This window comes from Triticum urartu, chromosome 5A (genome assembly GCF_056163025.1).
Source record: "Triticum urartu cultivar PI428250 chromosome 5A, HENAU_Tu73, whole genome shotgun sequence".
Lineage (NCBI taxonomy): Eukaryota > Viridiplantae > Streptophyta > Magnoliopsida > Poales > Poaceae > Triticum > Triticum urartu.
In genome coordinates, this window is record NC_141877.1 from 150,458,504 (window position 1) to 150,530,592 (window position 72,089).

The window sequence follows — 72,089 nt, forward strand, 5'->3', positions numbered from 1 at the left end:
CATACTAGTGACACTTTGTTTGTCTATGTATTCACACAAGTATTATGTTTCCGGTTAATACAATTCTAGCATGAATAATAAACATTTATCATGATATAAGGAAATAAATAATAACTTTATTATTGCCTCTAGGGCATATTTCCTTCAATATTTCCTAGCCATAGACAAAGAGTTGTCATTTGATTAACGGGATCACATCATCAGGAGAATGATGTGATTGACTTGACCCATTCCGTTAGCTTAGCACTTGATCGTTTAGTTTGTTGCTATTGCTTTCTTCATGACTTATACATGTTCCTGTGACTATGAGATTATGCAACTCCCATTTACCGGAGGAACACTTTGTGTGCTACCAAACGTCACAACATAACTAGGTGATTATAAAGGTGCTCTATAGGTGTCTCCAAAGGTACTTGTTGGGTTGGCGTATTTCGAGATTAGGATTTGTCACTCCGATTGTCGGAGAGGTATCTCTGGGCCCACTCAGTAATACACATCACTTAAGCCTTGCAAGCATTGCAAATGAGTTAGTTGCGGGATGATGTATTACAGAACGAGTAAAGAGACTTGCCAGTAACGAGATTGAACTAGGTATTGAGATACCGACGATCGAATCTCGGGCAAGTAACATACCGATGACAAAGGGAACAACGTATGTTGTTATGCGGTTTGACCGATAAAGATCTTCATAGAATATATAGGAGCCAATATGAGCATCCAGGTTCTGCTGTTGGTTATTGACTGGAGACGTGTCTCGGTCATGTCTACATAGTTCTCGAACCCGTAGGTTCCGCACGCTTAAAGTTCGATGGCGGTTATATTATGAGTTTATGTGTTTTGATGTAACGAAGGTAGTTCGGAGTCCCGAATGTGATCACAGCCATGACAAGGAGTCTCAAAATGGTCGAGACATGAAGATTGATATATTGGACGACTATATTCGGACACTAGAATGGTTCCGGGGGTTATCGGATATATACCGGAGTACCGGGGGGTTACCGGAACCCCCTGGAGGTTATTGGGCCTCATGGGTCCAATTGTTGGAAGAGGAGAGGCGGCCAAGGGGCAGCCGCGCGCCCCTCCCCTCCCAAGTCCAAATTGGACAAGAAAGGGGGGCGGCCCCTCCTTTCCTTTCCCCCTCTTTCTCCTTCCCTCTCCTCTCTTACTCCAACATGGAAAGGGGGAGCCCTACTCCCGGTGGGAGTAGGACTCCTCATGGGGCGCGCCAAGGGTGGCCGGCCCCCTCCCCCTCCTCTACTCCTTTATATACGGGGAGGGAGGCACCCCCTAGAGACACAACAATCGATCCCTTGGATCTCTTAGCCGTGTGTGGTGCCCCCCTCCATCATAATCTACCTCAGTCATATCGTAGTGGTGCTTAGGCGAAGCCCTGTGTCGGCAGAACATCATCATCGTCACCACGTTGTCGTGCTGACGGAACTCTCCCTCAAAGCTCAGCTGGATCAGAGTTCGAGGGACGTCATTGAGTTGAACGTGTGCAGAACTCGGAGGTACCGTGCGTTCGGTGCTTGATCGGTCGGATCGTGAAGACGTACGACTACATCAACCGCATTGTGCTAACGCTTCCGCTGTCGGTCTACAAGGGTACGTAGATCACACTCTCCCCTCTCGTTGCTATGCATCACCATGATCTTGCGTGTGCATAGGAATTTTTTGAAATTACTACGTTCCCCAACAGTGGCATCCGAGCCAGGTTTTATGCGTTGATGTTATATGCACGAGTAGAACACAAGTGAGTTGTGGGCGATACAAGTCATACTGCTTACCAGCATGTCACGCTTTGGTTCGGCGGTATTGTTGGATGAAGCGGCCCGGACCGACATTACGCGTACGCTTACGCGAGACTGGTTCTACCGACGTGCTTTGCACACAGGTGGCTGGCGGGTGTCAGTTTCTCCAACTTTAGTTGAACCGAGTGTGGCTACACCCGGTCCTTGAGAAGGTTAAAACAGCACTAACTTGACGAACTATCGTTGTGGTTTTGATGCGTAGGTAAGAACGGTTCTTGCTCAGCCCGTAGCAGCCACGTAAAACTTGCAAAGGACGTCTAACTTGTTTTTGCAGGGCATGTTGTGATGTGATATGTTCAAGGCATGATGCTATATTTTATTGTATGAGATAATCATGTTTTGTAACCGAGTTATCGGCAACTGGCAGGAGCCATATGGTTGTCGCTTTATTGTATGCAATGCAATCGCCCTATAATGCTTTACTTTATCACTAAGCGGTAGCGATAGTCGTAGAAGCATAAGTTGGCGAGACGACAACGATGCTACGATGGAGATCAAAGTGTCACGCCGGTGACAATGGTGATCATGACGGTGCTTCGGAGATGAATATCACAAGAACAAGATGATGATGGCCATATCATATCACTTATATTGATTGCATGTGATGTTTATCTTTTATGCATCTTATCTTGCTTTGATTGACGGTAGCATTATAAGATGACCTCTCACTAAATTATCATGGTATAAGTGTTCTCCCTGAGTATGCACCATTGCGAAAGTTCTTCGTGCTGAGACACCACGTGATGATCGGGTGTGATAGGCTCTATGTTCAAATACAACGGGTGCAAAACAGTAGATATGATCAACATAGTGATGTTCACCATTGAAACTACTCCATCTCACGTGATGATCGGACATGGTTTGGTTGATTTGGATCACGTGATCACTTAGAGGATTAGAGAGATGTCTATCTAAGTGGGAGTTCTTAAGTAATATGATTAATTGAACTTAAATTTATCATGAACTTAGTACCTGATAGTATTTTGCTTGTCTATGTTGATTGTAGATAGATGGCCCGTGCTGTTGTTCCGTTAAATTTTAATGCGTTCCTTGAGAAAGCAAAGTTGAAAGATGATGGTAGCAATTACACAGACTAGGTCCGTACCTTGAGGATTATCCTCATTGCTGCACAGAAGAATTACATCCTGGAAGCACCGCTGGGTGCCAGGCCTGCTGTAGATGCTGTTGATAACGTTAAGAACGTTTGGTAGAGTAAAGTTGATGACTACTCGATAGTTCAGTGTGCCATGCTTTACGGCTTAGAACCGGGACTTCAACGACGTTTTGAACGTCATGGAGCATATGAGATGTTCCAGGAGTTGAAGTTAATATTTCAAGAAAATGCCTGGATTGAGAGATATGAAGTCTCCAATAAGATCTATAGCTGCAAGATGGAGGAGAATAGTTCTGTCAGTGAACATATACTCAAAATGTCTGGGTATCATAATCACTTGACTCAACTGGGAGTTAATCTTCCTGTTGATAGTGTCATTGACAGAGTTCTTCAATCACTGCCACCAAGCTACAAAAGCTTCGTGATGAACTATAATATGCAAGGGATGAATAAGACAATTCCCGAGCTCTTCGCGATGCTAAAGGCTATGGAGGTAGAAAGCAAAGAGGAGCATCAAGTGTTGATGGTCAACAAGACCACTAGTTTCAAGAAAAAGGGTAAAGGGAAGAAGAAGAGGAACTTCAATAAGAACGGCAAACAAATTGCTGCTCAAGAGAAGAAACCCAAGTCTGGACATAAGCTTGAAACCGAGCGCTTCTACTGCAAACAGACTGGTCACTGGAAGCGAAACTGCCCCAAGTATTTGGCGGATAAGAAGGATGGCAAGGTGAACAAAGGTACATGTGATATACATGTTATTGATGTGTACCTTACTAATGCTCGCAGTAGCACCTGGGTATTTGATACTGGTTCTGTTGCTAATATTTGCAACTCGAAACAGGGACTACGGATTAAGCGAAGATTGGCTAAGGACGAGGTGACAATGCGCGTGGGAAATGGTTCCAAAGTCGATGTGATTGCGGTCGGCATGCTACCTCTACATCTACCTTCGGGATTAGTTTTAGACCTGAATAATTATTATTTGGTGCCAGCGTTGAGCATGAACATTATATCTGGATCTTGTTTGATGCGAGACGGTTATTCATTTAAATCAGAGAATAATGGTTTTTCTATTTATATGAGTAATATCTTTTATGGTCATGCACCCTTGAAGAGTGGTCTATTCTTATTGAATCTCGATAGTAGTGATACACATATTCATAATATTGAAGCCAAAATATGCAGAGTTGATAATGATAGTGCAACTTATTTATGGCACTGCCGTTTAGGTCATATTGGTGTAAAGCGCATGAAGAAACTCCATATTGATGGATTTTTGGAACCACTTGATTATGAATCACTTGGTACTTGCGAACCGTGCCTCATGGGCAAGATGACTAAAATGCCGTTCTCCGGAACTATGGAGCGAGCAACAGATTTGTTGGAAATCATACATACAGATGTATGTGGTCCGATGAATGTTGAGGCTCGCGGCGGGTATCGTTATTTTCTCACCTTCACAGATGATTTAAGCAGATATGGGTATATCTAATTAATGAAACATAAGTCTGAAACATTTGAAAAGTTCAAAGAATTTTAGAGTGAAGTTGAAAATCGTCATAACAAGAAAAATAAAGTTTCTACGATCTGATCGTGGAGGAGAATATTTGAGTTACGAGTTTGGTCTTCATTTGAAACAATGCAGAATAGTTTCGCAACTCACGCCACCCGGAACACCACAGCGTAATGGTGTGTCCGAACGTCGTAATCATACTTTACTAGATATGGTGCAATCTATGATGTCTCTTACTGATTTACCGCTATCATTTTGGGGTTATGCTTTAGAGACGGCCGCATTCACGTTAAATAGGGCACCATCAAAATCCGTTGAGACGACGCCTTGTGAACTGTGGTTTGGCAAGAAACCAAAGTTGTCGTTTCTTAAAGTTTGGGGCTGTGATGCTTATGTGAAAAAACTTCAACCTGATAAGCTCGAACCCAAATCGGAGAAATGTGTCTTCATAGGATACCCAAAGGAAACTGTTGGTTACACCTTCTGTCACAGATCTGAAGGCAAAAGTTTTGTTGCTAAATTTGGATCCTTTCTAGAGAAGGAGTTTCTCTCGAAAGAAGTGAGTGGGAGGAAAGTAGAACTTGATGAGGTAACTGTACCTGTCCCCTTATTGGAAAGTAGTTCATCACAGAAACCGGTTCCTGTGACACCTACACCAATTAGTGAAGAAGTTAATGATGATGATCACGAAACTTCTGATCAAGTTGTTACTGAACCTCGTAGATCAACCAGAGTGAGATCCGCACGTGAGTGGTACGGTAATCCTGTTCTGGAGGTTATGTTGCTAGACCATGACGAACCTACGAACTATTAAAAAGCGATGGTGAGCCCAGATTCTGCAAAATGGCTTGAGGCCATGAAATCTGAGATGGGATCCATGTATGAGAACAAAGTGTGGACTTTGGTTGACTTGCCCGATGATCGGCAAGCCATCGAGAATAAATGGATCTTTAAGAAGAAGACTGCCGCTAATGGTAATGTTACTGTCTATAAAGTTCGACTTGTTGCAAAAGGTTTTCGACAAGTTCAAGGGATTGACTACGATGAGACCTTCTCACCCGTAGCGATGCTTAAGTCTGTTCGAATCATGTTAGCAATTGCCGCATATTATGATTATGAAATTTGGCAAATGGATGTCAAAACTGCATTCCTGAATGGATTTCTGGAAGAAGAGCTGTATATGATGCAACTGGAAGGTTTTGTCGATCCAAAGGGAGCTAACAAAGTGTGCAAGCTCCAGCGATACATTTATGGACTGGTGGAAGCCTCTCGGAGTTGGAATAAACATTTTGATAGTGTGATCAAAGCATATGGTTTTATACAGACTTTTGGAGAAGTTTGTATTTGCAAGAAAGTGAGTGGGAGCTCTGTAGCATCTCTGATATTATATGTGGATGACATATTGTTGATTGGAAATGATATAGAATTTCTGGATAGCATAAAAGGATATTTGAATAAGAGTTTTTCAATGAAAGACCTCGGTGATGCTGTTTATATATTGGGCATCAAGATCTATAGAGATAGATCGAGACGCTTAATTGGATTTTCACAAAGCACATACCTTGACAAAGTTTTGAAGAAGTTCAAAATGGATCAAGCAAAGAAAGGGTTCTTACCTGTGTTACAAGGTGTGAAGTTGAGTAAGACTCAATGCCCGACCACTGCAGAAGATAGAGAGAAAATGAAAGATGTTCCCTATGCTTCAGCCATAGGCTCTATCATGTATGCAATGCTGTGTACCAGACCTAATGTGTGCCTTTCTATTAGTTTAGCAGGGAGGTACTGTCGGGGATATACCCCGCTGTATGACCCGGCTGGTGTTGTAAACCGGCTGGGACTTGGTAAACCGGCGAAGAGTTGAGACAGAGAGTCAAGACAGATAGTTAAGACAGATGGTAGCACCGGCAGGTGTTAAGTCAATCATAACCCGACAGACAATGTTAAACTGGCAGACAAGGTTAAACCGGCAGACAAGGTTAAACCGGCAGACAAGGTTAAACCGGCAGACAATGTTAAACCGACAGACATTAAGAAGCCCAGGAAGGGAAGTCAAAATAGTTTAAGCCTTAGTCCAAGATGGACTCTACATGTAACCCGCCCCTTTAACTTATATAAGGAGGGGCAGGGCTCCCCAAAGAGGGACAAGAAACAATCTCTAGGGTTAGACACATAGAGCCATCGAGTCGGCGACTCCCTCATGATCATAATGAGACCTAGTCACAAACAGCATGTAGGGTTATTACCGGATGATATTTCCCAGGGCCCGAAGTTGTCTAAATCCTTGTCTTGTGTTGCGTCTCTCGATTCCGCCCAACCCCTCTCAAGCTACCGCATGTATGCGTTGGCCTCGCGACTAAGTCCTCACACTAAGGACAACTGCCGTGACAATTCCACGACAGTTGGCGCCCACCGTGGGGCTGCGCATGGTGATGTTAAGTTCTTGGAGGGATCTTTTTAGGGTTCGAGAAGCTCGCAATTTTCTGGTTCAAAACTGGCATGGAGAATTCACATCATCTATAAGTTCACCAGTCAAGATTAATGAAGGGTTCGGTGGTGGCGGGCATGAGATTAAGACTCTTTTGGGTTATCTGTGTGACCCGCCGTCGCGTTGGATGATCCGCCGAGATCAACAGAGGTTGAGAAGAATTTCGACGGCTTGTTGTGCGCCGTATCCGATGATCAGACCAATCACAAAATCCGCCGAGACGTCAAGTGCCAGGAACGAGAGCCACTTTGAGTCACGGCGGCTTGAGTTTTTTCACCGAAGACAATTATGACCTGAAACAGACAGAGTCACGGATTCGCCGAGTTCCCACTGTTAATTGAGAATATCCTCCATGTTAAACCAAAGGCAGAACGGCCACGACCCGGACTCCTCGGCTACCACGTGAAGCGCCTTGCCTCCCGTCCAAATTGCCGTCACGCCGCGGCATCTGTTCGAGTCGCGGGCACGAAATCGCCTTTCGTCTGAATCGCCGTTATGCCTAGCCTCCTGGAGCTGTGCTGTTGAGCACCACTCTGTGCTTTGAGCCGCCACTTCTGGAGCAGCCGGGTCTCCGTCGACCACTAGCGCCGAGTCGCCCCGGCCTCCGCTTTGAGCCGCCGCGCCGCTTACGAGCCGCCCGAGCTCGCGGTCCCGGGCCGTCTCACTCGCCTTCAACCAGTCGCCTGACTCGCCTCAGTCATCCCGCGCCTCAACCGAGTCGCCAGGGGCCTCCTCAGCCGTCACTTTATGCTGTCACTAAAGCTGAAGCTCACCTACACCTAGCCAGGACTGCCAAGGCCCTGACGCGTGAACGCGCCCGCGTCAAACCGCCCTGCATTGCCGAGCAAACCAAGCACACCACAAGCTGCCGCCTTGGCCTCGCTGATCTCGTTTTTAAGTCATCCACAGCCGGCCAAGTCGCCGGGTCGTTTCCGCCACCGTTGCAGTCAAATCGGATTTGAGATCTTTCATCAGCATGCCTCCAAACCGCCACAACTGTCTGACCCGCCGATATGGCTCGCTGCGGCCCTCTGCCGGCCGTGTCCAAAGGTGCCGATCCGCCTCGCCCCGCGCCCGCCTCCACGGCTGCCGCGCCACCGGCTCGTCGCCGCTGCCGGGTCCGCGTGCGCCGGCCACTGCTGCGTCTGGCTCCACCCATCCTCGCGCCGGCTCCGTCCACCAGGCGACCCGGACGTGCGCCGTCAACGTCAACCCGGCTACCCGGCCGTGCGGCCCCGCGCTGCTCCGCCGGCGTAGCCTGCTCCGCTTTGCCTCCGCCCCGTCCGCGCGGCCTCATCTGCTCCGGCCCCAAGCCGCGCCACCAACGGCCTCCGGCTGGCCAGGCTTCGGGCCCCGCTCTTCCCCGTCGCTCTCATCCGAGGGCCCCTCCCCGTGCTGCTCGGGCCTCCCGCGCGTCCGGTCACTCGCGGCCGTGTCGTTGCGACCCGCTCCGGGCTGCCACCTCGCGTCGCCCAGCGCCGCCCTGTCCGGCCGCTGGACCCCGTCCTCCACTCCGAGCTGCTACCCCCGCGGCCCCGAGGCGCTCCGGCCTCCAAATCGCCGAGGCGCCGCAAGACGCCGCCTTCACCTCACACTCCCACGTGGCGGAACGCCCCTCAAGCCGCGACCTGCCTCCTCAACCCGCCGGCGCCTCGGCCTCCTGCTACCGCTCCGCCGCGGACCCGCCTTGCCCTAAGCCGTTGCTCTGAGCTCTGAGCCGGTGCCCCGGCTTCGCGCCGCTCTGAATCGGCCCCCGCCGCCTCCACTTCGCGTTGAACCGCCGCCGTCGCAGGCGTGCCTCGGGTGAGCCTCCCGCTGCTGTCCCTCGCGGCGACCACCTTGTCAAGCCTCTCTCCGCTAATGCCCGGCGCTGCCAGAACACACGAGTCGCCCGCGGCTGCGTCCACTGCGGCCTCTACTTCAACCTGCCACTGCACGTTGACCCGGGCTGCTGCCCCTGAAGCCTCATGCTGAACCGGACTCCACGGAGCGCGTTGACCCGGGTTACGGCCAAGTTCGGCCTCTGTCTCTAAACAGATACGGCTACGACCCGGAAAGCAGAGGCAACCCAGGAACGGACGTGGTCATGGACTCAGACTCATCGAACTCATCAAGTTAACTCGCCGCCGCTACGGACACTCGCCCCGACGCGCCTATTGATCCGCCTCGCTGGATGAGCGCCAGTTCCGAGCGCGCCCGGAGCTGCTTTAAAACCACCTGAGAGCCGCCACCGGTGCTCCGACCCTCCGCGTTAAGTCGAGCCGGCCCCTGCTTCAAGCCGTTGCTGAGGCCGTCAAATCAATGACCCGCCTTTGCGCTTCGCCTCCGAGTGATCTTCGTCTCGAACGCCGTGAGCTGCATCGCTGAACCGGCTTATCATTAAGTTTTTTTGCCACGACGAAGTCAGCAGAACGCCTCTGCGCCGTCTTTGCTAAACCGCCGCACCACGGCCATGCCAGCGGCCTCGTTTCCGGGACGGCTACCTCCGCTTTCCTCCTCTACGGCGCTCGACCCGCCACTGCTTCAGCGCTGCTCGTCTCTACCGATTCTGCAGCATCGAGTTACCAGCATGGCCTCGAGCCCAACCTCGTGATGCCTCCGTCGTGGCCGATGTGTCAAACTGGCTCCAATCCGGCGTTTCACCCTCCGCCACTGTGTATTGCGCCAGAACCGCATCTTCGTTCCACCCGGCCCTTGCGCGATGCTGCCGGTTTGCGCCGCTTCCTCTGCCAACCTCATGATGCCTCCGCCGTGGCCGATGTGTCAAACTGGCTCCAATCCGGCGTTTCACCCTCCGCCACTGTGTGTTGCGCTAGAACCGCATCTTCGTTCCGCCCGGCCCTTGCGCGATGCTGCCGGTTTGCGCCGCCCGGCCCTTTCTCATGGGTATGGACACCAATGAAGAAACAAAGACCAAGGAATTTTCAGCTCAGAATTTATTAGAGAGTACACGTCAGTTATTACGAGTGTCTGCAACTCGTCCATGGTGAACCTCACCTGTATCACAGTATCGTCAACCTCGCGGTCAATAGTTTCGGACAAAATCCGACAATTGTTTTCTGACAAAGGTGGTGCCATTTTGCGTCTATGGAGTGTGCGCTAGCATCATCATGCACTGGCATCTGCACCCACTTGCTCTTACGCGGGTGTGTACAAGCCACCGCCCGTACGGCACGATCTACATCAACTGGCTGGGACCGCATCCGCGATTGATTCGCCGTCCGCATGGCTTACCGTGCTTACGATTGACTCACCCGTCCGTTCCGGTTTAAACCGCCGTGGCTGACTCATCAGTCTGCTCCCGCGGCCGACTCGGTCGTGATTGATTTCAGCTTCACCGTGGTGATGATCAACTCCGAAGTGGATATTTTCTGTCCTAACATATCAGGTGAAATTCATCCAGTATATTTTTATATTATATATTGCTTTCTTTAAAAGAGCAATTACTCCGGCTTGCAAAGTTATCTAATGCAGGACCCTAAATCACCATATTGATGAAAATTTAAAGGCCGTCAATTTTTCGGCTTAAAAAGAAGGATTCCGGTTCATAACCCGGCTCGAGGGAAAGTGCTCTCCCGCAAAGCTTTGAAGCTCTCAGTATCCGGTTTAACAATTTCCGGTTCAAAAGAGTAATCTCTCGCAAGTTTGAGTTCTCAGGAAAAGTTAAGGGGATCAAAGAGAGTCTGTTGCAAGAGCACAACTCAAACATAGGTGCCCCTTGAGCACAACTCACAATATCATTTGGGGGCTTCCTGTTCAAACATAGGTGTATTCACCAAAGAGAACATAATGTTATTACCCTCTTGATTCCGGCTATCAAGCCAATATTATCATAAGAGCACAACTCTGATTATTTCGGTAATCCAGCTATCAAGCCAATATTATCATAAGGGGCCAAAGAGAGTCTGCTGCACATCACAGCTCAAACATGGGTATCCCTTGAGCACATCTCACAATATCACTTGGGGGCTATGTTCGAACCATAGTCACACCTCTTGATAGGCTTAAAGCCACCAGGGAAATCACTTGGGGGCTCTGGTCGTATCCGAACCACAACTTATACCCTCTTGATCAACATAACGGCATCAGGGAAATTACTTGGGGGTTTGGTCGTATCCGAACCATAGCTACACCTCTTGATAGGCATAAGGCCACCAAGGAAATCACTTGGGGGCTATGGGTTTGAACCACAGTTACACCTCTTGATCAGCATAAGGGCACCAGGGAAATCATTTGGGGGCTTGGTCGTATTCGAACCATAGCCACACCTCTTGATCGGCGCAATACCATAATTATGACTACATGGGGGCTCTGGTCGTATCCGAACCATAGCTTAAACCCTCTTGATCATACATATACATCATCATATATTGCATCATACGTTGCATCATCATTACATCATCATAGCATGTATCATATGTGCATGGATATACTGGCTTATATGCAGGAACCGGTTTTTCAAACCAGGTTATATTATTCAAAATCTTTAATAGCCAACACGGCTGGATTTTAATTATGGTTATCGATAACCAGTATTATGATTAAGGTTTTCAAAGTCGCTTTAGCGCAATGGCTATCATATTATCAATGGATATGATTTATTCTACAATTGAAGGAATAGTCCCGAGTCGCTGCAGGCTTACGACCCGACACTTGGGGGCTACATTATTCAAGTTGGGATTACATCAAATACACAAGTCTCATGTCTCTGCAAGCATGCACCATGACACTTGGGGGCTAATGCAAAGTCATTGTTTGCTCACCTTATTAAAGACCCGACTCATCACATCGTAATGAGTCGGCCCTTGGGGGCTACCAATTGCTCTTGTTAACAATTCAAGGTACATAAATTTTCATCTATTATTAAAGGATCCATTGCTCAGTTGGTAAAGCACAAAGCTCTCAACCTTGTGGACGTGGGTTCAAGCCCCATGATGGGGGTTACATTATATAATGTTATTCGCCACGAACTACATATAAAGTCCCAGCTCAATATTATTTTACTGAGCTGGCCCTTGGGGACTACACGTTGTTGTTCAAAGTCTACATGATTATATTTACAAAGTCCCTACTCATTATTGCATAATGACCTGGCCCTTGGGGGCTACAATGGTTGAAGTTTTTATAAGCATAAGGCAATTTCAAGTCCCAAGTTGCTGCAAGCATGACAACCCGACACTTGGGGGCTACATATATGGAATACTCAGTTCTGACTGGTGATTGGGATGAACAACCGGGATTTCTTCAAGCTTGTGACATTCGTATTTGAAGCAAGTCTTAAGCTGTTGCTATGCTACCTTCTTAAGACTTGGTGGCTACAAGTGATGAGCATACAAGAGGTATATTTCAAGCTGGATGTTAACTACAATTATGACCCGGTGCCATCAATATTTGTAAACCGGCAATGATAAACCGACAAGTTTAAGTCTTAAACCGGCAAAAGTTCTACATTCTTAAACCGGCAAAGTTCTACATTCTTAAACCGGCTGAAGATCAGATGAGTATTTCAAAGACCAATATTTTTGTTAAGTATTGGGAGTTGAGTCAAAGAAGTTATTCTTCACAATATTTCTCTGTGACAAACCAATGTCAGCAAATTGATTATGAAGCTGGTCCATTGACTCGAATTTTATAGAAGAGGGAAGTGACAAGGACTTAAGGATGATCATGATCAGTTTAACATGGATAAATCCAAATTAAACTGGGGGCTAATGTCGGGGATATACCCCGCAGTATGACCCGGCTGGTGTTGTAAACCGGCTGGGACTTGGTAAACCGGTGGATGGTAAACCGGCGGAGAGTTAAGACAGAGAGTCAAGACAGATAGTTAAGACAGATGGTAGCACCGGCAGGTGTTAAGTCAATCATAACCGGGCAGACAATGTTAAACCAGCAGACAAGGTTAAACCGGCAGACAATGTTAAACCGGCAAACAATGTTAAACCAGCAGACAATGTTAAACCGGCAGATGTTAAGAAGCCCAGGAAGGGAAGTCAAAATAGTTTAAGCCTTAGTCTGAGATGGACTCTACATGTAACCCGCCCCTTTAACTTATATAAGGAGGGGCAGGGCTCCCCAAAGAGGGACAAGAAACAATCTCTAGGGCTAGACACATAGAGCCGCCGAGCCGGCGACTCCCTCATGATCATAATGAGACCTAGCCACAAACAGCATGTAGGGTTATTACCGAGTGATGTTTCCCGGGGCCCGAAGCTGTCTAAATCCTTGTCTTGTGTTGCATCTCTCGATTCCGCCCAACCCCTCTCAAGCTACCGCATGAATGCGTTGGCCTCACGACTAAGTCCTCACACTAAGGACAACTGCCGTGACAATTCCACGACAGGTACCAAAGTAATCCAGGAGTGGATCACTGGACAGCGGTCAAGAACATCCTGAAATACCTGAAAAGGACGAAGGATATGTTTCTCGTTTATGGAGGTGACAAAGAGCTCGTCGTAAATGGTTACGTCAATGCAAGCTTTGACACTGATCCGGACGATTCTAAATCGCAACCGGATATGTGTTTTTATTAAATGGTGGAGCTGTCAGTTGGTGCAGTTCTAAACAAAGCGTCATAGCGGGATCTACATGTGAAGCGGAGTACATAGCTGCTTCGGAAGCAGCAAATGAAGGAGTCTGGATAAAGGAGTTCATATCTGATCTAGGTGTCATACCTAGTGCATCGGGTCCAATGAAAATCTTTTGTGACAATACTGGTGCAATTGCTTTGGCAAAGGAATCCAGATTTCACAAGAGAACCAAGCACATCAAGAGACGCTTCAACTCCATCTGGGATCAAGTCCAGGTGGGAGACATAGAGATTTGCAAGATACATACAGATCTGAATGTTGCAGACCCATTGACTAAGCCTCTTCCACGAGCAAAACATGATCAACACCAAGGCTCCATGGGTGTTAGAATCATTACTGTGTAATCTAGATTATTGACTCTAGTGCAAGTGGGAGACTGAAGGAAATATGCCCTAGAGGCAATAATAAAGTTATTATTTATTTCCTTATATCATGATAAATATTTATTATTCATGCTAGAATTGTATTAACTAGAAACATGATACATGTGTGAATACATAGAAAAACAAAGTGTCACTAGTATGCCTCTACTAGACTAGCTCGTTGATCAAAGATGGTTATGTTTCCTAGCCATAGACAAAGAGTTGTCATTTGATTAACGAGATCACATCATTAGGAGAATGATGTGATTGACTTGACCCATTCCGTTAGCTTAGCACTTGATCGTTTAGTTTGTTGCTATTGCTTTCTTCATGACTTATACATGTTCCTGTGACTATGAGATTATGCAACTCCCGTTTCCCGGCGGAACACTTTATGTGCTACCAAACGTCACAACGTAACTAGGTGATTATAAAGGTGCTCTACAAGTGTCTCCAAACGTACTTGTTGGGTTGGCGTATTTCGAGATTAGGATTTGTCACTCCGATTGTCGGAGAGGTATCTCTGGGCCCACTCGGTAATACACATCACTTAAGCCTTGCAAGCATTGCAACTAATGAGTTAGTTGCGAGATGATGTATTACGGAACAAGTAAATAGACTTGCCGGTAACGAGATTGAACTAGGTATTGAGATACCGACGATCGAATCTTGGGCAAGTAACATACCAATGACAAAGGGAACAACGTATGTTGTTATGCGGTTTGACCGATAAAGATCTTCGTAGAATATGTAGGAGCCAATATGAGCATCTAGGTTCCGCTATTGGTTATTGACCGGAGACGTGTCTCGGTCATGTCTACATAGTTCTTGAACCCGTAGGGTGCGCACGCTTAAAGTTCGATGATGGTTATATTATGAGTTTATGTGTTTTGATGTACCGAAGGTAGTTCGGAGTCCCGAATGTGGTCACTGACATGACAAGGAGTCTCGAAATGGTCGAGACATGAAGATTGATATATTGGACGACTATATTCGAACACCGGAATGGTTCTGGGGGTTATCGGATATATACCGAAGTACCGGGGGGTTACCAGAACCCCCCGGAGGTTATTGGGCCTCATGGTCCCAATTGGTGGAAGAGGAGAGGCGGTCAAGGGGCAGCCGCGCGCCCCTCCCCTCCCAAGTCCGAATTGGACAAGGAAGGGGGGTGGCGCCCCCCTTCCTTTCCCCCTCTTTCTCCTTCCCTCTCCTCTCCTACTCCAACATGGAAAGGGGGGAGTCGTACTCCTGGTGGGAGTAGGACTCCTCATGGGGCGCGCCAAGGGTGGCCGGCCCCCTCCCCCTCCTCTACTCCTTTATATACGGGGAGGGAGGCAGCCCCTAGAGACACAACAATTGATCCCTCAGATCTCTTAGCCGTGTGCGGTGCCCCCTCCATCATAATCTACCTCGGTCATATCATAGCGGTGCTTAGGCAAAGTCCTGCATCGGTAGAACATCATCATCGTCACCACGCCATCGTGCTGACGGAACTCTCCCTCAAAGCTCGGCTGGATCGGAGTTCGAGGGACGTCATCGAGTTGAACGTGTGCAGAACTCGGAGGTACCGTGCTTGATCGGTCGGATCGTGAAGACGTATGACTACATCAACCGCGTTGTGGTAACGTTTCCGCTTTCGGTCTACAAGGGTACGTGGACACACTCTTCCCTCTCATTGCTATGCATCACCATGATCTTGCGTGTGCATAGGAAATTTTTTGAAATTACTACATTCCCCAACAGCTCTTCTACCTCAAGCTCAGCACCGCCGCCAAAAGCGAGGCGGCTCGGTTTGGAGCCTGCGTCGCAGTGCGGCGCTCGGGGACCAGGACCCGCTTCCCAGCCGACGCCTTGCTGCAGTCGGCCAAACTGTGGCAGAAATCCTACTTCTATGTTAAGAACATCCATCTGACGATGGACTACATCAACCTGTTGGCTTACGTAGTCGGCCCGCCTGTGGAGCCGCGCACCAACTGGCATTTTCGGCCAAAGAATTTGTCAGCCGCCTCCTCCTCCGCCCTCGCCCGACTCAAAGCCTCGGATCTGCTGACCGCCTACGTGGCGCGCCGAGTGCCTCCCCTACAGTCCCGGCCCACATCATCAGCCGTATGACCGGACACCAGGAACCATGCCGGATGAGCACCAAGGAGTTGCCGGACGTGGAGTCGCCCGGCTGGTAAACTACTTCTCCAACTGCAAGCTCTTAGAGAAGGACTGGCAGTTCGGCAAGCCGCCGTATAGCCGTGCACACCCGCCCCCCGCGGTGAGTTTTCTTGTTCTTTTTCCCTTCATTTGTCTATATTCCTCTTTTGCCGCCTGACCAGTCGGCCATGGTACCGATCCTCTTGACCCAGTCAGCAGCTGACGCCCTGGAGCCAGGTCGTCAATACCAGCCGGACCGGGCGATGAGCGACGTGGACGACCCCGACTTGGGGGCGGCCTCCATGGAAGAGGACGACGCCACAGGCGGTGGTGGTGATGGAGCAGGCGGCTCCTCGGGAGGCGGTCTTGGGGACTGGCTGGATGACGATGAGGAGGTCAACGAGCCGCGACACAGCCGCGGTGCCGATAAGGCGGGCGCGAGTTCGTCGGCCGCATCGACAGCAGCAGGCGGCACGCCGAAGCGCTGAGCCGACGCCGGGCTGTACGGTGGCCGGCCCAAGAAGCCCAAGAACACGACCACCGCGACCAGGCGGCAGGAAGCCGCCGCGAGGGTGGCCCAATTCCAGAAGGCCCCGAAGCAGCGCCCTACGTTGTCTGTGGAAGTACTTGATCTTTTCGTTGTCACTTCACGTTTGCTCTTCTTCTTTTCTTGCAAACTTTTTCTTAGTTCTTCCTTGTTTGGCTCGAATAGGGCCCCATCCGCCTCAGTGATTGGGGTGGCAGGCGGCTCCACGGAACCTCGCCGCATGGACCCGCTCGCCGACCTCCGGGAGGCGACGGAGAGGAACGCGCGGGAGGTGCGCGAGGAGCGGGAGAAGGCGGAGCGGGAGAAGGCGGAGGCAGCCAAGGCGGCACAGGCGGAGGCCGACGCAGCGGCCAAGGCCCAGGCCGACTTGGCGGCCAAGGAGCAGGCGGACGCGGCCGCCAAGGCTCAGGCGGAGGCGACAACGTGCGGCCGGACTGCAGAGCTTGTTATCCTGCTATGCGCGGAGCCACCGGCGCTGGATGGCTAGGCGCCGACTGGAGGGGCCGGCGGTGATCAGCCGGTCATGGAGAGGGAGGGCGGAGGCCCCGTCATCTTGGAGGTGGAGATGACTCCTCGCGCGCCGACTGCTGACGCGCAGAGCAGCCGGCTGGAAGCGCCGTTGGTGCCTCCATCTGGTGGCGAGCTGGTGGTGCGGCCGACTCCCGTGGCCCGTACTCCGGTGCGCCAGCGTCCAGAGAAGGCGGCCTCAGCGCCACGACCATTGGAAGTTTGGGCCGCGAGCTCATCGGCCCCTGATGCTGAGGCCACCAGTGCCGCCCCACCAGGTTGGACGTTTGGTAGCGGCACAGGTGTGTTGAACGTGGCCGCGCAAGACGTCCAGGCCTGGTTCAATGCCCAAGGCGCCGCCCTCCAGCAGTATACGCAGGAGTTCTTGGCGACGCGAGTGGTCGTCCGGGTAGGTTTCTTGCTTTCTTGTTTTCGATTCTTGTAATCTTCCATGGGGGCACACCAGCACACCCATTGGGTGTAGCCCCCGAGTTCTGGGCCGGCTGCTGAGCAGGCGGCCTGGAACTTTAAGTTAGTTTCGAGTGCTTTACTTGTCTTTCCCTTTTTGTTGCTTTTGTCGCAGGATTACCACAACGTCCGTGTGGCGGCCTACAACTCCCAGGTCTAGGAGATGGCTAAGCGGACCGCCGACTTGACCGAGAGCCAGAGTAAGCACTCCGTCTTTTTTCTTGCGGGGGCGCGTCAGTGCACCCGCTGGGTGTATCCCCCGAGATTCGGGCCGACTGCTGAGCAGTCAGGCAGGATCTCCCGGCGAACACTTGTCTTCTTTGTTGATTGCTGATATCTTTTCTTTCTTATCTTTGCAGGGGCAGCCACCGACTTGTAGCGGCACTAGGGGGAGGCCCAAACCAAGCTGCGCACCAAGGAGGAGGAGCGCAGTAAGGCAGCTCAGGAGTGCGACCGCTTGACCAAGGAGCTGGCGGACTAGGCGAACCGACACAAGGCGGAGCTCCAAAGGCTGAAGGAGGCGGAAGACTCCATCGCGACCGAGTTCAAGACTCAACGCTCGAACTGGACCGAGAAGGAGAAAATCCTCGCCGGTGGCTATGGCGAGATCGAGGACATGATTGATGGTAAGTCCCTTTTTCCCTTTGAACAGCCGCCAACTGCAGTAGGAGTCGGCTTCCGGCTTCTAATTTTTGGTTTTCTTCTTGCATAGAATTCTTTCCCAGCTACGCCGTCGCCATGAGACAGGCCATCGAGGCTCGGCGCGAGCGGCGTAGGAGGGTTGGAGTGGAGATTGCGCCAACGCGCCTCGGAATCTCAGCGAGCAGCTTCTAGCCATCAGGACGCGCGTGCAGCCGGCCCACCATCTTCTCCGCCGTCTCTAGAGCCCCGGGTCCTAGGTGCTGGCCACCCTCTGGCCGAATACCCAAGTGCCGCGCACCCCCAGTCGGGCTGCCGAGTGGCTGGAGGTAGCCGTTGGCTGCTTCGAGGCTTGGAAGGGCGCCGCAGCTCGGGCGGGTGCGCGGACGGCTTTGGAGTTTGCCAAGGCGTGGTATCCAAGTTTGAATCTAGCCCAGATGGCCACTTTCCGAGCGGAAGCTGGGCCGGAGCTGGCAGTGCTGGACCGTGATCTTGCTCAACACACAGCGGTGCTTGCCAAGTACACCAACACCAACGTCTTTGTCCCCGAGCTGGATGAGCGGGGCGCCGAGGTGCCGACCGACTGGTTCAGGCTAAACCCGGACGACAAGGATGACTCGACGGAGGAGATTGCCTCCAGCGACGAGGGCGAGGGCAAAGAGGTCGAGGGAGAAGAGAGCGAGGGTGGTGGAGACGACGATGCACCGGAGGATGGAGCGGACGGCCAGCCTCAGCCCGACCGAGCCTCGAGCAATGAGCCCCGCGCGGCTGCGTCAACTCCTACCGATGCTGACCAGGCTGAGACTCACCAGTCGGCCGCTCCACCAACCAGCGCTGCTGTCTCCACCAACCTGCCAGACCCGCCTACTACTCCTCTGGCCTAGGCGGCCAGTTTTATCCTTATCTTTTCCTACACTTGTAATCTTTTGAACAAGTCTTGTTAAATTTGCGCAGTTCCACCCGCTGGGGGTGTATTCAAACTTTGTTGAATTCTGGCTATGAGCCATACTGTGTAAATTAATTCTCGCACAAGTGTGCTTTGCTGGGTTCTACTTCGCATTGCTTTTCTGTTATATTTTGGCTTTTTCCTTTGCTGTCTTCCTTCGGCTACCGCCCTGCCAGCTAGACAGCCGCTCTGCGGTCTATGGCTGGGTCGGGGACTTAGTAGTTTTTTGGATAGACAAGTACTTGGGCCGCTTTAGAACGTAGCAATTCAAGTGAGAAGCCGGCCGGCCGACTGCTCAGCAGCCGGACGAGGAGTTTAAGGTGCCGGCTTGGCCTATGTTGATGTTCTTTCCTTAGCCATTTTTCATGTGGACAGCATTTCCCGCCTTTAGCTCTTGCCGGCCAGACAGTCGCTCTGCGAGCTGTGGCTTGTGGAAAGAGAGGGCTTAGATGTCGGCACATTACTTGTCCGACTGTAGGAATTATCAATATAGGACAAGGCGGTGAGCCCCCGGGCCGACTGATCGGACCCGGTACCAGGCGGACAAAGAATAACACATTCATAAGAATAATCTTATCATATAGATAAAAAGGGTAGCCCCCGAGTGCTCCTCGAGGGACCCATGTCTTTGCCCTTAATACAAAGGTAGCGTGTACATACTCCATTAACTGTAAAATCTTCGGAGGAGATTGGCATTCCATGGACGCTTTGTTTCCTTGCCGGAATCGTCCCTCTTGCACGCCCTGGGCTTCTGCGCGTCGATGATGTAATAGGAGTCATTACCCAAAGCTTTGATGATGATGAAGGGACCTTCCCAAGGGGCCGAAAGCTTGTGTTGGCTGACTGTTTGCTGGATCAGCTGAATCACACGGTCCCCCTCTTGTAAGGATCATGGCTTGACCTTTCGACTGTGGTAGCGGCGCAGGCTCTGTTGGTAGATGGCGGACCGGCTGAGTGCCAACAGTCGGCCCTCTTCCAACAGATCAATGCCGTCTTCTCGCGCTTCCTTCGCCTCCGCCTCCGTGTATATGGTGACACGAGGCGAGTCAAACTCTATGTTAGTTGGGATGACGGCCTCGGCCCCGTACACGAGGAAGAAGGGCGTGAAGCCGGTTGATTTGTTCGGTGTGGTCCGGAGACTCCAGAGGACAGCCAGCAGCTCATCGATCCAGCAGCCGGCTGAGCGCTCCAGTGGCTCGACTAGTCGGGGCTTGATGCCGGACAAGATGAGGCCGTTTGCTCGCTCGACTTGACCGTTTGACTGCTGATACGTCTCCAACGTATCCATAATTTTTGATTGCTCCATGCTATATTATCTACTGTTTTGGACATTATTGGGCTTTATTATCCACTTTTATATTATTTTTGGGACTAACCTATTAACCGGAGGCCCAGCTCAGAATTGCTGTTTTTTGCCTGTTTTAGGGTTTCAAAGAAAAGGAATATCAAACTGAGTCCAAACGGAATGAAACCTTCGGGAACTGGATTTTCTCAACAAACAAGACCCAGGAGACTTGGACCCTACGTCAAGACACAAAAGAGGAGGCCACGAGGTAGGGGGCGCGCCTACCCCCCAGGCGCGCCCTCCACCCTTGTGGGACCCCTGTTGCTCCACTGATGTACTCCTTCCTCCTATATATACCTACGTACCCCCAAACGATCAGATACGGAGCCAAAAACCTAATTCCACCGCCACAACTTTCTGTATCCACGAGATCCCATCTTGGGGCCTGTTCCGGAGCTCCGCCGGAGGGGGCATCGATCACGGAGGGCTTCTACATCAACACCATAGCCTCTCCGATGAAGTGTGAGTAGTTTACCTCAGACCTTCGGGTCCATAGTTAGTAGCTAGATGGCTTCTTCTCTCTTTTTAGATCTCAATACAATGTTCTCCCCCTCTCTTGTGGAGAACTATTCGATGTAATCTTCTTTTTGCGGTGTGTTTGTTGAGACCGATGAATTGTGGGTTTATGATCAAGTCTATCTATGAATAATATTTGAATCTTCTCTGAATTCTTTTATGTATGATTGGTTATCTTTGCAAGTCTCTTCGAATTATCAGTTTGGTTTGGCCTACTAGATTGATCTTTCTTGCAATGGGAGAAGTGCTTAGCTTTGGGTTCAATCTTGCGGTGTCCTTTCCCAGTGAAAGTAGGGGCAGCAAGGCACATATTGTATTGTTGCCATCGAGGATAACAAGATGGGGTTTTCATCATATTGCATGAGTCTATCCCTCTACATCATGTCATCTTGCTTAAGGTGTTACTCTATTTTTAACTTAATACTCTAGATGCATGCTGGATAGCGGTCGATGAGTGGAGTAATAGTAGTAGTTGCAGGCAGGAGTCGGTCTACTTGTCTTGGACGTGATGCATATATACATGATCATACCTAGATATTCTCGTAACTATGCTCAATTCTGTCAATTGCTCGACAGCAATTTGTTCACCCACCGTAGAATACTTATGCTCTCGAGAGAAGCCACTAGTGAAACCTATGGTCCCTGGGTCTATCTTTATCATATTAATCTCCTACTACTTAGTTATTTCCTTTGCTTTTTTACTTTGCCTTTATTTTACTTTGCATCTTTATCACAAAAATACCAAAAATATTATCTTATCATATCTATCAGATCTCACTCTCGTAAGTGGCCGTGTAGGGATTGACAACCCCTATTCGCGTTGGTTGCGAGGATTTATTTGTTTTGTGCAGGTACAAGGGACTCGCCCGTAGCCTCCTACTGGATTGATACCTTGGTTCTCAAAAACTGAGGGAAATACTTACGCTACTTTGCTGCATCATCCATTCCTCTTCGGGGGAAACCAACACAGTGCTCAAGAGGTAGCAAGAAGGATTTCTGGCACCGTTGCCGGGGAGGTCTACGCAAAAGTCAACATACCAAGTACCCATCACATACCCTTATCTCCCGCATTACATTATTTGCCATTTGCCTCTCGTTTTCCTCTCCCCCACTTCACCCTTGCCGTTTTATTCGCCCTCTCTCTCTCTATCCTCCCTCTCTTTCTCTATTTGCCTCTTTTTGCCCGCTTGCATTTTGTTTGCTTGTGTGTTAGTTTGTTTGCTTGTTGTTATGGCTAGTCCCTTATCTTCTTCGTTGTCTCCCGAGAGTGAAATTCTAAATTTTAAGCAAAGGGAGGAGAAAATCTAAAAGATGCTTGGTATAGAATTTGCAATGCTCAAAATAGATCTACTAGGAAGCAATCTACTTCCGTTCTTCTTCGCAATTTTTATGTAGGCATTACTCCTTGGCGTAGATATGTTCTTGATACTATTACCGGAGGGAACTTCTTGGGTAGCCATACTTTTGATTCTTATAATGCTATGATAGATTTATTTGGCTCACCCCCTCTTTTGGTTAATGGAACTGTATTAACTTTAGAGCATGTAATGCAAAGGCTTGAAATTATTGAAAATAAGGTTGCTACCATAGAGTTAGTTGAAAATTTGGATAAAAAGATCCAAAGCCGAATCTCTCAATATGGATCTAAAGTAGGAGTTACTTTTAAAAATATTAAAGAAAAGTAACCCATAGTTAATGAGAAAATAAATCATGATTCCACTAGGATTGATAAACTTGAGGATATTATTACCAACTTGGGAACCGCCTTTTCTTCCGTAAAGAATACTCCAAGTCCTCCCACTAAAATTTCCAAGCTTATGTATGTTCCTAAAAATAAGGGTGAATCCTCTAGTAAGGAAAATGTGGATCTCAAATCTATAAGTATTCATCCCAATCTTTTTGCTATCATTAAGTAACCATTTGTTACAAATGAATTTTTCGATCTTGTGCATAAAAGTTTGATAATTAATAAAAAGAAAGAAATTCCTAAAGATGGTAGATGCCTCATTGAAGAATTACCTACCAAAGATGGCAACACCTAGATCTATCCATGCTTATTATGCCTAGCTAGGGGCGTTAAACGATAGCGCTTGTTGGGAGGCAACCCAATTTTATTTTTATTCCTTGCTTTTTGCTCCTGTTTAGTAATAAATAATTTATCTTGCCTCTGTTTTGGTTGTGTTTTTTTGTGTTTAATTAGTGTTTGTGCCAAGTAGAACCGTTGGGAACACTTGGGGAAAGTCTTGTTACACTTGCTGTAAAAAACAGAAACTTTAGCGCTCAAGAGAACTTCTGCCATTTTTATAGTTAATTCTTTTTGAAGATAATTAATAGATAAATTCCTCACGTCCAGCAATTTATTTTAGAATTTTTGGGGTTCCAGATCTTGCGCTAGCTATAGATTACTACAGACTATTCTGTTTTTGACAGATTCTGTTTTTCATGTGTTGTTTGCTTATTTTGATGAATCTATGGCTAGTAAAATAGTTTATAAACCATATATAAGTTGGAATACAGCAGGTATAACACCAATATAAATAAAGAATGAGTTCATTACAGTACCTTGAAGTGGTCTTTTATTTTCTTTCGCTAACGGAGCTCACGAGATTTTTCTACTTTAAGTTTTGTGTTGTGAAGTTTTCAAGTTTTGGGTAAAGATTTGATGGATTATGGAACAAGGAGTGGCAAGAGCCTAAGCTTGGAGATTCCCATGGCACCCCCAAGATAATCTAAGGACACCTAAAAGCCAAAGCTTGGGGATGCCCCGGAAGGCATCCCCTCTTTCGTCTACTTCTATCGGTAACTTTACTTGGAGCTATATTTTTATTCACCACATGATATGTGTTTTGCTTGGAGCGTCTTGTATGATTTGAGTCTTTATTTGTTAGTTTACCACAATCATCCTTGCTGTACACACCTTTTGAGAGAGCCATACATGATTTGGAATTTGTTAGAATACTCTATGTGCTTCACTTATATCTTTTGAGTTATATAGTTTTGCTCTAGTACTTCACTTATATCTTTTAGAGCACGGTGGTGGATTTGTTTTATAAAAACTATGGATATCTCTTGCTTCACTTAGATTATTTTGAGAATCTTAAATAGCATGGTAATTTTCTTAAAGTCTTAATATGCTTGGTATACAAGATTAATAATAAAACTTTCTTATGAGTGTGTTGAATACCATGAGAAGTTTGATATTTGATAATTGTTTTGAGATATAAAGATGGTGATATTAAATTTGTGATAGTTGAGTAGTTGTGAATTTGAGAAATACTTTTGTTAAAGTTTGTGATTCCCGTAGCATGCATGTATGGTGAACTGTTATGTGATGAAGTCGGAGCATGATTTATTTTTTGATTGTCTTCCTTATGAGTGGCGGTTGGGGACGAGCGATGGTCTTTTCCTACCAATCTATCCCCCTAGGAGCATGCGCGTAATACTTTGCTTTGATAACTTGTAGATTTTTGCAGTAAGTATATGAGTTCTTTATGACTAATGTTGAGTCCATGGATTATACACACTACTCTCACCCTTCCACCTTTGCTAGCCTCTCTAATACCGCGCACCTTTCGCCGGTATCATACACCCACCATATACCTTCCTTAAAACAACCACCATACCTACCTATTATGGCATTTCCATAGCCATTCCGAGATATATTGCCATGCAACTTTCCACCGTTCTGTTTATCATGACACACTCCATCATTGTCATGTTGCTTAGCATGATCTTGTAGTTGACATCGTATTTGTGGCAAAGCCACCATTCATAATTCTTTCATACGTGTCACTCTTGATTCATTGCATATCCTGGTACACCACCGGAGGCATTCATATAGAGTCATATTTTGTTCTAAGTATCGAGTTGTAATTCTTGAGTTGTAAGAAAAATAAAAGTGTGATGATCATCATTATTAGAGCATTATCCCAGTGAGGAAAGGATGATGGAGACTATGATTCCCCCACAAGTCGGGATGAGACTCCGGACGAAAAATAAAACAAAAGAGAAAGAAAAGAGGCCATAAAAAAGAGAAAAGGCCCAAATAAAAAAAACAGAAAAAGTGAGAAGGGACAATGTTACTATCCTTTTACCACACTTGTGCTTCAAAGTAGCACCATGATATTCATAGTAGAGAGTCTCTCATGTTATCACTTTCATATACTAGTGGGAATTTTTCATTATAGAACTTGGCTTGTATATTCCAATGATGGGCTTCCTCAAAATGCCCCAGGTCTTCATGAGCAAGCAAGTTGGATGCACACCCACTTAGTTTCTTTTTGAGCTTCCATATACTTATAGCTCTAGTGCATCAGTTGCATGGAAATCCCTACTCACTCACATTGATATCTATTGATGGGCATCTCCATAGCCCGTTGATATGCCTAGTTGATGTGAGACTATCTTCTCCCTTTTTGTCTTCTCCACAACCACCATTCTATTCCACCTATAGTGCTATATCCATGGCTCACGCTCATGTATTGCATGAAGATTGAAAAAGTTAGAGAATGTCAAAAGTATGAAACAATTGCTTGGCTTGTCATCGGGGTTGTGCATGATTTAAATATTTTATGTGGTGAAGATGGAGCATAGCCAGACTATATGATTTTGTAGGGATAACTTTCTTTGGCCATGTTATTTTGAGAAGACATAATTGCTTTGTTAGTATGCTTGAAGTATTATTATTTTTATGTCAATATGAAATTTTGTCTTGAATATTTCGTATCTGAATATTCATACCACAATTAAGAAGAATTACATTAAAATTATGCCAAGTAGCACTCCGCATCAAAAATTCTTTTATTATTATTTACCTACTCGAGGACGAGCAGGAATTAAGCTTGGGGATGCTTGATACGTCTCCAACATATCTATAATTTTTGATTGCTCCATGCTATATTATCTACTGTTTTGGACATTATTGGGCTTTATTATCCACTTTTATATTATTTTTGGGACTAACCTATTAACCGGAGGCCTAGCCCAGAATTGCTGTTTTTTGCCTGTTTTAGGGTTTCGAAGAAAAGGAATATCAAACGGAGTCCAAACGGAATGAAACCTTCGGGAACGTAATTTTCTCAACAAACAAGACCCGGGAGACTTGGAGCCTACGTCAAGACACAAAAGAGGAGGCCACGAGGTAGGGGGGCGCGCCTACCCCCCCAGGCGCGCCCTCCACCCTCGTGGGCCCCCTGTTGCTCCACCGACGTACTCCTTCCTCATATATATACCTACATACCCCCAAACGATCAGATACGGAGCCAAAAACCTAATTCCACCGCCGCAACTTTCTGTATCCATGAGACCCCATCTTGGGGCTTGTTCCGGAGCTCCGCCGGAGGGGGCATCGATCACAGAGGGCTTCTACATCAACACCATAGCCTCTCCGATGAAGTGTGAGTAGTTTACCTCAGACCTTCGGGTCCATAGTTAGTAGCTAAATGGCTTCTTCTCTCTTTTTAGATCTCAATACAATGTTCTCCCCCTCTCTTGTGGAGAACTATTCGATGTAATCTTCTTTTTGCGGTGTGTTTGTTGAGACCGATGAATTGTGGGTTTATGATCAAGTCTATCTATGAATAATATTTGAATCTTCTCTGAATTCTTTTATGTATGATTGGTTATCTTTGCAAGTCTCTTCGAATTATCAGTTTGGTTTGGCCTACTAGATTGATCTTTCTTGCAATGGGAGAAGTGCTTAGCTTTGGGTTCAATCTTGCGGTGTCCTTTCCCAGTGACAGTAGGGGCAGCAAGGCACGTATTGTATTGTTGCCATCGAGGATAACAAGATGGGGTTATCATATTGCATGAGTCTATCCCTCTACATCATGTCATCTTGCTTAAGGCGTTACTTTGTTTTTAACTTAATACTCTAGATGCATGCTGGATAGCGGTCGATGAGTGGAGTAATAGTAGTATATGCAGGCAGGAGTCGGTCTACTTGTCTTGGACGTGATGCCTATATACATGATCATACCTAGATATTCTCGTAACTATGCTCAATTCTGTCAATTGCTCGACAGTAATTTGTTCACCCATCGTAGAATACTTATGCTCTCGAGAGAAGCCACTAGTGAAACCTATGGTCCCTGGGTCTATCTTTATCATATTAATCTCCTACTACTTAGTTATTTCCTTTGCCTTTTTACTTTGCCTTTATTTTGCTTTGCATCTTTATCACAAAAATACCAAAAATATTATCTTATCATATCTATCAGATCTCACTCTCGTAAGTGGCCGTGTAGGGATTGACAACCCCTATTCGCGTTGGTTGCGAGGATTTATTTGTTTTGTGCAGGTACGAGGGACTCGCGCGTAGCCTCCTACTGGATTAATACCTTGGTTCTCAAAAACTGAGGGAAATACTTACGCTACTTTGCTGCATCATCCCTTCCTCTTCGGGGAAAACCGACGCAGTGCTCAAGAGGTAGCAACTGCGGATGGGAAATGGACGCTAAGTCCAGTTGGATGCCTTGCGTCGCGCAGAAACGGGCCAAGGCGCCTTTGGCAAAATTGGTGCCATTGTCGGTGATGATGGTGTGGTGCACACCGTACCTGACGGTGATATTTGCAATGAAGGTCACAACAGTCGGACCATTCCGTTTCTTGATTGGCTTCGCTTCAATCCATTTGGTGAATTTGTCCACGGCGACCAGCAGATTGGTCATGCCACCGCGTGCTGTCTTGAATGGGCCCACCATGTCCAGCCCCCAGACAGCAAATGGCCAAGTGAGGGGATGGACTTGAGTGCAGAAGCCGGCATATGTTGCTTAGAGCTGAATTTTTGACACCCCTTGCACTTCTTGACCAAGTCCTTGGCGTCATCCAAAGCAGTCGGCCAGAAGAATCCATGGCGGGAAGCTTTGGCGACAAGGGATCTGGAGGACGCGTGGTGGCCACACTCGCCTTGATGGATGTCTCTGAGGATTGCCTTGCCCTTCTCTGGCTCGACGCAGCGCTGGAAAACGCCAGTCACGCTACGCCTGACAAGCTCTCTATTTACTATTGTGTATGCTTCTGCCCGGTGTTGCACTTGCCGGGCCAAGACCTCGTCGGCTAGGTGTTCTCTGCTCTCCAGGAAGTTGAGTATGGGCTGTGCCCATGATGGTGCTTTGACCACTGTCACCACGGCCACTGGTACTAGGGCGGTTGGGTTGGGAGGCGGCGGGTTAGAGCTGGCCGCCGCTTGCTGCGTCGTTGAAGTCCCAGGGTCGGGTGCGACTACTACAGTCCCCGTGCCGCCTGCCCAAGTCCCCGGGCCAACTGCCGTAGCCCCCGGGTCGGGTTCTGAAGTCCCCAGTCCGGGTGCGACTGCTGCAGTCCCCGTGCCGCCTGCCGAAGTTCTCGGGCCGGCTGTTGCAGCCCCCGAGTCAGATCCGACTATTCCGGGAGCAGCCGGCATGAAGATGGATTTTGATTCCGGTGAAGGCTTGATAGACGTCTTGTAGAGGCACTGAAGGGAAATGCCGGCTGGTATTGCTTGTCGGGTGGAGCCGATCCATGCCAGGGCATCAACTTGCTTGTTGTCGGCCCGTGGCACGTGAAGGAACTCGCACCCGTCAAAGTATCCGCTGATCTGTTGGACAAGGAAACGGTAGCTTACCAGGTTTGCATCCTTGGCGTCCCAATTGCCAGATGACTGCTAGACTACCAAGTTCGAGTCGACGTAGCATAGAATCCGTCGGATGCCAATCTCCTTGGCCAGTCGGAGTCCGTGTACAAGAGCCTCATACTCGGCCACATTGTTGGAGGCGGCAAAGTGAATTTGCAGTGTGTATCTGAGCTTGTCGCCTTTGGGAGAGGTGAGGACGATGTCGGCTCCTAAACCGGTTCGCATCTTCAAGCCGTCAAAGTGCATCCGCCAATGGGTGGAGTCTGGAGCTGGCGGCAGGTATTGGTTTTCGGCCCAGTCGACGAGGAAGTCAGCCAGTGCTTGGGACTTGATGGTGGTGCATGGCTGGTAGAAGATAGTGTAGGGGGCCAACTCGATGGCCCACTTGGCCACTCGTCCTGATGCATCACTATTGCCTATGATATCGGCAAGTGGGGCAGTGCAGACAATCATGACAGAATGCTCTTGAAAGTACTGCTTGAGCTTCTTGGCGGCAAAGTACACGCCATAGCACATCTTCTGGTAGTGGGGGTAATTCTGTTTTGAGGCTGACAGCACCTCACTCAAGTAGTTCACGGGCCTCTGGACCAGCTGTGCCCTGCCGTCTTCTGGGCGCTCTACCACAATGATAGTGCTGACCACTCGGCTGGTGGAGGCGATGTAGAGGAAGATGGGCTCTTTAGCAGCTGGAGCCGCCAGGACAGGCGGCGCAGTCAGCATTTTCTTGAGCTGGAGGCCTCGTCCGCCTTGTGGTTCCACTCGAAGTGAGTAGTTTTCTTCATTAACTGGTACAGGGGAAGAGCCGTCTCGCCCAACCGACTGATGAAGCGGATGATGGACATCAAGCAACCGGTGAACTTCTGGACGTCTCTAAGCCGGGTGGGCATCTCCATCCGCTCAATGGCCTTGATCTTCACAGGTTTGCACTCGATGTCGCATTCTGAGACAAGGAAGCCAAGGAGCTGGCCGACTGGAACTCCGAAGACACACTTCTCCGGGTTGAGCTTGATTTGAAAACAACATAGATTATCAAAGGTCTCCTTGAGATCTTCCAGGAGGGTGCCGCACTTCTCCATCTTCACCACGACATCGTCCACGTAGACGTGGGCATTTCTGCCAAGTTGCTTGAGGAGGCACTTCTGCATGCAACGCTGAAAGGTGGCACCGGCATTTCTCAAGCCGGATGTCATGGTCAGGTAGCAGAAAGCTCCGAATGGTGTGATGATGGTGTGATACATCTCCAACGTATCTATAATTTTTGATTGCTCCATGCTATAGTATCTACTGTTTTGAATGTTTATGGGCTTTATTATACACTTTTATATCATTTTTGGGACTAACCTATTAACCCAGAGCCCAGTGCCAGTTTCTATTTTTTTTACCCTATTTTACGGTTTCGAAGAAAAGGAAAATCAAATGGAGTCCAATTGACCTGAAACTTCACGGAACTCATTTTTGGAAGGAAAGAAACCCAGAAGACTTGGAGTGCACGTCGGGGGATCTGCGAGGAGGTCATGAGGCAGGGGGCGCCCACCCCCTGGGCGCGCCCTCCACCCTCGTGAGCCCCTCGTGGCCCCCCTGACATACTTCTTCCGCCTATATATCTCCATATACCCTAAAAACATCTGTGAGCACAATAGATCGGGAGTTCCACCGCCAGAAGCCTCCGTAGCCACCAAAAACCAATCTAGACCCGTTCCGGCACCCTGCCGGAGGGGGCAATCCTTCTCCGGTGGCCATCTTTATCATCCCGGTGCTCTCCATGACGAGGAGGGAGTAGTTCTCCCTCGGGGCTGAGGGTATGTACCAGTAGCTATGTGTTTGATCTCTCTCTCTTGTGTTCTTGAGGTGGTACGATCTTGATGTATCGCGAGCTTTGCTATTATAGTTGGATCCTATGATGTTTCTTCCCCCCTCTACTCTCTTGTAATGAAGTGAGTTTCCCCTTTGAAGTTATCTTATCGGATTGAGTCTTTAAAGATTTGAGAACACTTGATGTATGTCTTGCCGTGCGTATCTGTGGTGACAATGGGATACTACATGATTCACTTGATGTATGTTTTGGTGATCAACTTGCGGGTTCCGCCCATGAACCTATGCATAGGGGTCGGCACACGTTTTCGTCGTGATTCTCCGGTAGGAACTTTGGGGCACTTTTTGAGGTTCTATGTGTTGGTTGAATAGATGAATCTGAGATTGTGTGATGAATATCGTATAACCATACCCACGGATACTTGAGGTGACATTGGAGTATCTAGGTGACATTAGGGTTTTGGTTGATTTGTGCCTTAAGGTGTTATTCTAGTACGAACTCTAGGGCTGTTTGTGACACTTATAGGAATAGCCCAACAAATTTATTGGAAAGAATAACTTTGAGGTGGTTTCGTACCCTACCATAATCTCTTCGTTCGTTCTCCGCTATTAGTGACTTTTGAGTGACTCTTTGTTGCATGTTCAGGGATAGTTATGTGATCCAATTATGTTATTATTGTTGAGAGGACTTTCACTAGTGAAAGTATGAACCCTAGGCCTTGTTTCAACACATTGCAATACCGTTTACACTCACTTTTATCATTAGTTACCTTGCTGTTTTTATAATTTCAAATTACAAATACCTTTATCTACTATCCATATACCACTTGTATCACCATCTCTTTGCCGAACTAGTGCACCTATACAATTTACCATTGCACTGGGAGTGTTGGGGACACAAGAGACTCTTTGTTATTTGGTTGCAGGGTTGCTTGAGAGAGACCATCTTCATCCTACGCCTCCTATGGATTGATAAACCTTAGGTCATCCACTTGAGGGAAATTTGCTACTGTCCTACAAACCTCTGCACTTGGAGGCCCAACAACGTCTACAAGAAGAAGGTTGTGTAGTAGACATCAAGCTCTTTTCTGGCGTCGTTGCCGGGGAGGTGAGTGCTTGAAGGTATATCTTTAGATCTTGCAATCGAGTCTTTTAGTTTCTTGTTTTATCACTAGTTTAGTTTATAAAAGAAAACTATAAAAAAATGGAATTGAGTTTGTCTCATATGCTTCACCTTTTTAATATCTTTCGTGCGTATGATGGAAAGGATAATTGTGCTCAAGTGCTAGAAGAAGAAATCTATAAAATGTGTAGCACTAAATATTTGAATGATGAGCATGATTGCAATGTTGTTAGTACGAATTCTTTGAATATCCATGATACTAATGATGATTGCACTAGTTATGATGAAAATGTCTCCTATAAACATGTCAATTTTTGTGGAGTGCATTGGGTTTGTAAGTACACACCATATAGGGAAGATAGATATTGCAAGAGGCATAAGTACTTAGAAACTAAATTGTTGCAAGAAGAGCTAGATGAATGTGCTGAAAATTTAATTTTTCTTAGCCCTACTTGTGAACTTTGCAATGAACGTGATCATTTTAGTACCCAATGCAAATTGTTTCATGATCGTATCATGTCCAAAAATTGTGATGACTTGATTTCCCTTGAACATCATAATGAACTTAGTTTGCTCTTGGGTTATGAAGAAATTAAACGTATAACTAAGGATATTCCAAAATTTGCCCTTGATAAAGTTCTTCATTTTGATCTAGAGAAAATTTATATGTATTGTGCGGTGAATTGCATTGAAAATCCTTATATTTCCAACTACATAAAGAAAAGAAAATAAATATAAGATGAAGATAATACTAATGAAAGGGAAGAGACTTCCCAATATCCTCCTATTATTTCTTATGATGAATCAGGTAACGAGGAGGAGCCTCCTATTCAACCAATCTCATTAATAAGGAGCTCCAAAAAGAGGATTGAACCCACACATGATGTGGTGAAGAAGAAGAAAAGAAAAAGGAAGAGAGGTAAAAAGGTATCCCTCCCAAATAATAGTGCTCCTATTACTATTGTGCCTCATGAAAATATAATTGTGGAAGATAATGATACTTCTTATGATCTTGAAAATCTTTTTGGCACTTACTTGGAAGAATATGATAATTGCTATACTATTGGTGCTATCCATACTATTAATGATGAGAGTGATTATGCTTATGATATGAAAAGGCCCAAGCTTGGGGATGCTATGTTTGATGAATATGATGTTTTTGAAAATATATTTGCTGCAATTAATGTTTGTCCCAAGCTTGGGGATGCTACCTTTAATGAAGATGATATTTTTAGTCTCCCAAGTTTTGATATGCAAATTTATAATGATGATAGCATGCCTCCTACCTATGATGATTATTGTGATGATACTTATGCTATAAAAAGTAGTGATTATATTTATAAAACTTGTCATGATTATTATTACCCCTTCTCTGAATATTACTCTTTTAATGTGGAAACAATTAATAGTATTCGAGTCTCTTATGATGCTCCCACTATTCCGAATGAGAAGAATTTTGCTTATGCGGAGAGTAATAAAATTTCTATGCTTGTAGATCATGAAAAGAATGCTTTAGGTGCTGGTTATATTGTTGAATTCATTCATGATGCTACTGAAATTTATTATGAGGGAGGAATATATGCTTGTAGGAATTGCAATAATATCAAGTTTCCTCTCCATGTGCTTAAAGTTTTGAAGTTATGCTTGTTTTACCTTCCTATGCTAGTTGATTATTGTTCCCACAAGTTGTTTGCTCACAAAATTCCTATGCATTCGAAGGGTTTAGACTTAAATGTTCTAGTCATATTATTCATGATGCTCTCTTTATGTTACAATTCTTATCTTTTATGTGAGCATCATTGAAATCATCATGCCTAGCTAGGGGCATTAAACGATAGCCCTTGTTGGGAGGCAACCCAAATTTATTTTTTCCTTACTTTTTGTTCATTTTTAGTAATAAATAATTCATCTATCCTCTGTTTATATGTGGTTTTATGCTTTTAATTAGTGTTTGTGCCAAGTAGAACCTTTGGGAAGACTTTGGGAAAGTCTTGTTGATCATGCTGTAAAAAAAACTTTTGCGCTCACGAGAATTGCTGCTATTTTTGTTTGGAGAGTGCTATTTAGTTAATTATTTTTGCAGATGATTAAAAGATAAATTAATCAGGTCCAGCAATTTATTTGAGAATTTTATGAGTTCCAGAAGTATACATTTGATTCAGATTACTACAGACTGTTCTGTTTTTGACAGATTCTGTTTTTCATGTGTTGTTTACTTATTTTGATGAATCTATGGCTAGTAAAATAGTATATAAACCATAGAGAAGTTGGAATACAGTAGGTTTAACACCAATATAAATAAAGAATGAGTTCATTACAGTACCTTGAAGTGGTGATTCATTTTCTTATACTAACGAAGCTTACGAGTTTTCTGTTAAGTTTTGTGTTGTGAAGTTTTCAAGTTTTGGGTAAGGATTCGATGGACTATGGAATAAGGAGTGGCAAGAGCCTAAGATTGGGGATTCCCAAGGCACCCCAAGGTAATATTCAAGGACAACCAAGAGCCTAAGCTTGGGGATGCCCCGGAAGGCATCCCCTCTTTCGTCTACTTCCATCGGTAACTTTACTTGGAGCTATATTTTTATTCACCACATGATATGTGTTTTGCTTGGAGCGTCAATTTATTTTGTTAGGATTTGCTTGCTGTTATTTAGAACAATGTTTTGCATATTTTATTTCAATAAAAGTGGCATTGATAGCCTTTACTATGCCTATGTTACAAGTCCACATGTTGCTGTTTGAAAACAGAAAATTTACCGCTGTTGCAATAATTCCCTAGAAAAGTCAGAATGTGGTAAAATGTTGAAACCTGTTGCATATTAAGCTCTGATAAATTTACTACAGTGGGAATTTTCTTTCATAATTTTTGGAGCTAGGGAAGTATGGATGTTGCAGCATTCTTTACAGACTATCCTGTTTAGGCAGATTGCTGTTATGTTTGCATTGTTTGCATATGTTTGCTTCTTTAATGATTCTATTTGAGGATAGGACTATTAAATATGCAGAGGCATTTAGTATTCAATGTTGAGTAATAATTTTAGTGATTTTCTACAGTAGAGTATGATAAGGTTTTTGCAATGGTTTATACTAACTTATCTCACGAGTCCTTGTTGAGTTATGTGTGGATGAAGCTTTTGAGATTTAGGGAGACCGTGATATGAGAGGAATTAAGGAGACACAAAAGCTCAAGCTTGGGGATTCCCAAGGCATCCCAAGATAATATTTCAAGAATTCTCAAGCATCTAAGCTTGGGGATGCCCCGGTTGGCATCCCACCTTTCTTCTTCAACAACTATCGGTTAGTATCGGTTGATCCTAAGTTTTTGCTTCTTGACATGATGTTTGCCGTTCTTAGAATGTCATTTTCTTTAGCTTTGCTTGCTGTTTGAATAGAGTACCAAGATCTGAAATTATTAAATGTTAGAGAGTCTTCACATAGTTGCATAATTATTCAACTACTCATTGATCTTCACTTATATCTTTCAGAGTAGTTTGTCATTTGCTCTAGTACTTCACTTATATCCTTTTAGAGCACGGTGGTGGTATTATAGAAATAGATGAACTCTCATGCTTCACTTATATCATTCTTAGAGTTTTAATTAGCATGGTAATTTTCTTAAATAATCCTAATATGCTAGGCATCCAAGAATAGTAAAAACTTTCATATAAGTGTGTTGAATACTAAGAGAAGTTTGATGCTTGATGATTGTTTTGAGATATGGAGGTAATAATATCAAAGTCGTGCTAGTTGAGTAGTTGTGAATTTGAGTAATGCTTGTGTTGAAGTTTGCAAGTCCCGTAGCATGCACGTATGGTAAACGTTGTGTAACAAATTTGAAACATGAGGTGTTATTTGATTGTCTTCCTTATGAGTGGCGGTCGGGGACGAGCGATGGTCTTTTCCTACCAATCTATCCCCCTAGGAGCATGCGCGTAGTGCCGAGGTTTTTGACGACTTGTAGATTTTTGCAATAAGTATGTGAGTTCTTTATGACTAATGTTGAGTCCATGGATTATACGCACTCTCATCCTTCCATCCTTGCTAGCCTCTTCGGTACCGTGCATTGCCCTTTCTCACATTGAGAGTTGGCGCAAACTTCGCCGGCGCATCCAAACCCCGTGATATGATACGCTCTTTCACACATAAACCTCCTTATATCTTCCTCAAAACAGCCACCATACCTACCTATTATGGCATTTCCATAGCCATTCCGAGATATATTGCCATGCAACTTTCCATCATTCCGTTCATCATGACACGTTCATCATTGTCATATTGCTTAGCATGATCATGTAGTTGACATAGTATTTGTGGCAAAGCCACCGTTCATAAATTCTTTCATACATGTCACTCTTGGTTCATTGCATATCCCGGTACACCGCCGGAGGCATTCATATAGAGTCATCTTTGTTCTAGTATCGAGTTGTAATCATTGAGTTGTAAATAAATAGAAGTGTGATGATCATTATTATTAGAGCATTGTCCCAAGTGAGGAATAAAAAAAGAGAAGGCCCCAAAAAAGAGAGAAAGGCCATAAAAAAGGCCCCCAAAAATGAAAATGAGAGAAAAAGGGAGAAGGGACAATGTTACTATCCTTTTACCACACTTGTGCTTCAAAGTAGCACCATGATCTTTATAGTAGAGAGTCTCTCATGTTATCACTTTCATATACTAGTGGGAATTTTTCAGTATAGAACTTGGCTTGTATATTCCAACAATGGGCCTCCTCAAGTGCCCTAGGTCTTCGTGAGCAAGCAAGTTGGGTGCACACCCACTAGTTTCTTTTGTTGAGCTTTCATACATTTATAGCTCTAGTGCATCCGTTGCATGGAAATCCCTACTCCTTGCATTAACATCAATCAGTGGGCATCTCTATAGCCCATTGATTAGCCTCGTTGATGTGAGACTTTCTCCTTTTTTGTCTTCTCCACATAACCCCCTCATTATTCTATTCCACCCATAGTGCTATATCCATGGCTCGCGCTCATATATTGCGTGAAAGTTTATAGGTTTGAGATTACTAAAGTATGAAACAATTGCTTGGCTTGTCATCGGGGTTGTGCATGATGAGAGCATTCTTGTGTGATGAAAATGAAACATGACTAAACTATATGATTTTGTAGGGATGAACTTTCTTTGGCCATGTTATTTTGAGAAGACATAATTGCTTAGTTAGTATGCTTGAAGTATTATCATTTTTATGTCAATATGAACTTTTGTCTTGAATCTTTCGGATCTGAATATTCATACCACAATTAAGAAGAATCACATTGAAATTATGCCAAGTAGCACTCCGCATCTAAAATTCTGTTTTTATCATTTACCTACTCGAGGACGAGCAGGAATTAAGCTTGGGGATGCTGATACGTCTCCAACGTATCTATAATTTTTGATTGCTCCATGCTATATTATCTACTGTTTTGAATGTTTATGGGCTTTATTATACACTTTTATATCATTTTTGGGACTAACCTATTAACCCAGAGCCTAGTGCCAGTTTTTGTTTTTACCCTGTTTTAGGGTTTCGAAGAAAAGGAAAATCAAACGGAGTCCAATTGACCTGAAACTTCACGGAACTCATTTTTGGAAGGAAAGAAGCCCAAAAGACTTGGAGTGCATGTCGGGGGATCTGCGAGAAGGTCACGAGGCAGGGGGGCGCGCCCACCCCCCTGGGCGCGCCCTCCACCCTCGTGAGCCCCTTGTGGCCCCCTGGCATACTTCTTCCGCCTATATATCTCCATATACCCTAAAAACATCCGTGAGCACAATAGATCGGGAGTTCTGCCGCCAGAAACCTCCGTAGCCACCGAAAACTAATCTAGACCCGTTATGGCACCCTGCCGGAGGGGGCAATCCTTCTCCGGTGGCCATCTTCATCATCCCGATGCTCTCCATGACGAGGAGGGAGTAGTTCTCCCTCGGGGCTGAGGGTATGTACCAGTAGCTATGTGTTTGATCTCTCTCTCTCTCTCTCTCTCGTGTTCTTGAGGTGGTACGATCTTGATGTATCGCGAGCTTTGCTATTATAGTTGGATCCTATGATGTTTCTTCCCCCCTCTACTCTCTTGTAATGAATTGAGTTTCCCCGTTGAAGTTATCTTATCGGATCGAGTCTTTAAATATTTGAGAACACTTGATGTATGTCTTGCCGTGCGTATCTGTGGTGACAATGGGATACCACGTGATTCACTTGATGTATGTTTTGGTGATCAACTTGCGGGTTCCGCCCATGAACCTATGCATAAGGGTTGGCACACGTTTTCGTTGTGATTCTCCGGTAGGAACTTTGGGGCACTCTTTGAGGTTCTATGTGTTGGTTGAATAGATGAATCCGAGATTTTGTGATGCATATCGTATAACCATACCCACGGATACTTGAGGTGACATTGGAGTATCTAGGTGACATTAGGGTTTTGGTTGATTTGTGTCTTAAGGTGTTATTCTAGTACGAACTCTAGGGATGTTTGTGACACTTATAGGAATAGCCCAACGGATTGATTGGAAAGAATAACTTTGAGGTGGTTTCGTACCCTACCATAATCTCTTCGTTCGTTCTCCGCTATTAGTGACTTTGGAGTGACTCTTTGTTGCATGTTGAGGGATAGTTATGTGATCCAATTATGTTATTATTGTTGAGAGGACTTGCACTAGTGAAAGTATGAACCCTAGGCCTTGTTTCAACGCATTGCAATACCATTTACGCTCACTTTTATCATTAGTTACCTTGCTGTTTTTATAATTTCAGATTACAAATACCTTTATCTACTATCCATATACCACTTGTATCACCATCTCTTCGCCGAACTAGTGCACCTATACAATTACCATTGTACTGGGTGTGTTGGGGACACAAGAGACTCTTTGTTATTTGGTTGCAGGGTTGCTTGAGAGAGACCATCTTCATCCTACGCCTCCTACGGATTGATAAACCTTAGGTCATCCACTTGAGGGAAATTTGCTACTGTCCTACAAACCTCTGCACCTGGAGGCCCAACAACGTCTACAAGGTGGTCTTCAGCCGATCGGCCGGGTTTAGTTAGATCTAGTGGTAGCAGGAGTAGGCATCAAGGAAAGACAACAGCTCACATCCGACTGTGGAGTCTATCACTTGATAAATCTGAAGGAAATATGCCCTAGAGGCAATAATAAAGTTGTTATTTATATTTCCTTATATCATGATAAATGTTTATTATTCATGCTATAATTGTATTAACCGGAAACTTAGTACATGTGTGAATACATAGATAAATAGAGTGTCCCTAGTATGCCTCTACTTGACTAGCTCGTTAATCAAATATGGTTAAGTTTCCTAACCATAGACATGCGTTGTCATTTGATGAATGAGATCACATCATTAGAGAATGATGTGATAGACACGACCCATCCGTTAGCTTAGCATAAATGATCGTTTAGTTTTATTGCTATTGCTTTCATCATGACTTATACATGTCCTCTAACTATGAGATTATGCAACTCCCGAATACCAGAGGTACACGTTGTGTGCTATCAAACATCACAACGTAACTGGGTGATTATAAATATGCACTACAGGTGTCTCCGATGGTGTTTGTTGAGTTGGCATAGATCGAGATTAGGATTTGTCACTCTGTGTATCAAAGAGGTATCTCTGGGCCCCCTCGGTAATGCTCATCACTATAAGCCTTGCAAGCAATGTGACTAATGAGTTATTTGCAGGATGATGCATTACGGAACGAGTAAATAGACTTGTCGGTAACAAGATTGAACTAGGTATGATGATACTGACGATCGAATCTCGGGCAAGTAACATACCGATGACAAAGGGAACAACGTATGTTGTTATGCGGTCTGACCGATAAAGATCTTCATAGAATATGTAGGAGCCAATATGAGCATCCAAGTTCCGCTATTGGTTATTGACCGGAGATGTGTCTCGGTCATGTCTACATAGTTCTCGAACCCGTAGGGTCCGCACGCTTAACGTTCGATGACGATTTGTATTATGAGTTATGTGATTTGATGTATCGAAGTTTGTTCAGAGTCCGGATGAGATCACGAACATGACGAGGAGTCTCGAAATGGTCGAGAGGTAAAGATTCTTATATTGGAAGGCTATATTATGACACTGGAAGTGTTCCGGGTGGTACCGGGTCACCGGAAGGGGTTCCGGGCAACCCCCGGCAAAGATATGGGCTTAATGGGAAAGGAGAGGAGGAAAAGGAAAGTATGAAGTAGGACTCCTACTTCCTTCCCCTCCCCCCTCCTTCCTTTCTCCCTTGTCCAAATATGGTAAGGGGGGCCAAATTGGACTAGGGGCCCAAGTAGGATTCCTCCTACTTGGGCGCGCCCTAGGCTGCCTCCCTCCCTCTCCCTCCTTTATATACATGGGGAGGGCACCCCTAGAAGACACATCAATTGTTCCTAGCCGTGTGCGGCGCCCCCCTCCACAGTTAACACCTTGGACATATCGTCATAGTGCTTAGGCGAAGCCCTGCACTGGTAACATCATCATCACCGTCACCATGCCGTCATGCTGACGAAAATCTCCCTCGGCCTCAACTGGATCAAGATTTCAAGGGACGTCACCGAGCTAAACGTGTACAGATCGTGGAGGTGTCATGCGTTCGGTACTTGGATCAGTTGGATCGCGAAGACGTTCGACTACATCAACCGCGTTACTAAACGCTCCTGCTTCCGGTCTACGAGGGTACGTAGACACACTCTCCCCTCTCATTGTTATCCATCTCCTAGATATATCTTTCGTGATCGTAGGATTTTTTTTGGAAATAATGCGTTTCCCAACAGTGGCACCCGAGCCAGGTCTATGCGTAGATGTTATATGCACGAGTAGGACACAAAGAGTTATGGGTGATAATAGTCATACTGCTTACCAGCAACTTCTTACTTTGATTCGGTGGTATTGTTGGATGAAGCGGCCCGGACCGACATTACATGACCACGTTCATGAGACTGGTTCTCCCGACGTGCTTTGCACACAGGTGGTTGGCGGGTGTCTGTTTCTCCAACTTCAGTTGAATCGAGTTTGACTACGCCCGGTCCTTGTTGAAGGTTAAAACATCACACTTGACGAAAAATCGTTGTGGTTTTGATGCGTAGGTAAGAACGATTCTTGCTAGAAGCCCGTAGCAGCCACGTAAAACATGCAACAACAAAGTAGAGGACGCCTAACTTGTTTTTGCAGGGCATGTTGTGATGTGATATGGTCAAGACGTGATGAGATATGAATTGTTTTATGAGATTATCATGTTTTGTTAAAGTTATTGGCAACTGGCAGGAGCCTTATGGTTGTCTCTTTATTGTATAAGATGCAAGCGCCATATAATTTCTTTAATTTATCGCTATGTGATAGCAATAGTTGCAAAAGCAATAGTTGGCGAGACGACCATGTGACGACACGTTGATAGAGATCAAGATGATGGAGATCATGGTGTCATGCAGGTGACGATGGAGATCATGACGGTACTTTGGAGATGGAGATCAAAGGCACAAGATGATGATGGCCATATCATGTCACATATTTTTATTGCATGTGATGTTTACCTTTTATGCATCTTATTTTGCTTAGTACGGCGGTAGCATTATAAGATGATCCCTCACTAAATTTCAAGGTATAAGTGTTCTCCCTGAGTATGCACCATTGCTACAGTTCGTCATGCCGAGACACCACATGATGATTGGGTGTGATAAGCTCTACGTTCACATACAACGGGTGCAAGCCAGTTTTGCACACGCAGAATACTCGGGTTAAACTTGACGAGCCTAGCATATGCAGATATGGCCTCGGAACACTGAGACCGAAAGGTCGAGCGTGAATCATATAGTAGATATGATCAACATAGTGATGTTCACCATTGAAATCTACTCCATCTCACGTGATGATCGGACATGGTTTAGTTGATTTGGATCACGTGATCACTTAGATGACTAGAGGGATGTCTATCTAAGTGGGAGTTCTTAAGTAATATAATTAATTGAACTTTAATTTATCATGAACTTAGTCCTGATAGTATTTGCAAATTATGTTGTAGATCAATAGCTCACATTATAGTTCCCCGTATATTTTTGATATGTTCTTAGAGAAAAATAAGTTGAAAGATAATAGTAGCACCGATGGGACTGGATCCATGATCTAAGGATTATCCTCATTGCTGCACAGAAGAATTATGTCCTTGATGCACCGCTAGGTGATGGACCTTTTGCATGAGCAGATGCAGACGTTATGAACGTTTGACAAGCTCGGTATGATGACTACTTGATAGTTTAGTGCGCCATACTTTACGGCTTAGAACCGGGACTTCAAAAACATTTTGAACGCCATGGAGCATATGAGATGTTCCAAGAGCTGAAATTGGTATTTCAGACTCATGCCCGTGTTAAGAGGTATGCGACCTCTGACAAGTACTTTGCCTACAAGATGGAGGATAATATCTCAGCTAGTGAGCATGCGGTCAGAATGTCTGAGTACTACAATCACTTGAATCAAGTAGGAGTTAATCTTCTAGATAAGATAGTGATTGACAAAGTTCTCTAGTCACTATCACCAAGTTGCTAGAACTTCGTGATGAACTATAATATGCAAGGGATAACGGAAACGATTCCCAAGCTCTTCGCGATGCTGAAATTGGCGAAGGTAGAAATCAAGAAAAAGCATCAAGTGTTGATGGTTGACAAGACCACTAGTTTCAAGTAAAAGGGCAAGGAAATAAAGGGAACTTGAAGAAGAATGGCAAGCAAGTTGCCACTCCCGTGAAGAAGCCCAAAGCTAGACCTAAGCCTGAAACTGAGTGCTTCTACTGTAAAGGGAAAGGTCACTGGAAGTGGAACTACCCCAAATACTTGGCGGATAAGAAGGATGACAAAGTGAACAAAAGTATATTTGATATACATGTTATTGATGTGTTCTTTACTAGTGTTCATAGTAACCCCAGGGTATTTGATATCGGTTCAGTTGCTAAGATTAGTAACTCAAAATAGGAGTTGCAAAATGAATAGAGACTAGTTAAGGGCAAGGTAACGATGTGTGTTGGAAATGATTCCAAGGTTGATAAGATCACCATCGCACACTCCTTTTACCTTCGGGATTAGTGTTGAACCTAAAATAAATGTTATTTAGTGTTTGCGTTGAGCATGAATATGATTGGATCATGTTTATTGCAATACGGTTATTCATTTAAGTCAAAGAATAATTGTTGTTATGTTTACATGAATAAAACCTTCTATGGTCATACACTTAATATAAATGGTTTATTGAATCTCGATCGTAGTGATACACATATTCATAATATTGATGCCAAAAGATGCAAAGTTGATAATGATAGTGCAACATACTTGTGGCACTGCCGTTTAGGTAATATTGGTGTAAAGCGCATGAAGGAACTCCATGCTGATGGGTTTTTGGAATCACTTGATGCTTGTGAGCCATGCCTCATGGGCAAGATGACTAAAACTCCATTCTCGGGAACAATGGAGCGAGCCACTAACTTATCAGAAATAATACATACCAATGTATGAGGTCCGATGAGTGTTAAAGCTCGCGGCGGGTATCATTATTTTCTGACCTTCACAGATGATTTGAGCAGATATGGGTATATCTACTTGATGAAACACAAGTCTGAAACATTTGAAAAGTTCAAAGAATTTTAGAGTGAAGTAGAGAATCATCATAACAAGAAAATAAAGTTTCTATGATCTGATCGCAGAGGCAAATATTTAAGTTATGAGTTTGGCCTTTAGTTAAAACAATGTGGAATAGTTTCACAAACTCATGCCACTTGGAACACCACAGCATAATGGTGTGTCCTAATGTCATAACTATACTTCATTAGATATGGTGCGATCTATGATGTCTCTTACCGAATTACTGCTATCGTTTTGGGGTTATGCATTAGAGACAACTGCATTCACGTTAAATAGGGCACCATCTAAATCCGTTGAGATGACACCATATGAATTGTGGTTTGGCAAGAAACCTAAGCTGTCGTTTCTTAAAGTTTGGGGTTGCGATGCTTATGTGAAAAAGTTTCAACCTGATAAGCTCGAACCCAAATCAGAGAAATGCGTCTTCATAGGATACCCAGAGCAAACTGTTGGGTACACCTTCTATCACAGATCCGAAGGCAAGTTATCTGTTGCTAAGAATGGATCCTTTCTAAAGAAGGAGTTTCTCTCGAAAGAAGTGAGTGGGAGGAAAGTAGAACTTGATGAGGTAGTTGTACCTTCTCCCGAATTGGAAAATGGTTCATCATAGAAACCAGTTCCAGTGATACCTACACCAATTAGTGAGGAAGTTAATGATGATGATCATGAAACTTCAGATCAAGTTACTACGGAACCTCGTAGGTCAACCAGAGTATGTTATGCACTAGAGTGGTACAGTAATCCTATTCTGGAAGCCATGTTACTAGACCATGATGAACCTACGAACTATGAGGAAGCGATGATGAGCCCAGATTCCGCGAAATGGCTTGAGGCCATGAAATCTATGATGGGATCCATGTATGAGAATAAAGTATGGACTTTGATTGACTTGCCCGAAGATCGGCGAGCCATTGAGAATAAATGGATCTTCAAGAGGAAGACGGGCGCTGATAGTAGTGTTACTATCTACAAAGATTGACTTGTCGAAAAGGGTTTTTACAAGTTCAAGATGTTGACTACGATGAGATTTTCTCAATCGTATCGATGCTTAAAGTCTGTCTGAATCATGTTAGCAATTGCCACATTTTATGAAATTTGGAAAATGGATGTCAAAAGTACATTCCTTAATGAATGTCTTAAAGAAGAATTGTATATGATGCAACCAGAAGGTTTTTTCAATCCTAAAGGTGCTAACAAAATGTGCAAGCTCCAGCGATCCATCTATGGACTGGTGTAAGTGCATCTAGTGCCACCCCTAGTTGGTTTTGGAGTATTAACGACAAACCTACTTGAGGGACTAATGTGTTTGTGAGAATTGTAGGATAACACAGGTAGAAGTCCCTCATTGATTCGGTTTTCCTACCAGAGATGACCCCTAAAAATGTAAGAAGACATTGAAGTCAAAGGTGGTATGTGAAGACACTCACATTGAAGACTATGACAAGATAAGACATAGCATGAAGACTATGGAGCGCAAAGACTTAGTTCTTTCGTCGTTCTTTTTCTTTTTTGTTGAGTCATAGGAACCACCGTACTGTTAAGTGGGGTCCAAGAGAACCAGTCAGAATGACTGAAGTGATGCTTAACCAAAATCCTATGTCTTCGAGTGAAGACTATGAGAGCAAATCTTGTCCAGAGTGGGATAAGTCAGCTTTGCTTGTAGCCCAAGTAAAGTTGCCGTGTGTGTTTGAAATCTGACCGTTGGAACACGTGTCAGTTCCTTAGTGACCCAGGGTCATTTCGGACAAATCAGGTCGGGTTGCCTAGTGGCTATAAATAGCCCACCCCCTACAACCATAAATGGTTGGCTTCTCAGAGTTAGAGTACGGCTTTTTTCTTTTGAGAGCAAACCACCTCGAAGCCTTTGAGAGAGAATTCCTTGCGAGGATAAAGCCCTAAACACCCAGAGCCAAAGAGTGTTAGGCATCACTTAAGTCTTCCTGTCTGTGTGATCTGAAGACTTATTACACTTGAGGACTGTGAATCCTCCAGCCGGTTAGGCGTCGCATTCTGAGCATCCAAGATTCATTGTGGATCACCGGTGAACGAAGTCTGTGAAGGTTTGGAAGTCTACCTTGAAGACTTACCAGAGTGATTGGGCGAGGACTGGGTGTCCTTAGCTCAAGGGGAATAAGGTGAAGAAGAGGTCTTCTAAGTTGAATCTCAGCCTCCCTAACCAGACGTACAGTTGTCACAACAACTGGAACTGGTCCAACAAATCATTGTCTTCAACGAGTCACTGGTTTCATCCTTCCCTTCCCTTTGCTTACTATTGGTCCTTGTGAAGTCATTGTATGATTGCTTTATCTTTTGTCTTCACTGAGTGACTACTTGTTCTGATTGGCTTCACAATATCTTCCTACCTGATCTTTACTGCCTAGCTGCTATTAGTCATTGTGCTTTCACTTCATTGAATACTTGACTATGGTTTGCCTAGTGTAGTCTACCTTCCGCTGCATGGTAATAGGTTTATTTCTATCGTTTATCTTCGAAACTTCCATGTTTTGAAGACTTTCATAAAAATCGCCTATTCACCCCCCCTCTAGTCGATCACTAGCACTTTCAATTGGTATCAGAGCAAGGTACTCCCTTGTTCTGTGTGATTCGGTTTAACCACCTGGAGTTTTAGCTATGTCGACTGCAGGGATAATTAAGGTCTCTGCTGCTTGCCCCGTCTTCGATGGAACTGAATATCCCTACTGGAAGAATAAGATGCGCATGCATCTTGAAGCCATTGATGTTGACCTATGGTATGTCATCAAGAATGGCGTTCCCAAGGCTGGTGAAGGTGTCACCGCTACTGATGTCAAGAAGTTCGTTCAACTGGTCTCCACTGCCAAGAACATCATCTGTGGTCATCTAACCAAAGGACAGTATGGCCGCGTGAGTGCTTTGGAAACATCTAAGCTAGTTTGGGACTGGCTCTCCAAGGTCAATGAAGGCGTCTCGACCCAGAGAGATCAGAGAATCAGTGTCCTTCGCAACCTCTTCAACCGCTTCAAGAGAAATGACAATGAGAACGTCCAGCTCATGTTTGATCGACTCACTGACATCACAAATGAGCTTCAAGGTCTCGGCGCCACTAAGATCACCAAGCATGAAGTCATCAAGACACTCCTGAGATCACTTGACAGCTCATTTGACACCCTAGCCCTGATGATTCAAGAACGTCCTGATTTCAAGACACTCGATCCGTCTGACATACTTGAGAGGCTCAACACACATGAGTTTCAGCTTTATGAGAAAAGAGACATCTACAGTCCCAACTATGGGCTAACTCGTGCCTTGAAGGCAAAAGCTGTCTCTTCATCTAAAGAAGAATCTGACAGCAGTTCTGATGATCCTGAAGACATTGGAAAGGAGCTTGCTATGCTTGTGAAGAAGTTCCAAAAATTCACCAAGAAGAAAGGCTTCAGAAAGTCTTCACGATCAAGCTCAAGGAATGATGAAGCTTCTGCTCATGACTACAAGAAGAGAACATGCCACAAGTGCAAGAAACATGGCCACTACATCTCTGAGTGTCCGCAGTGGGACAATGAGAACAACAAGAAGAAGAAGAGCAAGGAATATGACTCTAACGACAAGAAGAAGAAGAAATACTCAAAGTCTTCTTCCAAGTCTTCCTCAAAGTCTTCATCACACAAGAAGAGCTCATCTGGCAAGGCACGTGCGTTTGTTGGCAAGGAAATGGATTCAGAGGAGGAGTCCGCTTCTGAGGAGGCGGATGTGGAGTCTGAGGAGGAGTCCGATTTTGGCATTGCGAGTCTGGCTACAGCATACGTTGCCAAGTCCATCTTCGACACTGAAGACAATGACTTCATCACCGACACCGATGCAAATGACAAGGACTACTCCGCTCCTACCTATTGCTTCATGGCACGCGGTGCCAAGGTAAACACACGCACTACTCACTATAAAACATCTAGTGGAGATGACTCTGATTGTGGTTCCAAACCCAGCTACAAAACACTTGCTAAAATTGCAACTGAACAACAGAAAGCTATGGAACATATTCAAAAACTGTTAGACAAAAGCGATGATCTGTTAGACGCTAAAATGACTCGATCTCAGTCCTTAATTGAAGACATAAAATATCTTCACGTTAAGTATGAGGAACTTGAAAGTCGTCATGAAACGCTCTCAACAACTCATGAAAAGCTTTCCTATGATTATCTTCAAAGGAAGCAAGATCTTGAGAAATTGAGAGCGGCTCATGAAGATCTTCAAAAGGAAAATGAGTCACTTCGCGCTGAACAGATCAGTTCCGCTCAGGAAGGATTTGAACCACCATGTCTTAAATGCATCGAGCGTGACAACGCTACTTCTGTTGCTGAGTGTTCTACTGCTGTTACTGTTGCAATATCTTCAACTGTTGATGTGGTAACTAACCCCTCTGCTAAGGATACCACTGCTATTGCTGATGAGAATGCTAGGTTGAAGACATTGCTTGAAACAGGGATGTACAAAAGTCTCAAAGGGCATCAGACACTATGTGATGTCCTCAAAAGGCAGATCCTAAACCGAAACCCTAGGAAAGAGGGTGTTGGGTTCGAAAGGAAAATGAATGCTAATGGCTCTTACTGGAAACCTGAGCAGTACCCCAAAACCACATGGGTTGCTGCAAAGGAACCTTCAGCGGATCCATCCACCCTATCTGGCTTCACTTGTGCTAATCCCATTGTTATTGATGAATCCTTTGATGCAAACTATAAACTGTTTAAGAATCAGAATGGTGAAGTGTTTGCCAGGTATATTGGTACTAACTGCAGGAATGGACCGCCTATGAAGAAGGTCTGGGTGCCGAAAAGGTGTTTGGAGAATCTTCCTGTGAATGTCATTATGACACCATAGGTGAAGAAGACAAACCCCAGACCATAGGCTTCATAAGGTCCAAAGGCTTCATACAGACAGAGGACTCACCTGAGTCGCACTAACGCAAATGTTTTGCAGGGAAACCGTACTCAGGCCTGTGAATATGAGCGCGTTTCATCAAACCGCCATGTTCATAAGACCAAGAACTATTCTGCTTATTCTTATGAGTACTATTGTCCACCTGCAAGACTTTTTGCTAGGGCTCCAAAGCCAAAGTTCTCAGATGCTGCACTTAGACTCATTGCTTCGAAGCCACCCTTGAAGATGTGGGTGGCTAAGAAAGCTTAACTCTCTTTTGCAGGGAAAGGTCTCCAGTCGAAAACCAAAATCGCCTGACGCTATTGCTGGGGACCTTAAACATCTTGTAGGGCACAAGATCAAATGCCCAAATGGTCTTATTATGTACTTTGTTCCTGAATCGCTTGCTACTTGCCCTATCAGTCCAAATCTCGATCTAAGCTTTCATAATCCACTGGTTCGTCAAATGTTTTTGCTTCACAATTCTCTTTGTGAAGCCTATCCCCCTAACTGCACTGTAGGGTACGACACCAGCTGCTTCAGAATGGATTATTGATAGTGGGTGTACCAATCACATGACTGGCAAGCGAAGCCTTCTTATGGACTCAACACTATGTCCATCTGACAAAAGTCACATCACATTTGCTGACACTGGTAAAAGCAAGGTATTGGGTCTAGGTAGAGTTGTAATCTCAAAGTATCAACACATAGATAAAATCATGCTTGTTGAATCCCTTGGTTTCAACTTAATGTCCGTCTCAATGCTTTGCGATTTAAACATGATTGTGAGGTTTGGAAAATATCGTTGCCTTGTACTAATGGAATCTGACAAGTCTCTAGTGTTTGAAGGCTATCGGAAAGATGATTTGTACGTGGTAGATTTCTCAGCAGGACCACAACTTGCCGTATGTCTTCTAGCAAAAGCTTCTGAATGCTGGCTCTGGCATCGGAGGCTAGGGCATGCTGGCATGAGGAACCTCCACACCCTTGCAAGGAAGAAGCATGTCATAGGCATCGAGGGCGTCACGTTCAAGGAGGATCGCTTATGCGGTGCCTGTGAAGCAGGAAAGATGACGAGGGCCAAGCATCCCTCGAAGACAATCATGACAACGACTCAACCCTTTGAACTGCTCCACATGGATCTTTTCGGTCCCACCCATTACTCAACTCTTATTACTACTGCTTGTCTCTATGGCTTTGTCATTGTTGATGATTATTCAAGATATACTTGGGTGCATATAATCCTCTACAAGACTGAAGTGCATGATGTCTTCAGACGCTTCGCCAATCGAGCCATGAACAACTATGGCGTCAAGATCAAGCACATCAGAAGTGACAATGGCAGTGAATTCAAGAACACTGGCCTAGATACATATCTTGATACTTTGGGCATCACACATGAATTCTCAGCTCCGTACATGCCATAGTAGAATGGCGTCGTTGAACGCAAGAACAGAACACTTATTGAGATGGCTCAGACGATGCTTGATGAATATAAGACTCCGAGAAAATTCTGGCCTGAAGCCATTGATACTGCATGTCATATCATCAACCATGTTTATATTCACAAGCTTCTGAACAAGACATCCTATGAGCTCCTTACTGGCAAGAAGCCAAATTTCAGTTACTTCAGAGTGTTTGGTGCCAGGTGCTGGATCAAGGATCCACATCACACTTCAAAATTTGCACCAAAAGCACATGAAGGTTTTATGCTTGGATATGGAAAGGATTCGCACTCCTACAGAGTCTTTAACCTATTTCATTATAAAGTGGTTGAAACAGTGGATGTGCGGTTCGATGAGACTAGTGGCTCACAAAGAGAGCACCTGCCAAATGTGCTAGATGAAGTTCCATCCAGTGAATCAATCAAACTTATGGGAACTGGAGAAATCATACCTTCTGAAGCTCAGCCTGAAGAGGAACTTATCATCTCCGCACCTGATCAACCTGAAGACAACGATCAACCTGAAGACAATGCTCAGCCTGAAGACAATCCCTTTAACGATGACAATGATCAGCAAGAGCAAAATCTTCGCCCTGTACATCCTCGTGTCGCAAATGAAGTACAGATTGAGAGAATAATTGATAGCATCAATGCACCAGGTCCACTCACTCGTTCAAGGGCAACACAGCTAGCAAATTTCTGTGGGCACTTCGCATTTGTCTCAATATCTGAACCCAAGAAAGTTGAAGAAGCCTTCTTGGAACCTGAATGGATTCAAGCTATGCAAGAAGAGCATCAACAGTTTGAGCTGAATAATGTATGGGAACTGGTTAAGCGTCCTGATCCTCGCAAGCACAATATAATAGGTACCAAATGGATATATCGCAGCAAGCAAGATGAGCATGGTCAAGTTGTCAGAAACAAAGCTCGTCTCGTTGCTCAAGGGTACACTCAAGTTGAAGGGATTGACTTCGATGAAACATTTGCTCCTGTGGCTAGACTTGAAGCCATACGCATACTGCTGGCCTATGCAAATCATCATAACATTCTTCTGTATCAAATGGATGTGAAGAGCGCTTTTGTCAATGGCAAGATTGAAGAAGAAGTGTATGTTGCACAACCGCCTGGCTTTGAAGATCCAAAACATCCTGACATGGTGTACAAGCTCAACAAGGCACTGTATGGCCTCAAACAAGCCCCTAGGGCTTGGTATGACACACTCAAAGACTTCCTGAAGAGCAAAGGCTTCAAACCTGGTTCCCTCGACCTCACTCTCTTCATGAAGACATATGATGGTGAACTATTTGTGTGCCAAATATATGTGGATGACATTATCTTCGGCTGCACCAATTAGAAATACACTGATGAGTTTGGATATATGATGCAAGAGCAATATCAGATGTCCATGATGGGTGAGCTGAAGTTCTTCCTTGGTCTTCAAATACGACGACAACGCAATGGCATCTTCATATCTCAAGAGAAGTATCTCAAAGATTGCCTGAAGAAGTTCGGTATGCAAGACTGCAAAGGCTTCACGACACCAATGCCAGCCAAACATCATCTGGGTCCTGACGACAATGGTAAAGAGTTCGATCAAAAGGTATACCGCTCCATGATTGGTTCTTTACTTTATCTATGTGCATCTAGGCCAGATATTATGCTTAGTGTTTGCATGTGTGCTCGATTTCAAGCGGCACCAAAGGAGTCGCATCACTTAGCTGTGAAGCGAATTCTTCGATATTTGGCTCACACCCCAACTCTAGGATTATGGTATCCAAAGGGCTCAGAGTTTGATCTGGTTGGATTCTCGGATGCTGATTATGCCGGTGACAAAGTTGATCGCAAGTCTACATCAGGCACATGTCACTTTCTGGGACGATCACTTGTATGTTGGTCTTCAAAGAAGTAGAACTGTGTATCTCTCTCCACTGCTGAATCTGAATACATTGCTGCTGGATCTTGCTGCGCTCAGCTTCTGTGGATGAAGCAAACACTCAAGGACTATGGCATTCATCTGAAGCAAGTGCCACTTTACTGCGACAATGAAAGTGCCATCAAGATTGCTAACAACCCAGTTCAGCACTTGAAGACAAAGCATATTGAAATTCGTCATCACTTTCTCAGAGATCATGTTGTGAAGGAAGACATTGATATCATACACGTCAACACTGAAGAGCAATTGGCAGATATCTTCACCAAGCCCTTGGATGAGAAGAGGTTTTGCAAGTTACAGTGTGAGCTAAATATCCTGGAATCCTCAAATGTCCTGTGATCAGGCACACATCCTAACCCATATGCATATTGATGACTTAGATGTGCAACACACTAAGTGAAGTATATCTTCAATCAATGAAGACATACATTCTAAGTGTGAATACATTAATGTGGAATTTGACTTCGGAGCGCCACGATAATTGTGCACCGTGTCTGGGTCTAATACTTCCTATACGGTGGGTAACGCCACCACCAAAATTTTCTGTTTGAAGTGTTTCACTCATGGCGTTACGTTTGGTATGTCTTCACATTTGGTTTGGCTTCAATCTCAACCTGTCTTCATGATTATCTTCACTATGTTGATTATATATATATACTAGTGTTCTGTCCTCTACAGCATTCACTTATAGCTATGTCTTCTTGTTGAATCTTTTGAACTAAGTGAATGTGATCGGACCCTAACCTCTCTATGCCTTCTATCTCAAACTCTATCTCCCCAAATCATATGCATTCTATTGAAACTGTTGAATATCTTCTCTACGTCCTTGTCAGTAGAAGATACAGAGACAAACATTAAGTCCGTTTTCAATGCTAATTCCTTCACCTGAAACCCGGAGAAGTGGGAACGACCACCCAACAATCCAGGCGTGCGTGGGAACGTGGAACAACCTCCGATATGTTGCATGATGGCCATGTGTCCTTCAGATGTGAATCACCAGGGGCACCTGTGTAATAACACTGTGCCGTCCCTGTCTCTATAAATACACGCCTCACCACAGTGATTATCCTTTCTTCCACTCTAGCATAAGCCCTAGCGCCACCGCTCGCCCTCGACGACACCGGCGACGAAGCGCTTAGTTGCCGCGACCTCACCGACGCCATTTTCATGCCGGCCGCGGACATCGTCTCTCTGCCGTCGCCGTAGGTGTCCTCCGTCGCCAAGTTAGGGCACGAACGATCGATCTACTCGGCCTCCTCTCCCACTCCGTCTAGCAGTTCTTCGTATGGTAAATAAAACTTCCTTTTTACGGCCCCGTTGATTCTATAGATCCATCACTTTCTACCACAAGCAGTTTCTGTTCACACAAGTTGGATCTATTTCATACTGCATCTCATAATATGCCTAGTATGTTCACTTATGCTTCACAAAGTAGTTAGATTCCTCACTTGTACTTATTCGTGGATTCGTACAAATCTGGAACCAACTCTCTATCTATGAGTGAATGTCTTCGCACTATGAGGTCAATGTCTTCTAAACTGATTTATCTTCAAAATCTTTTGAGAATGCATATGACCTCTTCCCCTTCCTTCGCACCTTAATGCTGTCACAGGTACATGTCCGTGGGAGAATCCCTTGGTTCTCATAGTCTGCATTCATTTGCAGAATTCTTACAACATCATATAAATTCTCCCGAAGCCAGTTCCTGTTTGACCGGCAAGCGGAAGCCTTTGAAACCTTTAAACGTGTTGAAGCCATTCAGTTTGAAGCTCATGGCTACAGAGAAATCAACAAGGAAGGGTGGCCGACAGCGTCGAGGGGGAACATCAAGAGATCTGCCTGATGACCTCTCAGAGTTGTACAAGACAGACCCGGAAGAGGATTACAATCAGCGCAAGACTCGAATCCAATGGATTCGAAGGTACTGGGCTGAGCAATGGTTCAAGTACAGGTCTGTGACCCAGGAATATGCAGAGAAGAATGCCATCAAGCGACCATGGGGAGACATCCTATACAGAAATCTTCAACCCAGGTCCAGAGATGAAGACATTAAACAAGGCTTCTATCCTTGCATGGTCCGTGGACCACAGCCTGCAGATGCTGACCCATCGTCATTGCTATGGTGTCGTGACGACAATCTGTTCAAGCGCAACTTCCAGTTTGCCAAGAATTCAGCTAAGCAGAACAAGAAGTTATTGGGACTAGACTTCAACCCTGGTCCTTCTGCTCCCCGTGCCGATGGCACCCGCGAAGCTGAACCCAACCTTGTTGGGCCCTTCTACAACCTGGAAGGTCTCATCACTCATATCATGGTTCAAGGGATAGCCGTGGATGAGCCTGCAGATGACGCTGAATCTGATGAAGTGCCTGCACCGCCGAAGCCAAAGAAACTGAAGAAGCCTAAAGCTTCAAAGCCTGCTCCTGCACCAAAGGTCTTACATGCGAAGCCACTGGCTATTGCACCTCCTGAAGACAGTGTGCAGTCTGAAGATCTATCACGTATCTCCAAGAAGACTGAGATGAGAAAGAATACTGATCAGGCACTGACTGCTACTGCTATTCTGCGCAATGACGCCATTGATCTGTCCAGCGATGAAGATCTTGTAGATGACGCTCTTGAGCAATTGATCAAGAGCAAGGAAGAAGCATATATCTTCAATGATTTGCCTCTCTTTGATGTGGCAATCATCCATAACTTCATCGATGAGTGGTTTGACACGCCCAACCTCAGCTTTGAAGACCTGCAACTTCCTATTGGGCTCAGTGTCGCCTTCACTGGCGCCATTGCTTCTGAGCTAGCTCTAGCTCAGCGCATCGTTGAACTGAAGCAAAAGATCGACTATGAGAAAGCTCAGTTCAAGAAGCACATGGCCAAGCTCAGCGTGCAAGATGTCAAAAACTTCAAGATCATGCTGCACGAGCTCAAAGAAGCCTTTCTCAAGAAGCGTGAAGAAGCTCAAGGTTCTCGTGAGAGCATGAAGAGCCTGGCTGACAAGTGTGTGCAAGCCTACAATGAGACTGAGAAGCGCAAGGCTCTTGGTCGTCCTGGAATCGACCCAAGAATGGCTGCAAAGAAGAAGAAGCCCTCAACTGACCAATCTGCACCTTCGAGGCAGGAAGAACCTCGCATAGTCTTCCCAAGCAGCATGACTGGCTCGAAGCCAAAGGTCAGGTCAACTGCTTCAGAACTGAAGAAGACAAGGACTGCTGAGGCTGAAGCCAGAAAAGGAAAGATCCTGAAGCTTCTGATGTCGCTCCCTCTAAGAAGAAGCGCAAAACCAAGAAGGATCGGGCTGCTCCCAGAGAGCCCTTAGTTGTTGAACCCATCTCAATGGTTCGCCCTGCATCTGAACACCACGAGCGCCAACTGGTTGTTCATGAGCCTGCTTCCACAGAGGCTCATGACGCTGAAGACATTCCAGCAGTTGATCCCACCGCTGCTGAAGACATTGGTCACCATGAAAATGTTGAAGATGATGAAGTCCTTCCTCAGATCGAGCACCAACTGGTATCATCGCCTATGCTCATGCACAGCGAACTCATCAGCATTGGTCGTCCTCTGACGCCAATTGCTCAGGATGCATCGTGGGCTGATCACCCACAACAACAAGACACCCCGAGTACTCCCCAACAACAACAAGTCACACCACCTGTGCCAGACGAAGAAGACGACTTTGAGGCCCAGCCAACTCCATCTCCACAGGCATCGCCAGTGCTACGCAGGCTTCGCAAAGGACCAAGGCCTCAAGTCCCCCTTTCAAGCGTTCTAGAAGGAGAAGTGCCCCAATCTGTTGCCCGTCAAGTGTTCCCAGAAGCCACTCCGACTGTGAATGTCTCCGTGTCTGAAGCCAAAGGTGCTGGAGATAATCCGGCTGCATCAGCCGATGACAAACAAGAAAGAGATCGTGTCCCTACACCCCCAATCTCTGAAGAAGATGTTCCTGAAGTGAACGTGTTTGTGCCCGACCCTCCAGCTCATCAAGTGAAGGTTGAGAATCTTGAGGCTGCCACCACCAACACAAATGAAGCCAATGACGCAGTCATGGCTGAAGCAAATGTGGAGCCTGCACCAACCAAGGTGCCAGAGGCCAATGAAGCCAATGATGCACCTGCAACAGATGTGCAGCCTGACACCTCTGTTGATGCCACTGCACCTGTTCCGCCACCAAGGCCACACACTATCGAGCAAGCATTCAACTATGGCCAACTTGTCACTGTCAAATGGCCTTTTCTGACTCCTCCGCCTGCTGCTGGTCCTCAGTTTGACTATCATGTTGAGCACAGGCCTTAGGTTCAGAAGCCAATACCAAGGTTGCCCAGGTTTCCAGGCACTGCATCTGCACCCGGATCGTTCAATATCAATGGCTTCAAGGCACACAACACCTTCTTTGATAGCGCCAAGAACCCATACACCAAGGCAAGAATATCTTCTGATCGGTTCTGGAGCTATCAGCAGCGCAGTTATTACTCATGCATTCTGTACAATCAAGGTCGCATTTTCCCACATATGAGTCTTGACACTGAAGCCATAACTGGACTGCCCTATTTGGAAGAAGCTCTGGATTGCTTCAGAGAGTCTGGCTTGCTGCAGTTCGTCACTGATAAGGAGCACTGGAATGAAGAATTGCTGCTCCAATTCTATGCCACTCTTCATATCCGTGGCTACAACAGGGATCCGAAGACTTGGGTCCTTGAGTGCATGACAGGCAATGTTCATCATGAAGCCAAAGCCTTTGATATCATTGAGCTTACTGGCCCGCCCACTCCAGGAGATCTGTATGAACCTGGTTGTCAGCTTCACAGTGCTGCTATGGAAAGCATCTTCCACAAGCCTGAGCCCAATATGAGTCAGATGCTTAGCATGATGAAGCCTTTGCCTCCAGATGCTGAATATCCTAAGGAGTTCTTTGTTGAAGACCTTGAGTATCTGCCACGTACTATCTATCACATCATAAGGCGAACTCTCTGGCCCATCAAAGGACATTCTCCACATGCCAAGCTAGAAGGCGCAATGAAGACGTTGGTCTTTCATATTCTTCATGGCAAAAGCTTCAATGCACAAGACTTCTTCATTCGCCAGCTTGCTGCATCAAGATCTGACATTTTTGGCTTAAAGTTTTACGCTCCATGGATTATGCGGCTGATCAAACTACACTCAGCTGTCACCTATCAGCCCTCTGCTCGCAATCATCAGATCTTTCTGCCTGACGTCGATATGTCAGTTGAAGCCATCTATCCAGAGCCTGCCAAGGAGCCTCTTAGTCTTCAGAATGTTGAGAATCAAAGCTTCTCTCAAAACATTGACGGAGTTCAAGCAGTCACTCGTGTTTATCCTCTGGCTGGTACCACCCGTGCACCTCATCGTGCCCTTACTGAAGCCACCGAAAGCACCATTGCCCAACGGCCCAAGAAGCGATCCTGTGTTCTCAATGACAGAGAGCTTCTGGTTGCCCTTCATCAGAAACAGGATAGGCATCATGACTGGATGAAGCGCCAAATGCAAAGCCTCTTGGTGGACGTAAACAGGATTCGCAATCTTGCCACCAAGAATGCCTTTGTTGCCCATGAAACCCGTCGGCGTACATGGAAAGGGCTGACACTTATGTGCTCTGAGGATGATCTTCAAGAGGATGGATTCTCTGAACGCTTCAAGTTTGACTCAACACCTCCAAGAAGGACTATGCTGCGACGAACTCCGTCTCTTGAAGAATCTGAGTTCTCCTCCTCTGCTGCAACTGTGAATGCCAGAGTGATCGATGATGAAGATGATGCTACTTCACCGCCCCCTACTTCTGCACGCATCGACACTGCCCTGAGTTCGTCTGCACCGCCTAACAACACCGACGAGTAGATGCTCTATGGGAACGAGTAGATGCTCTATGTCTTCAAACCTTTTTGGTCCTTACTGACAAAAGGGGGAGAAGCATATGAGTTTGATAGTCTTCAAGCAGGTCCATATTGGCGGTTGCTTTATATTTTGCCTAGTGTTTACAACTCTTGCATTTTGATACATTTGGTTCTTTGAGTTGTAACACTTAAACTTGATGGTCGTCTACTACTTATTTGCTATTCTGTGATGCGATGATAAATTCCGCATGTGCGACGATAAATTCCTCACTTAGATCATTTTGCATACGTCCATTTTTCATTATGCATGTCATTATCTTCACATACTTTTCATGCATGATGAATTGTCATCATAAGTAGAAGATGATCTCCACAAGTACAACCTGCCATGTGCATTTGCATTCCAAAAGCAAATTACTTATATGCACATCTTCAGGGGGAGCCCTTTGCAACTTATGAAGACAATCCACTATCCTTTACAATTTCACATATTATATTCCCTGTTGAAAACTTCAACTAGTTTGTCATCAATCACCAAAAAGGGGGAGATTGTAAGTGCATCTAGTGCCACCCCTAGTTGGTTTTGGAGTATTAACGACAAACCTACTTGAGGGACTAATGTGTTTGTGAGAATTGTAGGATAACACAGGTAGAAGTCCCTCATTGATTCGGTTTTCCTACCAGAGATGACCCCTAAAAATGTAAGAATACATTGAAGTCAAAGGTGGTATGTGAAGACATTCACATTGAAGACTATGACAAGATAAGACATAGCATGAAGACTATGGAGCGCGAAGACTTAGTTCTTTCGTTGTTCTTTTTCTTTTTTGTTGAGTCATAGGAACCACCGTACTGTTAAGTGGGGTCCAAGAGAACCAGTCAGAATGACTGAAGTGATGCTTAACCAAAATCCTATGTCTTCGAGTGAAGACTATGAGAGCAAATCTTGTCCAGAGTGGGATAAGTCAGCTTTGCTTGTAGCCCAAGTAAAGTTGCCGTGTGTGTTTGAAATCTGACCGTTGGAACACGTGTCAGTTCCTTAGTGACCCAGGGTCATTTCGGACAAATCAGGTCGGGTTGCCTAGTGGCTATAAATAGCCCACCCCCTACAACCATAAATGGTTGGCTGCTCAGAGTTAGAGTACGGCTTTGTCGTTTGAGAGCAACCCACCTCGAAGCCTTTGAGAGAGAATTCCTTGCGAGGATAAAGCCCTAAACACCTAGAGCCAAAGAGTGTTAGGCATCACTTAAGTCTTCCTGTCTGTGTGATCTGAAGACTTATTATACTTGAGGACCGCGAATCCTCCAGCCGGTTAGGCGTCGCGTTCTGAGCATCCAAGAGTCATTGTGGATCGCCGGTGAACGAAGTCTGTGAAGGTTTGGAAGTCTACCTTAAAGACTTACCAGAGTGATTGGGCGAGGACTAGGTGTCCTTAGCTCAAGGGGAATAAGGTGAAGACGAGGTCTTTTGAGTTGAATCTCAGCCTCCCTAACCAGACTTACAATTGTCACAGCAACTGGAACTGGTCCAACAAATCATTGTCTTCAACGAGTCACTGGTTTCATCCTTTCCTTCCCTTTGCTTACTGTTGGTCCTTGTGAAGTCATTGTATGATTGTTTTATCTTTTGTCTTCACTGAGTGACTGCTTGTTTTGATTGGCTTCACAATATCTTCCTACCTGATCTTTACTGCCTAGCTGCTATTAGTCATTATGCTTTCACTTCATTGAATACTTGACTATGGTTTGCCTAGTGTAGTCTACCTTCCGCTGCATGGTAATAGGTTTATTTCTATCGTTTGTCTTTGAAACTTCCATGTTTTGAAGACTTTCATAAAATTCGCCTATTCACCCCCCCTCTAGTCGATCACTAGCACTTTCAACTGGTGCAAGCATCTCGGAGTTGGAATTTATGCTTTGCTAAGTTGATCAAAGCATATAGTTTTATGCAGACTTGTGGTGAAGCCTGTATTTACAAGAAAGTGAGTGGGAGCCCTACAACCTTTCTGATAAGTATATGTGAATGACATATTGTTGATCGGAAATAATGTAGAATTTTCTAGAAAGCATAAAGGAGTATTTGAAAGGAGTTTTTCAAAGAAAGACCTCGGTGAAGCTACTTACATATTGAGCATCAAGATCTTTAGAGATAGATCAAGAAGCTTGATAAAATTTTTCAATGAGTACATACCTTGACAAGTTTTTGAAGTAGTTAAAAATGGAACAGTCAAATAAGGAGTTCTTACCTGTGTTGCAAGGTATGAAGTTGAGTAAAGACTCAAAACCCGACCATGACAGAAAATAGAAAGAGAATGAAATGTCATTCCCTATGCCTCAGTCATAGGTTCTATAAATTATGCTATGTTGTGTACCAGACCTATTATGTACCTCACCATGAGTTTGGCAAGAGGGTACAATAGTGATCCAGGAGTGGATCACTGGACAGTGATCAAAATTATCCTTGGTGGAATAAGGAGATGTTTCTCGGTTATGGAGGTGATAAAGTGTAAGGGCATATTTATCCCTTAGTTGTTTTGGTGATTGATGACAATGCTTTTGCGGACTAATCGTGTGCATTGAGTATTTCAGACATTTCATCACTAGGCACAAGACGTTTTGGTGCCCCTTGAAGACTACTGAAGACGGTGTTTTTCTACGTTTCTTTTCAATGGATTTGAGTCATAGGAAAGCTGTACTATTAAGACGGGGTCCGCTTGGGAAAGGTTTGGGTGGAGTCATCATGTACACATCTTCTTCTTTGCACCGCCTTTCCTTTGGCACTTTGGAGCATCCTTCGTCTTTTCTCGTCTATGCAAATTGTCGTGTTGGCTGAGCTTGGGCATGCGGTAGTACTGCTCCTAGGAGCGGTAGTACCGCAGGCCCTTGCGGTAGTACCGGGCCCAGTCACAATAGTACTGCAAGCGCCCACGGTAGTACCGCTCCCTTGGCGCTGCAGTATTGTGGCCCCAGGTCAGGCGCTGCTGCGGCTGCAGTAGTAGGAGTGGATGTAATTTTTTTACATCTGCGCCCTACACGGTAGTACCGCGCCCGGTGTGTGGTAGTACCGTGCGTTCTAGTCTGGCTCAGCAGCCTGCGCGGCAGTAGGAGCGGATGTAATTTTTTACATCCGCACCCCGCGCGGTAGTACCGCCCCTGGCTCACGGTACTACCGTGTCGGATTTTTGCATTGACTCCAACTCAGCGGAAGTTGCCACGAATGTATTTTTATATGTCCATGCCTTCTCAAAATTTGGAACATCCCTGCCTTGCGGTAGTACCGCAAGGGGGAGCGTAGTACCGCGCCAGCAGTTCTACCACCCTCTACTTCAGTGCATTTGAGCTGTCCTGGTTTGTGCTGCTCGGGCGGTAGTACCGCGAGGTCCTGCGGTAGTACCGCATGCCCCTGCGATAGTACCGCATGCCCTTGCGGTAGTACCACAACCCTGGCGCGGTAGTACCATGCTACGCAGGCTGGTCTTTCTAGAAGTTTTGGGTTATATAAGAGGTGTTGGAGTCGGGAACAAGGAAGGGGGGGTCTTCGGGTTGTCCACGAGGCAGGGAGGCGCGCCCAGGGGGTGGGCGCACCCCCACCCTCGTGGGCAGCTTGGGACTCTTCTGGCCCAACTCTTTTACTCCGTGTCCTTCTTCTGGTCCAAAAATAAGTTCCATGAAGTTTCAGGTCAATTGGACTCCGTTTGGTTTTCCTTCTCTGCGATACTCAAAAACAAGGAAAAAACAGAAACTGACACTGGGCTCTAGGTTAATAGGTTTGTCACAAAAATCATATAAAATAGCATATAAATGCATATAAAACATCCAAGGTTGATAATATAATAGCATGGAACAATCAAAAATTATAGATACGTTGGAGACGTATCAGCTGGGTTGGTGGATAACGGTTGGATTTGTTCTTCCACTATATAAGGGGTGTCTTCTTCTCCGAGTTGACTATCTCTTCCATCCCCAAGCTCCATTTTCGCCCTATCTCTCTCCCTAGCCAATCAAACTTGTTGATTCTCTAGGGATTGGTTGAGAAGGCCTAGATCTACACTTCCACCAAGAGAAATTTGATTCCCCCACTCATCCCTTGCGGATCTTGTTACTCTTGGGTGTTTGAGCACCCTAGACGGTTGAGGTCACCGCAGAGCCATATTCCATAGTGGTGAAGCTTTGTGCTATCGTTGGGAGCCTCCAATTAAGTTGTGGAGATAGCCCCAACCTTGTTTGTAAAGGTCCGGTCGCCGCCTCCAAGGGCACCAATAGTGGAATCACGGCATCTCGCATTGTGTGAGGGTGTGAGGAGAATACGGTGGCCCTAGTGGCTTCTTGGGGAGCATTGTTCCTCCACACCGCTCCAACGGAGACGTACTTCCCCTCAAAAGGAAGGAACTTCGGTAACACATCCTCGTCTTCACCGGCTCCACTCTTGGTTATCTCGTGCCTTTACTTGTGCAAGCTTATTTGTGATATATCCCTTGCTTGTTTGTGTACTTGTTCTTGTTGCATCATATAGGTTTCTCACCTAGTTGCATATCTAGACAACCTACTTTGATGCAAAGTTTAAATTGGTAAAGAAAAGTTAAAAGTTGTTAGTTGCCTATTCATCCCCCTCTAGTCAACTATATCGATCCTTTCAATATGTATCAGAGCCTCGTCTCTTTATTAAGGACTTTGCCGTTCGAAGAGTATGGTTGACACCGTAGACGGTGTGGAGGAGCACTCCGGTGTGAATCTGGTCTCGTCTACGGCCGATGGGGGAACCGCAGTCTCTTGTGAGGAATTCAATGTGGCTTTGGACACATTGAAAACCTCCATGACGACCGAGGTTGAAAGCATGTTTAATAAATTCTTAGAAGGGCTTAAACATCTACCACACCGTTGAAAGTGGGTGATCCCACTAACAACGTGACGGATGCTAACTCCGACAAGGGGAAGCTACTAGTGAAAAGGCTCCTTCTTCTAGTGGTAAAATTGGCAACAACATCTTTGTCCATGTGGAACCTCCGCTTACTTATGGTGGACCGATTCCTTCCACTCATTTGAATCATGCTAGTCCTCCCCCTAAGATTGTGAAAAATGAGGACTTTGATTCTTGGGTTTATCGCTTTAAGCGTCATTTGAACCATGTTAATACTAACCTTTGGAGAATCATTGAAGAAGGTTTTTATCCGCATGACCAAAACAACTTCACCCGTAGAGAAGCCGCGGATAATCAATTCAATGGGAATGCTCTCTTCATCATCCAAGATGCAATTCCACCCAAAGATCTTGCTCATCTTCGACTCTTCACCATGGCCAAGGATGCATGGCGTCATGTTGTGTCTCTCTACCGGGGAAGCGCAAGCATTCAACGCTCCAACTATGAAGTGGTGCAAGATGAAGCCGATGAGTTTGCAATGAAAGAAGATGAAGAACCTCGTGAGCTTTATCGGAGATTAACTACTCTCGCGGTCTCACTCCAAGATCATGGGAGCAAGGATACAAATGACAATTGGATCAAGCGCAAGTTCCTCAAGGCCATGATGCCTTACCACAAGGCCATGTCATCCGTCATTCGTCAAAGGCCGTACTTCCACACCTTTTCCTCAAGTGAAGTGTTGGATGAGTTTGTAGCTATGAGCATCTTGGATAAGACCACCGACAATGCGGTGTTACGCTCTCAAAGAGCAAAGAAGCCCAACCTTGCCTTGAAGGCCAAGGTCAGTGTGGAAGAAGAGGAATAAGAGGAGAGCAATCCCGAAGATACAAAGTATGCCTATCATGAACACATGGCTCTTGCCTCAAGGCAATTTTGGAGCAAGAAGAACACAAGGCCCAACTTCAACAAGAACAACTCAGTGGTGCAAAGATCAAGCAACGAGTGAGGAATTGCTATAATTGTGGCAATGTGAGCCACTTTGTGGCAGAATGTCCTTATGAGAAAAGGGAAGACAATGGTGGCAAGCTCATCCAAAAAGACAAGGCCAAGTCTTTCCCCAACGAGAGCCACTTCACCAAGAAGACTCCTCCCAAGGGGTTGGTGGCACAAGAAGAGTAGAATGAGGATGATGATGAAGATGGTGAGTCGGTTGCCGTGGCCTCCATTGCCATTGCAACAACTCCACGGGTGTCTCTCTTCGACTCTCCCAATGAGAACTTCACCACCAAGTGCCTCATGGCTAAAGCCACCAACAAGGTAACCCCCACATCAAAACTACCATCATTAATAATCCTTCTTTGACGGATTGCATTGATGAACATGAGGGGTCCAATATGGAGGAGAATGAATTTGAGTCTTTTATGATTAAGCCCAAGGGTAAATCCAAGAAGCACTTCGTTGCTCTCTTGGAACAACTTGGTGAAGCCAATGACATGATCGAGGCTCACGAAGATACCATCTCTAAGATGGAGGGGCATAGTCATGACTATGCCGATGAGATTTCGGATCTTTCCAATGCTCTTAAGGAAGAGCAAGGTCTTCGTTTGGGTCTTGAGGAGTCATACAATGATGACCACACTAAATTAAAGAAAGATCTTGATCATGCTCTTGTCGTATCTCGTGTGCTAAACTCCGAGAAGGCCAAGATTGGGTTTGATCTTGCTAGACTCAAAGAGGAGTTTTATCTACTTGACAAGGCTCACAAGGTCTTGAAGGGTGCTCATGCTAGCCTCAAAGAGTCTCATGATCAACTCCAAGTAGAGCTAACCAAGGAGAAAGCCACTTTTCCTCATATGGTCTTAATTGATAATGCAAATGCTACTAACCCATGTTGTGAGCATGTGCATCTTGTTGAGGAGAATGCAAAGTTGAAGATGCAACTTGAGAAAGGCCTTGTGTCGTGCATACAAGGTGAGAAGAACCTCAATGACCATTTGAGCAATCAAAAGGGAGTTGTGGCCAAGGAAGGAATTGGATTCACACCCAAATCCAAGAACAAGAAGAAGGATGACAAGGCCAAATGACCTCCCCCTCTCAAGCAAACTTTTGTGAAGGAGGGAGAGGGTGCTTCTAAGAAGAAGAAGAAGAAGAATGTGAAGGGTAGTGATGCTAAGAATGGCAATGCTACCCCTCTCAACAAAGCCGGCGACTTTAACCCTTCTTATGTCTTATTCCGTGCTAGTGATGGACATGTTTATGCCAAATTCATTGGTTCTTCTTATGAGTACATTGAATGGTCTATTTGGGTTCCTAAGACCCTTGTTACTAACATCAAAGGACCCATTACAAAATGGGTACCTAAAACCAAGCATTGATTTCTTGTAGGTGTTTGCTTCCGGTGGGGGATCATGGTTGCTCGATAGTGGAGACACTAATCATATGACCGGAAGCAAGGACGTGGTGGTGGACGTTCACAAGATTCCATCTATGCCCACCAATGTCGAGTGGGGTGATGCCTCGTCCTCTAAGGTATTGGGACTTGGCAAGGTTGTCATTTCTCATGATCTCACGATCGAGAAGGTCATGCTTGTTGAGTCCCTTGCAAACAATTTACTTTCCGTTCGTCAACTTGCACTCATGGGCTTTGACACTTCCTTTGATGTTAATACTGTGGCCCTCTTGTGGAGCAAGACTCTTAAAGTAGCCTTTGTTGGGCATGTCAAGAATGGTCTCTATGTGATTAACTTTTCGGAGCGACCCACTAAGACCGTGACATGCCTAATGGCTAAAGTTGACATGGGATGGCTTTGGCATCGCCGTTTAGCCCATGTCAATATGAGATCTTTGCAAAGTCTTCTCAAGGGGGACCATGTCCGTGGACTAACAAATGTTAGTTTTGCCAAAGATCGTGCTTGCATTGCTTGTATCGAAGGAAAGCTACATGAAAAGGCTCACCCTCCCATGACTATCATTTACTCGAAGAGGCCTTTGGAGCACCTTCACATGGATCTCTTTGGGCCTCCATCTTTTGATAGTCTTGGGGGTAGGAAGTATTGCTTGGTGATTGTGGATGATTATTCAAGATACACTTGGGTATATTTCTTCAAGAGGAAGAGTGAGACCCAACAAAACGTCATTGACTTTGCAAATGAAGCTCAACGTCAACACAATGCAATGATCTTGACAATAAGAAGTGACAATGGCACCGAGTTCAAGAACTACACCTTGGATGAGTTTCTTAGTGATGAGGGGATCAAGCATCAATATTCCGCACCTTACACCCCTCAACAAAATGGTGTAGCGGAGAGGAAGAACCAGACTGAAAGTGCGTTATATCGACTAGAGGAGGGGTGAATAGGCGATTTTTATGAAAGTCTTCAGAACATGGGAGTTTTGAAGACAAACTATAAAATTTAACCTATTACCATGCAGCGGAAGGTAGACTACACTAGGCAAACCATAGTCAAGTATTCAATGAAGTGAAAGCACAAAGACTAATAGCAGCTAGGTAGTAAGGATCAGGTAGGAAGATATTGTGAAGCCAAACAGAACACGCAGTCACTCAGTGAAGACAAATGATAGAGCAAACATACAATGACTTCACAAGGAGTAACAGTAAGTAAAGTGAAGTGAAGATGAAACCAGTGATGCGTTGAAGACAATGATTTGTTAGACCAGTTCCAGTTGCTGTGACAACTGTACGTCTGGTTGGAGCGGCTAGGTATTTAAACCTTAGGACACACAGTCCCGGACACCCAGTCCTGAACACGCAGCTCAGGACACCCAGTCCTCACCGTATTCTCCTTGAGCTAAGATCACATAGACCTCGCCCAATCACTCTGGTAAGTCTTCAAGGTAGACTCCCAAACCTTCACAGACTTCGTTCACCGGCAATCCACAATGTCTCTTGGATGCTCAGAACGCGACGACTAACCGGCTGGAGAATGCACAGTCCTCAAGTGTAATAAGTCTTCAGATCACACAGACAAGAAGACTTAAGTGATGCCCAATTCTCTCTGGCTCTGAGTGGTTAGGGCTTTATCCTCACAAGGAATTCTCTCTCAAAGGCTTCGAGGTGGGTTGCTCTCAAACGACAAAAGCCGTACTTTCAATCTGAGCAGCCAACCGTTTATGGTTGTAGGGGGTGGGCTATTTATAGCCACTTGGCAACCCGACCTGATTTGTCTGAAATGACCCTGGGTCACTAAGGAACTGACACGTGTTCCAACGGTCAGATTTCAAACTCACACGACAACTTTACTTGGGCTACAAGCAAAGCTGACTTGTCCGACTCTGGACAAGATTCGCTCTCATAGTCTTCACTCGAAGACATAGGTTTTTGGTTTAGGCATCACTTCAGTCATTCTGACTGGTTCTCTTGGACCCCACTTAACAGTACAGTGGTTCCTATGACTCAACACAAAAGAAAAAGACCTACGAAAGATCTAAGTCTTCGAGCTCCATAGGCTTCATATCATGTCTTCTCTTGTCATAGTCTTCAATGTGAATATCTTCATATACCACCTTTGACTTCAATGTCTTCATACATTTTTAGGGGTCATCTCTGGTAGTAAAACCGAATCGATGAGGGACTTCTACCTGTGTTATCCTGCAATTCTCACAAACACATTAGTCCCTCAACTAGGTTTGTCGTCAATACTCCAAAACCAACTAGGGGTGGCACTAGATGCACTTACAATCTCCCCCTTTTTGGTGATTGATGACAAACTAGTTGAAGTTTTCAACGGGGAATATAATCTGTGAAATTGTAAAGAATAAGGAATTGTCTTCATAAGTTGCAAGGGCTCCCCCTGAAGATGTGCATATGAGTTAATTTGCTTTTGGAATGCAAATGCACATGGAAGGTTATACTTGTGGAGATCCACTTCAACTTATGATGGCAATCCACTATGCATGTGAAGGTATATGAAGATAATGACATGCATAATGGAAAATGGACGTCTGCAGAACGAGCTAAGTGCGGAAGTTATCGTCGCACATGCAGAATTTATCTTCGCAAATCAAGGTGGCAAATAAGTAGCAGACGACCATCTAGTTTAAGTGTTACAACTCATAAGAACCAAATGTAGCAAAAACGAGAGTTGTAAGCACGAAGCAAAATATAAAGCACCCGCCCATATGGACCCGCTTGAAGACTATCAATCTCATATGCTTCTCCCCCTTTTGTCAGGAATGACCAAAAAGGTTTGAAGACATAGAGCCTCTACTCGTTCCCATGAGGAGTAGGTGAAGTAGCAGGGTTGTTGGTGTTGTTTGGCGGTGCAGAAGAGCTTGGAGGTGCTGAAGGATATGGCGGTGAAGTAGCATCGTCTTCTTCCTCAATAATTCTGGAAGTCACTGTGGCAGCAGAGGAAGAGAACTCAGAGTCTTCAAGGGATGGAGTTCCTAGCAGCACAGCCCTTCGAGGAGGTGTGGAGTCAAACTTGAATCTCTCAATGAAGCCATCCTCTTGAAGATCAGCTTTAGAAAGCATCATCGTTAGCCCTTTCCATGTGCGGCGACAGGTTTCATGGGAAACGAACGCATTCTTGGTGGCAAGATTTCGAGTGCGATTAACATCCACCAAGAGGCTTTTCATCTGACGCTTCAGCCAGTCATGATGCCTATCTTGTTTCTGATGTAGAGCCACAAGAAGCTCTCGGTCGTTGAGAACACGAGTGCGCTTCTTGGGTCTTGGAGAAGTGGCACTGTCAGTGGCTTCAGTGGAAGCAGGGTGTGGTGCACGTGTAGTGCCAGCCAAAGGATACACCCGAGAAACTGCTTCAACGCCTTCAACGTTCTGTGTAAAACTCTGATGTTCTGCATTCTGAAGACTTAGAGGTTGCTTGGCAGGCTCAGAATATATGGCTTCAGTAGACATGTCCATGTCAGGCAAGAAGATCCGATGGTTGCGGGCTGAGGGCTGATAAGAGATGGCGGAGTGTAGCTTGATCAGCCGCATGACCCAAGGGGCGTAGAACTTCAAACCAAACAGATCAATGCCTGATGAAGCAAGTTGGCGTATGAAGAAGTCCTGTGCATTGAAGCATTTGCCATGAAGTATATAGAAGACCAAAGTCTTCATTGCACCCTGAAGCTTGGCATTTGGTGAGTGCCCTTTGATAGGCCAGAGAGTTCGCCTGATGATGTGATAGATGGTTCTGGGCAGGTACTCAAGGTCTTCAACAAAGAACTCTGTGGGATACGCAGCATCTGGGGGCAATGGCTTCATCATGCTGAGCATTTGACTCATATTAGGTTCTGGTCGCTGAAAGATGCTCTCAATAGCTTCAGCATGCAGCTGACAGCCTTGCTCGAAGAGATCGCCAGGAGTGGGCAAGCCAGTGAGCTCAATGATGTCAAATGCATTGGCTTCGTGATGAACGTTGCCAGTCATCCACTCTAGGACCCAAGTCTTCGGATCTCTGCTATCTCCTTTGATGTGAAGTGTGGCATAGAATTGTAGCAGTAGCTCTTCATTCCAATGCTCTTCATCAGTAACAAACTGCAGCAGACCCACTTGCTTGAAGCAATCCAACGCTTCTTCTAGACAGGGCAGACCAGCTATAGCTTCAACATCAAGGCGCTTGTGAGGGAAGATGCGACCTTGGTTGTAAAGAACGCAAGAGTAATAGATTCGTTGAGGATAGCTCCAGAACCGATCAGATGATATCCTTGCCCTTGAGTAGGGGTTCCTGGAGCTATTGAAGAACGTGTTGTCTGCTCTGAAGCCATTGATGTTGAAGGAGCCAGGTGCTGATGCAGGACCTGGAAACCTTGGCAGTCTTGGGATTGGCTTCTGGACCTGAGGCCTGTGCTCAACATGATAGTTGAATTGGGGACCGGCAGCAGACTCAGGAACAGAAGTGGCGGGATCAGTGGCTTCACTGTCTTCTGAAGCTTTTGCTGGGGAGGGCTCCACATTAGCTTCATTGGTGGTTGTGGCAGCCTCAGGATTTTCATCCTCCACTTGACTAGTTGGAGGGTCGGTCACAGGCACGTTCTCCTGGAGAACTGATTCTTGGTGGAACAAGGGAGTGGGATCTTGTGGTACTTCTTCTTCTGCGGCTAATGCAGCCGAAATGTCTTCAGCAGAGACTTGAGGCCTTGGACCTTTGCGAAGCCTGCGGAACACAGACGACGCCTGTGGAGTTGGAGTGGGCTGGGCCTCATAGTCTTCTTCCTCTTGTGGGCGATCTTCCCATGAAGCATCCTGTGCAAGTGGCGTCAGTGGACGACCAATGCTGATGAGTTTGCTGTTTTCAAACTGAGGAAGGACTGTATCATCTTCTACATTGTCATGATGACCAATGTCTTCAGCAGTGATGGGATCAGCTGCTGGAATGTCTTCAGCTTCAGGAGCCTCTGTGGAAGCAGGCTCATGAACCGTCAGTTGACGTTCTGCGTCAGGATGAACCATAGAAATGGGTTCAACTATCAAGGGCTCTGTGGGAGCAGCCCGAGCTTTCTTGGTCTTTCTCTTTTTCTTGGTGGGGGCAGTAGGAGAGGCTTCAGAGTGTTTCCTCTTCCTGGCTTCAGCCTCAGCAGTTCTTGTCTTCTTGAGCTCTCAAGCTGTTGACCGGCTCTTTGGCTTCGAGCCAGTCATTCTTGTTGGGAAGACAATCGGAACTGCTTCTTGCCTTGGTGCATCAGATTCAGCCGTAGCAGGCTTCTTCTTCTTCTTTGCGGCCATCCTGGGGTCGATGCCAGGACGCCCAAGTGCTTTGCGCTTCTCAGCCTCATTATAGGCTTGCACACATCTGTCAGCCAGAGTCTTCATGCGCTCACGCGAACCCTGAGCTTCTGCACGCTTCTTCACAAAGGCTTCCTTGAGCTCGTGCATCATTGTCTTGAAGTTCTTCACTTCTTGCACGCTGAGCTTGGCCATATGCTTCTTGAACTGAGCCTTTTCATAGTCAATCTTCTGCTTCAGTTCAACAATGCGCTGGGCAATAGCAAGTTCTGAAGCAATGGCGCCTTGGAAGGCGACACTGAGGCCAATAGGAAGCTGCAGATCTTCAAAGCTGATGTTTGGCGTGTCAAACCACTCGTCAATGAAGTTGTGGATGATGGTGACATCAAAGAGAGGCAGATCATTGAAGATTTCTGCTTCTTCTTTGCTCTTGATGAGTTGCTCAAGAGCGTCATCTGCAAGATCTTCATCACTTGACAGATCAATGTCGTCGTTGCGCAGGATGGCAGCAGCTGTTAGCTCTTTGCCAGTGTAGATAGAGGCATCTTGGCCTTCTGGGGCTTGGAGACGCGTGGTAAATCTTCAGACTACACACTGTCTTCAGGAGGTGCAGTTGCCAATGGCTTCGCCCTTGAGATTTTTGGTGAAGGGGCTGGCTTTGAAGCTTTTGGCTTCTTCAACTGCTTTGGCTTCGGTACTGCAGGCGCGTCATCAGACTCAGTGTCAGCCGCAGGCTCATTCACTGCAGTCCCTTGAACCAAGATGTAGGTGATGAGGCCTTCAAGGTTGGTGAATGGACCGATGACATTGGGTTCTGCATGTCGTGTGCCATCTGCCCTTGGTGCTGAGGGACCAGGGTTGAAGTCTAACCCAAATTTCTTCTTGTTCTGCTTCGCTGAGTTTTGGGCAAACTGGAAGTTGCGCTTGAACAGATTGTCGTCACGACACCAGAGTAGTGACGACGGATGTGCATCATCAGGCTGTGGCCCACGGACCATGCATGGATAGAAGCTTTGGGCAATAGCTTCATCTCTGGACCTGGGTAGAAGGTTCTTGTATAAGATGTCTCCCCACGGTCTTTTGATGGCACTTTTCTCAGCATACTCTTGGGTTGTGAAGCGGTATTTGAACCATTGTTCTGCCCAATAGTGGCGAATCCATTGGATTCGGGTCTTGCGCTGACTATAATCTTCTTCAGGATCTGTCTTATACATTTCTGCGAGTTCATCAGGCAAATCTCTGGATGTTCCGCCATGACATTGTCTACCCCCCCTTCCTTGCTGCTTTCTCTGAAGCCATAAACTTTAACTTGAAAGGCTTCAAGACGTTCAAAGGCTTCAAAGGCTTTCTCTTGCTGGACCAACAAGAACTGGCTTCAGGAGAATTTGTGTGATGCTGTAAGAATTCTGCAAATGAATGCAGACTATGAGAACCAAAGGATTCTCCCACGGACATGTACCTGTGACAGCATTAAGGTGCGAGGGAAGGGGAAGAGGTCATATGCATTCTCAGAAGATTTTGAAGATAAATCAGTTTAGAAGACATTGACCTCATCGTGCGAAGACATTCACTCATAGATAAGAAGTTGGTTCCAGATTTGTACGAATCCACAGATCAGTACAAGTGAGGAATCTAACTACTTTGTGAAGTACAAGTGAATATACTAGGCATGTTATGAGATGCAGTATGAGAGAGATCTAGCTTGTGTGAACAGAAACTGCTTGTGGTAGAAAGTGACAGATCAATAGGATCAATGGTGCTGTAAAAAAGGAGTTTTATTTACCACACTGAGAACTGCTAGACGGAGTGGGAGATGAGGCCGAGCAGTTCGCTCTTCCATGCCCTAACTTGGCGACGGAGGACACCTACGGCGACGGCGGAGAGGACGATGTCCGCGGTCGGCGTGAAGACGGCGTCGGAGAGGTTGCGGCAGCGAAGCGCTTCGTCGCCGGCATCGTCGAGAGCTAGCGGTGGCGCTAGGGTTCGTGCGAGGGTGGAAGAAGAGATAATGACCTCTGTGAGTGTGTATTTATAGGCACAGGGGCGACACTGTGCTATTACACAGGTGCCCCTGGCGATTCGCATCTGAGGAACACGTGGCCAGTATGCGGAATTTTGGGTTTTGTTCCATGTCCCACGCACGCCTGGATTGTCGGGTGGTCGTTCCTACTTCTCCATATTTCATGTGGAGGAATGAGCATTTAAAACGGACTTAATGGTTGTCTCTGTATCTTCTGCTGACAAGGACGTAGAGA

At 45.7% G+C, this 72,089-nt stretch overlaps 1 pseudogene; it reads right to left on the minus strand.

Moving 5' to 3' along the window:
* Positions 1-19,058: 19,058 nt before the first annotated feature.
* LOC125554813 (uncharacterized) lies at positions 19,059-29,490 on the minus strand (annotated as a pseudogene).
* Between the last annotated feature and the right edge of the window lie 42,599 nt (positions 29,491-72,089).